The 64,858-nt window shown below is 40.4% G+C and overlaps 1 protein-coding gene and 4 pseudogenes across 8 annotated transcripts; 2 read left to right on the top strand and 3 right to left on the bottom strand.

Annotated features, from left to right (window-relative positions):
- Positions 1-6,178: 6,178 nt before the first annotated feature.
- LOC308551583 (small ribosomal subunit protein uS2B pseudogene) lies at positions 6,179-6,916 on the bottom strand (annotated as a pseudogene). The gene has a single exon. The product of its transcript is annotated as a small ribosomal subunit protein uS2B pseudogene (transcript).
- Positions 6,917-14,474: 7,558 nt separating this feature from the next.
- On the bottom strand, positions 14,475-15,612 carry LOC308551024 (small ribosomal subunit protein eS26 pseudogene; annotated as a pseudogene). Its single transcript has 2 exons — positions 15,580-15,612; positions 14,475-14,835 (listed from the first exon to the last, which is right to left on the bottom strand). The product of its transcript is annotated as a small ribosomal subunit protein eS26 pseudogene (transcript).
- Positions 15,613-15,711: 99 nt separating this feature from the next.
- LOC308551116 (RWD domain-containing protein 4 pseudogene) lies at positions 15,712-16,316 on the bottom strand (annotated as a pseudogene). Its single transcript has one exon. The product of its transcript is annotated as an RWD domain-containing protein 4 pseudogene (transcript).
- Positions 16,317-19,350: 3,034 nt separating this feature from the next.
- LOC308551584 (centromere protein M pseudogene) lies at positions 19,351-19,893 on the top strand (annotated as a pseudogene). The gene has a single exon. The product of its transcript is annotated as a centromere protein M pseudogene (transcript).
- Positions 19,894-32,655: 12,762 nt separating this feature from the next.
- On the top strand, positions 32,656-61,975 carry ZNF157 (zinc finger protein 157). 4 transcript variants are annotated; one of them, XM_081126205.1, is made up of 6 exons: positions 32,656-32,737; positions 39,080-39,387; positions 41,955-42,131; positions 50,168-50,294; positions 50,587-50,682; positions 51,590-61,975. In XM_081126205.1, the coding sequence occupies exons 3-6, from the start codon at positions 42,117-42,119 to the stop codon at positions 52,813-52,815; spliced, it is 1,464 nt and encodes a 487-aa protein (XP_080982331.1). In that variant the 5' UTR covers positions 32,656-32,737; positions 39,080-39,387; positions 41,955-42,116; the 3' UTR covers positions 52,816-61,975. The 4 variants fall into 4 exon arrangements, with proteins under 4 accessions (XP_080982331.1, XP_080982333.1, XP_080982332.1 ...); XM_081126207.1 differs by having other exon boundaries at positions 50,501-50,682; XM_081126206.1 differs by lacking the exon at positions 32,656-32,737 and adding an exon at positions 32,843-32,914.
- The last annotated feature ends 2,883 nt before the right edge of the window (positions 61,976-64,858 follow it).

The following is a 64,858-nucleotide window of genomic DNA, read 5'->3' as shown; positions in this document are numbered from 1 at the left end:
TATATCTAAAATCAATCAATATTTTTTTAAATGAGGAAATTGACATTGGTACAATCCATCCTTTATTCAGATTTCGCCAGCTTTACATACACTCGTGTCTGTGTATGTGTGTCTATGTAGTGCTGTGCAATTCTATCCTATGTGTAGATTCATGTAACAACTGCTGCAAAACACAGAAGTGTTCTGTGAGCACAAAGAGCCCTGTGCTACCTCTTTATGGTCTCCCTCCCCCATCCCTGTTCCCTTGGCAACCACTCATCCATTCTCCATCTCTGTAATTTATTTCAAGAATGTTACAAAATGGAATCTTACAATATGAAACCTTTTGAGGCTGGCTTTTTTCACACAGCATGATTTTTGAGATCCAGCTAAGTTGTATTCATCAACAATTTGTTCCTTTTTATCACCAAGTATTTTCCATCATATGGATGTACCTCCATTTGTTTAACCATTCATTCACTGAAAGATACCTGGGCTATTTCCACTTTGGGGCTATCACGAACAAAGCTGCTAAGACCATTCAGGTACAGATTTTTGTGTGATTGTAAGTTTTCATTTCTCTGAGATAAATGCCCAGGAATGCAACACTGGATTATGTGGTAGCTGCACGTTGAGTTTTATAAGAAACTGCCAAACTGTTTGCAGAGTAACTGATACCATTTTACATTCTCACATGCAATATATATATATTCCAGTTTCTCTGCATTGTCTCCAATATTTAGTGTTGTCATTGTTGTTTATTTCAGCCATTTTGATAGCTGTGGAAGGATGCCTCATTATGGTTTTCATTTGCATTTCCCTGATGGCAATATGCATCCTCTTTGATGACATGTCTCTTCTTGTGTTTTTGCCCTTTTTTTTTTTAGAGATCGAGACCTTTTTTTAATTGATTTTGAGAGAGAGAGAAACATCTAAAGTTTTTTTATATGTTTTTATTGACTTCAGAGAGTTCAGGAAGGGAGAGAGAGAGAGAGAGAAACATCAGTGATGAGAAAGTCATTGATCAACGCCTCCTGCACATCCTCCATTGAGGATTGAGCTGGGGCATGTGCCCTGACTGGGAATTGAACCATGATCTCCTGGTTCACTTATTTATGCATTAATTAGATGATTCTTGTATGTGCCCTGACCAGAGATCGAACTCACAACCTTGGCAGATGGGGACGATGCTCTAACCAACTGACTTACCCGACCAAGGCTTGCCTATTTTCTAATTGGGTTGTTTGGTTTTTCACTGTTGAATTCTAAGAGTTCTTTATATATTTTAGATATAAGTCCGTGGTTGGATACATGCTTTGCAAATATTTTCTCTCAGTCTATAACTTGTGCCCCCAACTGGGGATTTAACTAGCAACCTTGGCGTATAGGGACGATGCTCCAACCAACTGAGCTACCTTGCCAGGGCAAACATTTTTAGTTTTGATGAAGCCCAACTGGTCACATTTTCCTTTTATGGACTGTGCTTTTGGTGTCATGATGTCTAGCCTGGTGTCCTGAAGATTTTCTATTATTTTCTTTTAAAAGTTTAGAAGTTTTACATTTTACATTGAAGTCTGTGATCCATTTTTAGTTCAGTTTGTATAAGGTTTGGTCCAGGTTCACATTTTTCCCCCCAGTGATGTCCTCTTGCTCCGGCACCATATGTTGGGTAAGCTGACCTTCCTGAATTGTTTTTACTTCATTGACAAAATTCAGTTGGGCATATTTGTGTGCATCTATGTCTGGTCTCTATTCTGTTCCATTGATCTGTGTGTCTATCCCTCTGCCAATACCACACTTTCTTGATTCCTGTAGCTATGTAATAAGATTTAATATCAGGAAGAGTGGTTCCTCCTGCTTGTTTCTTCTTTTTCCAAAATGGTTTTAGTTATTTTAGTCTTTGCTTTTCTGTATACATTAAAAAATTTTTTATATGTTTTTATTGATTTCAGAGAGTTCAGGAAGGGAGAGAGAGACAGAGAGAGAAACATCAGTGATGAGAGAGTCATTGATCAACGCCTCCTGAACACCCTCCATTGAGGGCTGAGCTGGGGCCTATGCCCTCACTGGGAATCGAACCATGATCTCCTGGTTCACGGTCAATGCTCAACCACTGAGCCATGCAGGCCCGGCTCCATATAAATTTTAGATAAAGCTTATTTATATCTAGGAAAAACTTTGCTGGTATTTTCATAGCAATTGCATTAACCCTATAGATCAGTTTGGGGAGAATTGGTATTTTTTTACCATGTTGACTCTTCCAATCCATAGCATGATATAGCTCTTCATTTACTTAAAAAGGAAAAAAAGAAAAAGAAAACAAAGATCATGTCTCCTTTGTAATATTCATTCTGTCATTGATTCTCTTGAATGAGTTTTAAATTTCACTTGTATAAAAAAAATTATTCTATTTGATTCTTTTTTATGTCTTATATTTCTTGAGAATTTCTACTTCTTCATTTGTTTCAAGTTGATTTGTAATTTCTTATTGAATCATTTTCATGATAGCTACTTTAAATTCCTTGTCAGATAATTCCAACGTCTGATTAATTTTGGTATTGGCTTCTGTTGATCGTCTTTTCCTTCACATTGTGATTATGGGGGAGGGGGTTGGTATGACACCTGATTTTTGGTGTATCCTGGGCATTTTGTTTATTATGCTAGGAGACTCAGGATCCTATTTAAATCTTCTGTTTTAGCAGTCAGTTTATTCATGCAGGTCCTGACCTTTTGGGGCTGTGGCTCCAATGTCAACTTAGTTTCAGAGACCTTACAATGTTGTCCTGATCTGCTTTGTTTGCCTGGTGCTACTGGAGCACCATCTCAATCTTCACTGGTTCCAGGAATGGCTGTTGCTTCCCTGGTCCTGTCTGGTATCCATGGGTATGGGATGAAAGATGTGGATTGGGAGGTGGGAGCACTTTTTTTGGTATCCATCTGTGCTGAAGCTGTCCTCAGGGGTGCAGGGCAGCATTAGCACAGATAGAAACCAAAAAACCTGCAAAGTTTTAAAAAGTTCTTTTTGTTTTGTTTTGATGGTTGTGCTGCTGCAAGTGGCCCAGGGTGCCCCATCAGATTTTAACTTAGCTGATCTGTCGCTGACTTAGGTCCAGTTATCCTCAAGGCTCTTAATGTATAAAGATAAGTGCCATGTGCCAAACCACAGGGGAGACTGTGGCCTAGTGGCAATTTCTTTTTGCCACAGGCTTCATTCAGTCCTCATAATTGTCAGTCACTTACACATAGTTCAAAAGATTTACTGTCAGTCACCTACACATAGTTCAAAAGCTTTTTGCCACAGGCTTCATTCAGTCCTCATAATTGTCAGTCACCTACATATAGTTCAAAAGGTTTATTAGTTCAAAAGGTTGCCTGAGTAGGAGGACAATCTGTTGGATTTTTTATAAAAGGTACTTGAATCTCTATTAGGTGTTTGTTTAATACAGTGATTAGTCACTCTCCCCCATCTTGTATTATTTTAGTGACATCATATAGCTGGGCTGGGAAAGCCATGTGGGCTCCTAGTTGTGTCTTATCCCACTGCTACTGTTTTAATTGTAAAATTTCTCCCCTGGAAACATCCCATACAATCAGAAGAGGTATTATGAATACTTAAAACATCCGTTATTCCAGTACTTTTAGCAATATCCCTTACAACCATTTGGGTGTATATCCATCAAGTAAGTAGGGCCAATGGCCAGTGTAATGGGGACTCTTATTTTATTTAATTTTTTATTTTTTAAAAAAATATATCTTTATTGATTTCAGAGAGAAGAAAGGAAAGGGAGAGAGAGAGATAGAAACATCAATGATGAGAGAGTCATTGATCAAGCCCACAACCCGGGCTTGTGCCCTGACCAGGAATGGAACCCCGATTTCTTGGATCCTAGGTCGACACTCAACAGCTGAGCCACGCCCAGCCGGGCATCTTTATTTTATTCTAAGTGGATATTTTTTATTGTATGTGTGTATACATATATATATATATATATATGCATATATATGTATAATGCTTTGATAAAGTTGGTTTTAAACATTCAGTTGGGCACATGAGGGAGCATCAGATTTAAATGGTCATATATAGAGGATTCACTCTTGACCTAATTGAAATACCAGTGACCCCAGGGAGTGGAGACTGGCAATAATGCAGAGGAGAGAACAATTAAGTTTCCTTGACAGCATTTTTAGTTTGTCACAGCAAAATGAAGCTGGAGGGTCAAGGCATTAAGATGCAGATAGACTACATTTAACATTGCCAGAAAAAATACGAGATGGTCAGCCAAATGTCAATTTATGATATACAACAAACAATTTTAGTATAATGCCCCATGCAATATTTGTGACATACTTATACTAAGAATATTATTTGCTGTTCATCTGAAATTCAAATTTAATTGGCTGTCCTGTACTTTTTAAAAATTTTATTTTTCAATTATAGTTTCCATTCAATATTATTTTGTATTAGTTTCAGGTGCATAGCATAGTGGTTAGACAATCACATACTTCACAAAGTGTTACCCCCAATATTTTCAGTACCCACCTGGCACCATGCATAGTTATTGCAATATTCTTGACTATATTCCCTATGCTGTACTTTACATCCCCATGACTATTTTGTAGCTACCAATTTGTACTTCTTAATCCCATCACCTTTCTCACTAATGGGGACTCTTTAATCACAAGACTTTGCCATAAATTACAATCTGGCAGCAGTGATGGTTTCTGTATCGTAAACATAGTCCTGTACTTTGTAAGAAACAGTAGATTTGTTCCTTGGCTTCCAGAGAGACTTGAGTGTTGTAAATTCACCCACGTAGATTCAAGAACCCATCTGCAATTAGGACTTGATTTTTGGGGGGTTGATCAGCTAGCCCTCCTGGTGAAGGTGAGATGACACTGAGGGGTACTAGTTTGCCACCCCAAAATATGACTTTGGGATATTGATTCAGGTTATATTTAAGAAAGGAAAGACACAGAAAAAACTTTCTCCTTTCCCCTGTCTAAATGAATTTAGATAGAAAACCTGTTTCAGGAAGGGAGGTATCATCATAGATAACCATAGTTTAATATGAACTAAGTGTAATGGACAGGGAGGAACCTAGCAAGTCCAGTTTGATCAAAGTCCTCTCTGTGTCCCATCCTTGAAGATGACCCAGCAAACATTTATTTACCAAATATTTGCTTTTCTAACTCCATGTGAATTGCCTTCCTGCCCTTTGAAGTCCCAAACCGCAACCCCCTTTTCTCCTTAGCTCAAGGTGGTACATAGGTCTTAACTGTCTGGTCTGTCTTCAGATCCCATATTCTTATGGCACTGCTATATGTACATACAGATTAAATTTGGTGATTTTCTCCTGTTAATCTGTCTCATGTTAATTTAATTATTAGCCCAGCCAGAAGAACTTAAAAAGGATAGAAAGAAAAATTGTTTTCCTCCCCCACAACACCATAGTCAGGGCTGCTGAGACTAAGGCTTTTGACTTCCCAACCAAGAAGACATCATCTATATAGTGAAAGCTTTGGACATCAGAGGGTAGAGGTACTTGCATTAAATCTTGACTCACCCACTGGTGACAAATTGTGTGTGTGGGGGCGGAGTTTTCCCCATGAGTGTTTTTTGCAAGTAGCAGTGCCCTGAGAAGAAAAAGAGCATGCACTGCCAGGTTACAGGGGGTCTCTTCATGTTCCCTAACTTGGCCTGTATGACTCCTATGTCTTTTCTCTAAGAAGGCATTGTGACTTTACTGGTCCCACATTGGGCGCCAATTTGTCAGTAGTCAAGCTGTCCCTAAGTAACAGTAGTTAAGTTAGCTTGTCATATTTCTATAGATTCAGCTGGTAAGAAGACGATGAATTATAAGGACTTATTATTTCCACTGACAGTAAAAGCAAAGTCAGAGAAAATAATTTTTCTCCCCATATGCCTAGTCCTACAGGATGACACTAACACAGAGTGGCTAGACAACAGACAGCATGTGCGTTGTGTCACTCTCATTGAGAACCCTTCTCTAAACTATAGCCACACAGCTGTTTTTTAAGAAACTTTATTTTCTGTCAACCTTATTTCCATTTTAAGTTTGTGGAAGAACAGCTCAAGACTACTCAGGGTTATTCCTACCCATTCAGTGGCCTGAGCAGTGGGGGTTGCCGACCAGTCTTCAGTGGCAGGCTGAGCACTTCAGGCTTCAGTAGGAAACTATTAAATGGGCACAGAGGGCACCTGCTCCTTCAGACCAGTCCGTGACCTAAGGCTGAGCAGTAATGAGCTCGGGAGCTAGAGCAGTCCATTCACCCTGAAACTCTCCCTTGGTCACAGCCTTTTCAGCAGTGGCCTGCTCTTCCTTTTCAGTATCCTCAGGGCCTCTGTAGAAGTAAAGATCAGGCATGACCTCCCATGGGTGCTCACTGGAGATGATGCCATGCATGGGCAGAACTTCCCGGGACAGCTTGCACCACATAAGACTCACTGAGTCCCCTTGTTGTTGCATGGGATGGTAAGGTCCACATTGTGCAGAGGAAAATCTGTGTTACACAGACCAATGGTAGGCAGGTTAAAGTAAGATGCCTCTGTGAGAGGCTGGTGGTCATCCCGGGATCTGTAACCACCGGAAGTCCCAGCTCCCAGAAGGCTGTCTGGATCTGATTAGTGAAGGTTCCAGGAGTGAAACAGCCAGCAATAAGAGTGGCCCTGGTGGCAGCAGCAAACTTCAGCACAGCTTATTGGCTAGTATTCTTGGACATCAGCAGGGTTTTCAGTGGCAAAAAGGTCATGAGCTGCCAGCAGAAGCTTGCCCACGTTCTCTTCAAATTTCTGATGCAGATGCCATCACTTTTCCATTTGGAAGTCAAAGTTGGTGCCACCTAAGTGGGTTCCTGCCGCAAGGAATTTAAGGACATCCTCCTCCTTCATTTGCAGGACATCAAGGGCTCCAAACATTGTAAAAGTTTCCTTTTAAGTTGCGTAGGAACTGAGAACAATGCCATATGGGTCCCTCTCTGGGTAGAGAGGAAAGGAACCAGGCAGTTTTATGGACTTACACAGAAATCTGCATCTGTACCCTAAGGGAGCATTAAAGCAGAAAGTTCCACGTCTCACTTGAACCAGTGGGGACAGATCAGAAACAGCATTGTGGGAATCTCCAACAAGATAGCAAGGCTTCGGGGACATAGGGAGGCAGATGAGAAACAGCCCAGTGACAGCTTCTCAAAGGACTGCCATGTTCCAGAGGAGGATCACAGGGCTTTCTGCCAGGACTCGGATGACTGTGCTCAAGCCTTGACTATATGACCTATGTGGAGAAAAACATTGTGATCAGGGCACCATGTCCTAGCCATTTGTTTACAATTTATACATGAACATGCAGGCCTTGTAGCTTAGTAACTTACTAGCATTTTATAGAAAATGACAGTCCAGGCATGGATGACTAGTGAACATAGAATTTTAAGTGGTACCATTAGCTGTAAGTTTGTCTTATTAAATCTTGGTTGATGGGGTTCAAATGGAAGATATTTTGTTTAAAATATTAGGATGTGCCCTAGCCTGTTCTGCTCAGTGGTTAGAGCATCGGCCTTCGGACTAAAGGTTCTCGGATTGGATCGGACCAAGGATCTCGGTTGCATGCTCAATCCCTGGCCCTGGTCTGGATGTGTGTGTCTCTCTCACATCTCTCTCTCTCTCTCTCTCTCTCTCCCTCTCTCTTCCCCTTTCACTCTCTCTGAAAAAAATACCCTCTGGTGACGGTTAAAAAAAAAAAAGAATAATAAAATATTAGGAAGCAAAAATAAATGTTTTCTCATTCATGTGGAATTCTCCTAATAAAAATATAGAAGCAAATAGGTAAAATTGGGATAAAAGCTAAATAAGGGCTTCACATTTAACTTCAGTATTATGATAAAAGGATAAGTGTAAGGTAAAGTCTTTATGCTTTTCAATAGAATAATCATATACATTTAAATTTAAAGGTCTTTTGCATTCTGACATTTATCTTTTGTATATTTGCTGCATATTCATAGTCACTTTTTGTGACACCTCAAGTTGTGTGAGTAAAACAGCTTTCTGTTGCCAGAGACTTACATTTAACTCAATATTACTACCCAAACTTCTATAGTTCTGCTAACACAGGATAACCTGATTATTCTATATTCTTCTGTGCAGAGTAAATCCACACTCTTCCCAGGTTTTAAATAAAACTGGATTTTTTTGGAGATGGGGGGGGAGATGGCATATTCAACCTTTATTATAAAGCACACTGGGCTCATTTGACCAGGTGAACTCTGCAATCAGTGAAGCTGGGTATAAACGGGATTTATTTTATTTTATTTTTATTTGTTAATCCTCACCAGAGGGTATTTTTTCCATTTTTTTTTAAAGAGAGGGTAGAAGGGAGGGAGAGAGAGAGAGAGAGAGAGAGAAGCATCTATGTGAGGGAGACACATCAATTGGTTGCCACCCACAAGCACTCCGACAGGGGCTGGGGATAGAACCTGCAACCTGGGTATGTGCCCTTGACCAGGAATCAAATCCAAGACCCTTCAGTGCTCAGACCGACGCTCTAACCACTGAGCAACACTGGCCAGAACAGGATTTTCTTTAAAAACTCTATTATTGGTAATATTTCCATGAAGTGAAATTTTCTTATAGGGACACATTAGAAAACAGAGGGAGCCCGGCCGGATGAGGCTCAGCAGTTGAGCGTAGACCTAGGATTCAGGCCATTGGGCTTCAAGTCCTTGTCAGGGCACATGCCAGAGTTGTGGGCTCGATCCCCAGTTGAGGGCATGCAGGAGGCAGCCGATCAGTGACGCTCTCATCATTGATGTTTTGATCTCTCTCCCTCTCCTTTCCTCTCTCTGAAATCAATAAAGATATATTAAAAAAAGAAAACAGAAGGAAAGTATAAGATATGGGAGTAAATGGGAAGAATGAGAGAAGAAAAGAAAGGAAAAAGGCAGAAGAAAGAATTTCATTTCTTTGTACTTTGGGGAGGAATATGCCATTTTTTTAAACTACTAGATCTGAAAAATGTCAGAATTAACCTCGAAGAATCTAAAACTTTGTAATTTCCAACAGTTAAAATCACCATTGAAAAAATTACAAGATTCAAGAAGAAAAATCATACTTCTTATTGTATTTTTCTTTCCCAGCTAATAGAGTTTCCTGTAAAAATTCTTGTTAAATGCTGGCAACCTTTCTAGAGATAATATCATGCTTGGTGTGCATTCATTATAGACATTTTTCTTATGTCTGTAAGAGGCTATTAATATATCCTTCCAAAACATTTTTAAAATAATACCTTGCACGGGCAATGGAGTTATGAGAATTATATAAAAAACAGTAATAACACTTTGTTTCATTTGTAAGTTTAAATGTGATGTATATAAAACTATATGGGATGCAAAGTTATAGGCGAAATATGTTTCAATGAACAAAAAAACTATACGGGAAATTATGAGAGGCAGATGGGAGTGGGAGCTTATTTGGGCTTTGGACCAACTCAGAGGCAACAGGGTGTTCATAGCACTCCACCAGCTATAAGCCCAGATGCCCCACAGCTTGGGCTCTCAGGGACTTTCTTGGAGAAGTTGGAATCCTCTTAGCCGTGAGCCCATGAGCCCATGACCCCATGAACATTGTGCCCCCAGTGGGTGTCCACAGTCTCATGGATGACAAATCTCAGTGAATAGGTGTCAAGGACTCCATAATCCACTTCCTGAAACTCTAGCTCTTGCCTCAACGTGTTTTCCAACGTCCTGGGTGGTGGCAATGAATATTGGCCACTCATGAGAGGTGTGTGTTCATGTCTAAGAGGGAAAACTCTCATCCCCCAGGGCCCTGCATGTGAGCCACAGCCAGAAAGGTTGGTGAGAACACAGACCTACTGGTCCTGCAGGAGCAAGGAAGGATGCCTGGGAGATGATGAAGGAGAGAGGAGAAAGGAAGGATAGTGTCTGAAGGAGAAGAGAAGTAGCCTGAGGGAGAAGGCTTAAGGGTATTTGTGTCCTGACCCTGTGTCCCTTGTATTGTTTTCTCTCTTCCCTGAGCTGGCCCTCAGCTGTCTCCCCACACCTAACTCTGTCCCTGCAGCACTGTGCTCTCCCCTCAGTATGCACAATCTGTCTGGGCAACTGGGAAAAAGAGACCACTTCCCACCTCTCTTACACTGACACCGCACATCACAGGGTTTTCTGAGCCTGACACTCTGACATAAGGACAGGGGACATGGACTTGGATCTCTTGAGAGCCTCGAGACAAAGCTACTGAGCAGTGGGCAAGGGGTCAGCAGGAAGGGGTCAAGTCAGAATAGATTCTTCTGTGTCATACCGCCCTACTCACCACCTCAGAATAAGGCCAGATGTCCACGTGGAGACCCAGAAAGGGTTGAGAGTGCCACACTGAGACTAATTTTTACCACTCAGGGTAAAGGTGATTCTGAGAGTGGAGTCAAATGGGAGATTCCCCTTGGTGTGCGTGGCCACCTAGTCTGTAGAGGTACTCAAGCTTGGGAATGGTGATCAGTTTGAGAACTGATGTTGCACCTAGGCCTGGGATTTAGGGCCCTGTTTGGAATAAAGCAGCTTAAGTCCCCAGGCTGGAATTTAGCCATAGAGAAACTCCTAGCAATAAGCCAACCCCTTAGCTACAGTGAGGGCGCTGGCAATGCAAACCTGGGATCTCCCCTTAGAAAGTTTGGCAAATCACCCTGAGGTCTGGAGATCTCGCCCCTCAGAGATGGAACGCTTGGCAGAAAATGAGTGTCATGGAGACTGGCAGGGTAAGGTGAGGAAGATCAAATTTAGGCACAGAGCATTTGAGGGAGGGAGAGTTCACCCACATTTTGGGTGAGTGTGGCTAAGAGGAACCTCCTGGGTGGAGAACTGACACATCATCCAAGATGGATGGGCCCAAGGGAGGCTGCCGTGTGGATTCTGCCAGCTTGCTTGAAGCTTAGGGAGCCAGTCTAAGTCTTTCCTGATAAAGACATTTCCTTTGCTAGTGACTGTTTTAGCAATGGGATTGTGATACAATTTTGGCCCAAAAAGACATGGTGGGAAGGTTTTAATCACTACTTTTTGTCCAGGTTTTTGTCACTTGAAGTTGAAAACATGCTAGTTATATTTGGTGCTGAAAATTGGCAAAAGATTATGAATAAAATGATAAAATAAGGAATTTGCTCATCTTACACCTGTCAGAATGGCTGCCATCAACAAATTAACAAACGACAAGTGCTGGTGAGGATGTAGAGAAAAGGGAACCCTAGTACACTGCTGCTGGGAATGCAGACTGGTGCAGCCACTATGGAAAACAGTATGGAGTTTACTCAAAAAATTAAATATGGAACTGCCATTTGACCCAGTGATCACACTTCTAGGAATATATCCTAAGAAACCCAAAACACTAATCAGCAAGAACTTATGCATCCTTGTGTTCATTGCAACACAGTTTCCAGTAGCTAAGATCTGGAAACAGGCAAGGTGTGCATCAGGAGATTAGTGGATAAAAAAGCTGTGTTACATTTAAGCCATGGAATACTATGCAGCTGTAAAAAAGAAGGATCTCTTACCCTTTGGGACAGCATGGAAGGACCTGGAGAGTATTATGCTAAGTGAAATAAGCCAGTCAGAGAAAGACAAGTATCACATGATCTCACTCATATGTGGAATATAATAAACAAAATAAACATGAACAAAATAGGTCCAGAGATATAGAAGCATGGAACAGACTGAGGAATCTCAGAGGGAAGGTGGGGGTGGGAGAGTGGGTGGGGAGAGATTAATCAAAGAACTTACATGAATAAATGAGTAACCCATGGACACAGACAATAGTATGGGGAAGGTCTGAGGGTGGGACGGATGTGGGGTGGCGGGGATCAATGGGGAGAAAAAAAGGGGACATCTGTAATACTTTCAACAATAAAGATAAATTTTTTAAAAAGTACAAATTGGTAGTTACAAAATAGTCACAGGGATGTAAAGTACAGGATGGGGAATGTAGTCAATAATATTGTAGTAATTATGTATGATGCCAGGTGCATACTAGAAATACTGGGGGAATCACTGTACATTATATGATTATCTAACTGCTATGCTGTATACCTGAAACTAATATAAAATAATATTGAATGTTAACTGTAATTGAAGAATACAATTAAAAATAAAATAAAAATAAATAAATAAAATAAGCCCGGCCTGTGTGGCTCAGCAGTTGAGTGTCGACCTATGATCCAGGAGTTCCCAGTTCGATTCCCAGTCAGGGCACATGCCGGGGTTGCAGGCTTGATCCTCAGTAGGGGGCATGAGGGGGCAGCTGATCAATGATTCTCTCTCATCATTGATGTTTCTATCTCTCTCTCTCCCTCTCCCTTCTTCTCTCTGAAATCAATAAAGATATATTTAAAAATAAAATAAGGGATTTGCTAAAAGATAGATGAAGCCTGGTAAGTTAGAGGCCTTTGTTATGTGGATGCAAAACTTTTGATCAGACTGTTGCATGTTTTTCCAAGAATCAGATTGCATTCCCCCAAGCATCCAGTGATGCCATCTCAGTTAGGCATCAAAGACTGAGATATCAAAAAGTTCAAAAACAAAAGAATCCAATAACATAGTGTGGTCTGATTGCCACCAAAGAGAGAGAAGGAGGTTGGTGTTATTAAAGGCACAGGTCATGAAAGATATGGCATTTAATCACAAATTGCAAATAGATATGAAGAGAAGTCACATAATACAAGTCTTGATGTAGGGATGAATGGCCTTTGTCTGGAGGACATTACAGAAAACAGTAAAAGGAACAGAGCATGATTATTTTATATTATAACAAAAAGGATCTTGCAAATGTGATTAAGGTTACTAATCAGTGCCCAGCCGGGCGTGGCTCAGTGGTTGAGCGTCGACCTGGGATCCAGGAGATCAGGGTTCGATTACCGGTCAGGGCACATGCCCGGGTTGTGGGCTCGATCAATGACTCTCTCATCATTGATGTTTCTGTCTCTCTCTCCCTCTCCTTTCCTCTCCCTGAAATCAATAAAGATATTTAAAAATAAATAAATAAATAAATAAATAAATAAAATTAAAAAATAAAAAATATATCTTGCCCGGCCGGGCATGGCTCAGAAGTTGAGCGTCGACCTAGGATCCAGGCGATCGGGGTTCGATTTCCGGTCAGGGCACATGCCCGGGTTGTGGGCTTGATCAATGACTCTCTCATCATTGATGTTTCTATCTCTCTCTCTCCTTCTCCTTTCCTCTCTCTGAAATCAATAAAAATATATATTAAAAATAAATAAACCACTGGCCTCTATCTTTAAAAAAAAATCATATAACATATATATTCTCTGTATTTACAGGAAATAGTATTCTATAGTGTAAATGTCCCACAGCTTTTTTATCTACTCATCTACTGATGGACACTTGGACTGTTTTTAGATCTTGGCTATTGACATATATATTCTCTGGGATAAATGCCCAAGAATACAATTGCTGGAGTACATGTTTAGGATTTTTTTTGTTGTTAATCTTCACCTTAGGATATTTTTTCCATTGATTTTTAGAGAGTGGAAGGGAGGGAAGGAGGGAGGGAGGAAGAGAAAGAGAGAAAGAGAGAGAAACCTTCAACCCAGGAAAGTGCCCTTGACTGAGAATTGAACCTGCAACCCTTCAGTGGGCAGCCAATGCTCTAACCACTGAGACACACCAGCCAGGGACAAAGGGCACATTTCAGTGGCCCTGAATTTTAATGTTTCACTGTATCACATTATTTCAAGAAATAAAATGTTACTCAGCTTTCGAAAATGAGATTAAACTTCTTCACAATAATTATACTTACTTTATAATTCAAATGATTTGACTAAAGTCAATGTTAACCCAGTAAAAATCATGAATACAACTCAGGCTGCTCTTATGCTAAGGAAACTTCTTTAAAACTTAGTTTTTCTTTAAAAACTCAGACCCAAGCTGCACAGGTATAACTGAGGAGCCAACAATCTCCCCTTCTAGGTACCGCAGCAGTAGTTCTAACTATTTTTAAATCTGGGAAGCAGACTCACTGTAAATCGCACAAAGACATCAATAACTCCCTGGTAAAACTGTACTAATAGTTTTCTCTATTAATGATTTTTAAAAAATCAAACATTTACTACAGTTCAACATTTGAAATACTTCTGTCTATTACTACAAAGATGCTTAGGTTGAGAAATACATTTGAATATTTGAAAAGAAACAAAACTTGAAATGTGGTTTTATGTTAAATCATTTAGACGACCTCAGTTACCAAACAACTAAAAATACACAATAGCAGATAAATGGAAATTTATTAAAACCATCATCTCCAACAATACAAAAATTAAATATTAAAGCATCTTTTACTCTCATCTTAGTATATGCAACAGAGAAATGTTTTAAATTGTAACTGGAACTTCTTCTTCTTCTTTTTTTTTTTTTTTTGGTAAAGTACAATTTCCATTTATTTTTTCCAGAACACTTTTCTTCAGTCCTTAAGGACTTTACATGGGCCTTGGTGGAGGTGGTGGGGCAGCACCCGCAGGTCTAAATCGGGGTGGGGGTGTTTGGTCCTTACAGGCTTCTCGAGAAAGATTCCTGACTACCTTGCTGTGAATGGCACAGCTCACCCAGTAATGTAGTTTCACATACAGCTTAGGAAGCACATAGGTGTCAAAGACACTCCTTCGGAAATGCCCCTAAAGGCTGCAGCCTTACTATGTTTCGAGTGACGAACTTCTTAATGGACTTGTCCTTGGGCACACATAGGGTGCAGTTGGTGCAACGAATAGGCTGCACATGGCCATGGCCTTTTTTGGCAACACCGTTGTTCCTTCTTTTCTTGGTCACCTTGGAAATGAGGACCTGCGAGAGAGGAATTGGAAATTCTATTCAGATGCTTCTTAATGTATTTGGCGGACTCGTTTTTATATTCTCCTATTCCACATACCATGGAAAGCTTTCATGATCAAACATCGTGACCCAAACCAAGAGAAAAATATAAACAAATATTCACTTATTAAAGAGAAGCAGTTTACCCTTGAAAAATAAAAAGAAACTACAACGAATATCATGTGTAAAGCTCAAATACCAGTACTTAAATTTCTCTGAAGCAATTTATGCTTCAGTAATTAAGAGAAAGAAGAGTTGAATACTTTATTAAGATGAAAAGTATTCTATTCCCCTGGGACAAGAGTTTTTGAAAGGGCTTCATACTTCTTTTAAAAAATTATCACATCCACTAGACTAAGATCATATAAATTAACATTGATTATTTATTATCCTCCGTATTTGTCCTTTGGCAAAGCATAAAAGGCTTCCAAAGTATACTAAACAGTCACATTTTCACCTTTTATTAAGGAAGTTTGTGAAAATAATTTGAAAAACATTTTTTTTAATCGATTTCAGAGAAAGGAAGAGAGAGGGAAAGAGAAAGAGAGAAACATCAATGATGAGAGAGAGTCATTGATTGGCTGCCTCCTGACCGCCCCCCCCCCCCCCCCCCCCGCTGGGGATCGAGCCCGAAACCCGGGCATGTGCTCTGACCGGGAATCAAACTGTGATCTCCTGGATCATAAGTCAATGCTCAACTGCTGACTGGGCTACAACCAAATCTCTTAATGAACTTTCAACTTTAAACATTTTTACGTAAGAAACATACCAAAAAATTGTTTTATAAAAAGCCACCGCAATACCAGAAAAGAGTAATGAAAGATTTTGAACTCACTTTTTAAAGGACGCTCTTCCCTTGCTTCAAATGCCAAGCACTATTCATCATCTTTAGAGCCAGATTTGCTTAAATGCTTCACCACATCAACCCAGTTCCATCCTAGAGGAAGTTCTCCTTTGTGACATTTTATCTGCCAGCTTGTTTCTGGGCTTTTGAAAGTTGTTCTCTTTTGTCTTTTTTCTTACTTGATGGGGCTATATGAGGAGTTTCAACTGAAATGATATTGCTTATGGATGTCATAGAATTAATAGGATAGTGAGTGTCCTTGAACTGCTCTTTATTGGCCTTGGCATATTCAAACAACATGTAGATCATAGCGGTGCTGAGACTAACTTCCACTGCTTTCTGTAACTTGGCTAATATGCTTTGCTTTACAGGTGAGAATATGGTGGTGGTGTTTTGTTTTGTTTTAAAAAAACATGTTCATAGATATAACTGGAGGTGTCTGGGGGTATGTTTCTGTGCTGGAAATCTCTATTAAGAAGGCTTTGGGATCACCATTTTCACCTATATTGTATTAAAATGAAACTGGGCTTAATTCCCGGAAACTTTCATCTTCTTCATATATAGAACATAATGCTTCCAGTTCCATCTCCTTGTCCTCGTTGGTACTCATCGAAGGGGTAGTGGGGCACCTCCTGGGCAGACTGCATTCAGGACTACAAAGAGAAAGCCCAAGCAGTGGTCCTGAGGCTGGGACATCCCTGCTCAGCGCCCTTGGCTGCAGGAGGAACACCAGTTGCACCACAGAGAACAGTCAGTGCACCCCTGGCCTCTGCAGGCACTGGTCAGATAATCACTGTTTTAATTGCCTGTTTTTTTTTTTTTTTTTAAAGTATATCTTTATTGATTTTAAGGAGAGGAAGGGAGAGAGAGAGAGATAGAAATATCAATGATGGGAGAGTCATTGATCTGCTGCCTCCTGCACCCCCCCAACTGGGGATCAAGCCCACAACCCGGGCATGTGCCCTGACCGGAAATCAAACCCCTATCTCTAGCTCGATGCTCAATCGCTGAGCCACACCGGCTGGCTAATTGCCTGTTCTAATTCTCTATCAAAATATTACTCTGAGGAAGGTATCTCTGCCCATTGTTGGACATTATCAGCTGTAAAGTGTGTTCCTCAGTTTGAAGATATGCTCAGACACCACATCCAACTTGGTGCAATACCTTCTGTCCCAATTCTTTCCTAATACTCCAAGCATTTGCATTTACCACTGGGTAAGCAAAGCCCAGTCTAGAGTCCATGTCTATTCCTGTCAAGGCTTATTTGTAGCCCCATAGGGCCACCAGAGTCTCACTTGCCAACTATGTTCTGGGCCTTCCCCCCAACGGAATCTACCACATAGCCATTTGCACTCTCTGTCTCCCTTCTTGGCAGACAGAACAGTTGTTATTGGCATTTTGTTACTCAGAGGGTACAATAGGACAATGTCTACATTCAGCCCACCTTTGCATTGCTGCAGACCCCCATGTCCACTCATCTCATGGACCCAGGTGGCCATCTTAAGCAAGTACATGGGGATATCTGTTTGTCAATGCCAATCATCTTCCAAACCTGGAAAGGAGTTCTTCTGATGGACATCAACATGTCCTACTTTAAAGCACCCCTCACATTCCCATAAGGCTGTGCCCTGCACTGACATCCCTTTAATAAGCCAGGTTTCCATTGCCCTCCTGCCTGACCATAGGGCCAGGCCATTGGCCACTGCCCAAGCGTCAGTAAAAAGCCAAACGTAGGCTTTTACCACTATTCAGGTCTTCCATAACTGCTGGAAAAAGCACGAAATTCAGACCACCAGGTTGATCTGTTTTTATCTTCTTCAGGGTGGTGGCCTTCCAAACAGGATGTTGTTCATTCACCTTGGAACTGCTCTCCATAAACCAAGCAGCTCTTTGTCATTTGAAAGCCATTTATAGGGCACTAAGTGACAATAGAATCCAACAGCTCCTCACGCAGTTGCAGTCAGTCTCAGGGGAAAAGAGCTCCCTGATTGTATTTCCTCCTTGCATTCCCCAGGCAGCATGATTCTGTATAAACCATTTCCACATTATTGTGGCACTCTTCTGAGCACTGCCATCCCCATTAGGGTATTTCTCCAACATCATCGTAGATGTTGTGGGTATTTCAGGTTTTGAGATCACTTTATGCCCTGGCCGGTGTGTCTTGGTTGAGCGTCATCCCGTGCACCAAAAGGTCACCAGTTCTATATCCAGTTGGAGCACAAGTAAGTTTACAGTTGTGAGTATGTGAAACACAGAGTTTATTCTTGTATTATTATATATTAATTATTGTATTATTTTCCATATAAACAACTGTAAACCTACTTTTGCCCCTCCCTGTATATTAAATTTTGTTATTTTCTCTTGCTGATCTGTCTCTTATTTCTTTGATTATTAAACCAATCAAAAGAACCTTGAGGATAGAGAAGTTTCTTCCTCCTCCCAAACAACATTCAAGTATATGATATATTATAATTAGCTATGTTTACCATGCTGTGAATTAGAGCTCCAAAACTTATTTATCTACTAATTGCAAATTTCTGCCATTTAATAGCATCTCCGCACCCTCCACCCAATATGCTGTCATTTAAATTGACATTCCTCCTGCCTGGCAGGGTGTGGCTCAGCGGTTGTGCATCGACCTAGGATCCAGGCGATCGGGGTTTGATTCCTGGTCAGGTCACATGCCCGGGTTGCAGGCTCAGTCAATGACTTTCTCATCATTGATGTTTCTAACTGTCTCTTTTCCTCTCTCTGAAATCAATAAAGATATATTTAAAATAAATAAATAAATAAATAAATAAATAAATAAATAAATAGACATTCTCCTAAAAGTAATGCTTTGTTCCCCTCTGGCTGCTTTCAAATTATTTTCATTGTCTTTAGTTTTTAAACATTTAATTATGATATATCTTGTCATGAATTTCTTTGGGTATACCCTGTTGAGATTCCCTCAGTTTCTTGGATCTATAGGCTTGTGTATTTTGCCAAATGTGGGACATTTCAATAATTATTTATTCTATCAAACAAAAAATTTAACTTTCACAGTTTCAAGCCTTTTTAAAAAGGAGTTTATTAAGCCCTTGCTAGCAAAAATCAAAACCAAAACCAACCAAACAAAAAAGAACCGGTCTTGGGCATGGAGTCTAAACCAACAGCAAGCAGCATGGTAGGTAGAAAAGATGAACATGGCCTTCATCCCAGAGTTTTGCAAGAGTTTTCATACATCAAGTAGGGGGGAAAGATGTAAGCCATTCTGAAAGGATTTACATTAGCTACACATAAAGGGAATGGGGGAAGGTGAAGTGGGACAGTTCTGGGATAGAAGCAGCAGAGTCCGCTGCAAAGTCCTTTTGTTAAGCTCCTGGGTAAACAAGAAAAAAAAAAACCCACAAAAAAGCGGAGGCTCCCGGGGTTCCATGACCCTGACTCTTCTGTCTTCTTAAATAATCTCGGAAATAGCCACGGAGTTTAAGCAGTCTTTTGTTGGTTTTGCACTGCATTTGTTAACTATTAACCCCTTTTGTCTCTTCCTTCCACCCTTTGGCCTGCTGTAATTTTTTAGGACATCAGAATTTTGTCCTTGGAAAGCGAGGGGCGCACCGCCCCAGCGGCGGTTGGGCCTGCGCCTGGGGCCTGCGCCTGGGATGTCGGTGTTGCAGTGGCAGGATCAGCTGCCTGGCCTCAACGCGGCCACCATCTTGCTGGTGGGCACGGAGGATGCTCTTCTGCAGCAGCTGGCTGATTTGATGCTCAAGGAGGACTGCTCCTCCAAGCTGAAGGTCCACTTGGCACATTCCCTCCCTCTGCCCTCCAGTGTGAATCGCTCCCAAATTGACCTCATTGTGTTCGTGGTCAACCTGCACAGCAAATACAGCCTGCAGGACGTGGAGGAGTCCCTGTACCATGTGGATGCGACCTCCTTCTTGGGGAAGGTGGGCTTCCTCGCCAAGGGCGCCGGGCAGGAGAGTCACTGCAGCATCCACCGGAACACCGTGCTGAAGCTGGCCCAAGCCTACCGGAGCCCCCTGCTCTTCTGTGACCTGGAGGTAGAAGGCTTTGGGGTCACCATGGCACAGCGCCTGGTCCGCATGCTGCAGGTCTGTGCCGGCCGCGTGCCCTGCGTCTTGGCCCTGAACCTGCTGCCCCTGATGAGGAGCTCCGAGAACCTCTTCCTGGAGGACCTGTGAGGGCCGCTGGCTGAAGACCTGGTCGAGGCTTGCCAGGCCCTGGGTCAGCGGTCACTTCCCCGGAGGAGTGCTGAGCGGGAAGCCCCGCTGGTGGGAGCAGCCCACCTGCCACTCCCACACTCACTCCAGCAGAGCCTTGTCTCTACCCATCAGACACGGTCCATTTCCCCTCAAGACCTCATTTTGTGAGGACCCACCAAGACAGAGGCAGGCCCCCAAGCCCCGGGGCAGGACAAAAGGCATACAGGAGTGACTCAGTGAACTGCAGAGGGTGGAGGCAGTTCCAGGAATTAACTTAAATCGGTGGGTTTGACAAATACCAGGTGCACTCAAGCTTCAGGCGCCTGTGGTTGAGGAACATCCTGAGCCCACCCTTCCTAAAGAATTTACAACCCTTGCAAGGACAAGGATTGCTTGCTCACTGTAGCCCTATATAAGCCTGTTGTAAATTTGGATCGGGGTTCGAGTGAGAATTCCACTGTGTTGGATACAACCAAACCCCAGCTAGCTGGAATAAAAGTCCCTTTTGCTGTTACATTATCAGCTATGGAGTGATTGTCTTTCCACCACATAGGGGATCTGATTCTCGGACATAACAATTTGAACAAAGGGTCTGTGGCTAAAAACAGTTAGAAACTAACATGTCTCACCCACCACTTTGATTTTGCAGATGAACTGACTCAGAACATTTAAGAGGAGGGGAGGGGAGGGGAGGGGAGGGGAGGGGAGGGGAGGGGAGGGGAGGGGAGGGGAGGGGAGGGGAGGGGAGGGGAGGGGAGGGGAGGGGAGGGGAGGGGAGGGGACCTGGCCTCTGTGAGCCCACTCTGACTCCACATCTGGGCCTTGCTATTCTTAGAGAACCTGCTTGTTGCTTCTTGGAGCCTCAGTTTCCCGGGGTGAAATGATCTCGTTTTCCCTTGTTGCGCTGTGGGTACTGAATGAAATGACAGCGAAGGGCCTGAGCTGGTATTACTTCCTGTGCTTGCTCGTGGGCTGATATTTCTTAATAAACTGTGTCAATGCCTAGCACAGTGCCAGGTAGGCACTCAATGGGGGGGAAAAAATTTTGTCCTTGTCAACTCACTCTAATTTGTCCTTGTCAACTCACTCTTTGGCCTCATTGTCTCTTATCCTTCTGGACTTCCATGCTATGAATGCTGTTTTTTTTGTTGTCTCTCAGGTCTATGAATCTTTGTTCAATATTTTCAGTTAATTTTCTCTCTCTTGTTCAGTTTGGGTGAATTTTACTGATTTGTCTTTATATTCTTTTTTAATTTATTGATTTTAGAGAGAGAGAGGGAGGGAAATATGTGTTGTTGTCCCACATATTTGTGCACTTGTTGGTTGATTCTTGTACGTGCCCTGACCTGGGATCGAACCCGTAGCCTTGGTGTATCAGGACGATGCTCCAACCAACTGAGCTACCCAGCCAGAGTGATCTGTCTTTAATTTACTCATTCTATCAGTTGCCATCTCCACTCTACTATTGAGCCCATACAGTGAAATTTTTTTATTTCTTTTATTGTATTTTTCAGTTCTATAATTTCCATTTGTGTGGTTTTTTTTTTTTTTTAAATAACTCCTATTTTGTTGATGAGATTTTTCTCCTTTTTCATTTGTTCCAAGACGATTTGTAGAATTTGTAATTGATTGTTGGAACATTTTTATGATGGCTGCTTTAAAATCCTTGTCAGAGCCTGGCTGTTCGTGGCTCAGAGGTTGAGCACTCACCTAGGATCCAGGAGATCACAGTTCGATTCTGATCAGGGCACATACCCAGGTTATGGGCTCCATCCCCAGTTGGGTACCTGCAGGAGGCAGCCGATCAATGACAACTCTTTCATCATTCATGTTTCAATTCTCTTTCTCCTTTCCTCTCTCTGAAATCAATAAAGATATATTTAAAAAATAATAATAAAATCCTTATCAGATTGTGGACAAAAGGGGGCCACATGCTATAACTGACAAGCTCAAGGAAGGCCTGCATGATGGCCTTGCAAACTCAGAGACCTAAAGTAACCACAAAGGATGGTCTGAAATTAAAACTTTTTAACTAAAAAGCAGTTTATGGTGGGTAGTTATGCCATAGGCTGATATCCTCCCTGACAAAAAGGTCAATCTTTGCCTTAACTGAGCCTGTCTATTGTCTTTTCACATCTATAATAACATAGTGTCAGAATGTCAAAGTAATTTTCCTTTTTCCAGACCCCTCAAAGCACAGGCAGGGCTCTTCGAAGACCACAAACCCTCTCATTGTTATTGAGTTAATTGCTGACTGTTAACTATACTGCACCCACCTAAGTAAAAGAAGTGTGTGTCTATCATTTTACTTTTTATCCAATCCCAGAGGTCTCCCCCACTCCCTTTGCTTTCTCCCACCTCCTTAATCTATCACCAGTGGATTTCATGTAATCCACTACATCTCCTCTTTTGATTGTAATTGATTGTAATGCATAAAACAAGGTGTAAAACTGCCATTCTGCAGAGCATTATCTCAATCCATTGAGATTCTGTTTCCCGGCAATTGTCGTCAGTTTGGCTCAAAGAAACTCATAAAAAAATTCTTCACATGTTTGAATGTTTCTTGCGTTAACAAGATGATTTGAACATCTGAGTCATCTCAGTGTTGGCGTCAGTTCATTGTCTTTTCTCATTCAGGTTGTGAATTTTTCTTGGTTCTTGGAATAATGGATAATTTTCTATTGTATCCTAGGCATTTGTGTATGATGTTAGGAGACTCTGGGTCCTATTAAAATCTTTTATTTCAGCAGCTAGTCACCCTGTTTAGGTTTAACCTGCAGGTTTTGGTCTAGTTTTTGTGTTGTAGTTCCAAAAACAGTTTAATTTTCAGAGCCTTTGTGGTGTTATTTTCATGTTTGGTCTAAATGGTGCCTCTGGGGCTCCCACTAGTCTTTGCTGGTGTTGCCTGAGGGTTTAGGACCGATTTCTACAATACAAGCCTTCGGTGTTTCTTGGTGGTAGAAGGATTTGATGGGCTCCCCTGTCCAGTGCCTTCTGGTTGCCCAGTTGTCTCTACTCAGGGAAGGGGAATCTTAGACCTGCAAGATCAAAGTAGGCAAGCTGGGCCAGGATGGTTCCGCCTGCCTGCCCCAGTGCCTCTGGGAGGGAAGGGCTTTTCCAAATCTGGCCATCTTCTTGGGTCTTTCCTGTCAGTTTCACCCACCAGCCTCACACCTCCAGTTGGGAGAAGGGAGTTTTAGGTCTTTGGGATAAAGGGGCCAAAGTTTTGCCACCCTGAAGCTGCCTTTTTGGGATAATGATTTTAAGCTGTTTATTAAGAATCAAGACTTGAACCTTTGACTTTTCCCCCCTTTCCTGCTCAAGAGATTGAGACAAAGAAACCTGCTTTAGGAAGGGAGCCTTGACTTAATTACCTTAAGAATCTTCACAGTAGCATTAGTTTGGAAGACTCCAAGTCTGTTAGCTAGATGCCCCCTGTATCCCATTGTTTCTGAGTTGCCTAGAAAGAATTTTAATGCCCTGTATGTTCAGTTCTTCCTCAAATCGCCCATTCTTACTTCTGAAATCTAAGACTCCATCTCCCCCTTTTCTCCTTTGTCCAAAAATGTAGTATATACCCAATGTTGTCTTTGGAATTTTCGTACTTATGTGAATTCCCCAAGCGCTTGTATTATTTTTCTCCTGTTAATATGTCTCTGTTAATTATTGGCCCAGCTAGAAGAATTCAGAAGGTGGGAGAAAAAGTATTTTTTTTTAGCCCCCCACAGGGACCTTTAAGGTAAAAGAAGTTTTCCAGGTCTGGCCTCTTGCTGTGACTGCATCCTTCCTGCAGATTCCCCCTGCCTGGCCCGGGGCTACTGATGGGGGAGAGGAGTCTCAGGCCCAGTGAAGAGAGCATTTCTTATGGCTGCTTATTGAGAGTGAACTCCCAATCCACCCGCTTGTGGAATGAGGCTTGCCTTATGTTGTCAGAGGGACTTCCTTTTGATCCAGGGAGGAAGGGAGCCTACTTGAGTTGTCTTGTGTTGCTAGGTTGGGCATCAGGAAATGCTGGGCCTGAATTGCCTTCTTCTGTTAGGTGGGGGGACATAAGATGCCCTGCTGTTGTGCTGTTCCTACAGTCCTGGGATCCTAAATGAGCTCACCTTCTTCTTATTACCTTTCATAGTTTTCCTTTGTTTCTTGTTTTATTTCCAGGGTTGATAGTTGTGCTTAGCAGGAAGGAACCGAGAGAAATGGGTCTGTGCTATCTTGTTTGGACTGGAAACCTACTATAAGAGAGGAGAATTTTCCATCCCAAAATATGTCTTTTTGGCATAAGCATTATTTTAGGCTGGTTGTTTTTAAGAAAAAGCATACACCGCAGGAGCTCAGATAAACAAGTAAGGAGACATTTGTAAGGAGATATTTACATTTGTAAGGGAAATCTCCATTTGTAAGGGTGTCTCCCTAGCTGTACCCGGAAGAGTGGGGGGTGACTCAATCTTTAGAAACCCCTATCAATGGAGAAGGCAAGGACTAAAATCTGCATAACAACTTTACCCTTGTTTCCTGCACTTTTCCTGATAGCCTCTCATAACTGACATCCTCACCCCTAACATCTTTTGTTTTCAACTGAAGATCATATTTAAAGTAATGGTTTCAACCATTTCAGAGAGTTACTGTTTTCCTGGGTCTCTTCCTTGTGTACTGGAGGTATGCATGTGACAAGGAGAAAATTCTGATGTCATAAATAAAATTGCGTCAGGGCGGAGGGTGGAAGAAGAGACTAAAAGGAATTAATCGGTTAACAACTGTGGACGAAAATTGGGCCACATGCTAAACCTGGCAAGCTCAGGGAAGGCCTGTGTGGTGGCCTTGCAAACTCAGAGACCTAAAGTAACCACAAAGGATGGTCTGAAATTAAAACTTTTTAACTAAAAAGCAGTTTATGGTGGGTAGTTATGCCATAGGCTGGTATCTTCCCTGACAAAGGTCAATCTTTTCCTTAACTGAGCCGGTCTACTGTCTTTTTGCATCTACAATAACATATTATTGGAATGTCAATGTAATTTTCCTTTTTCTGGACCCCTCAAAGCACAGGCACTGGTTGGCGAAGGCCACAAATCCCCTTATTGTTACTGAGTTAATTGGTGACTGTTAACTATCCTGCACCCACCTAAGTAAAAGAAGTATCTATCATTTTACTTTTTATCCAAGCCCAGAGGTTTCCCTGCTTTGTTTTCTCCAGCCTCCCTAATTTATCACCAATGAATTTCATGTAACATTCACATCTCCTCTTTTGATTGTAATGTATAAAACAAAGTGCAAAACTGCCGTTCTTCGGAGCATTATCTCAATCCGTTGAGGTTTTGGCTTCCCAGCAATTGTCGACAGTTTGGCTCAAATAAACTCACAAAAATTCTTCACAGGTTTGAATGATTTTTTGCATTAACACAACTGCAGTGCAAAAGCAACAAAAGACTGCTTAAACTCAGTGGCTATTTCCGAGATTATAAAAAAGAGAATAGCTAGGCTCCATGGAACCCCAGGAGCCTCCGCTTCTTGTTTACAAAAGCTTTATGGAATCTGCTGCTTCTATCCCAGAACTAGTCCCACTTCACCTTCCCCCATCCCCTTTGTGTGTAACTAATGTAAAGCCTTTCAGAATGGCTTACATCTTTCTCTCCCCTACTCAGTGTATGAAAACACTTGGAAAACTCTGGAACAACGGACATGTCTGTCTTTTCTATCTAGTCATGCTGCTGGTGGTTTAGACTCCATGCCTCTAGACTGGTCTTTTTTTTTTTTTTTTTTTGCTACTATGGATGAAAAGAGGCCACATGCTAAACCTGACAAGCTCGGGGGAGGCCTGGGTAGTGGCCTTGCAAACTCAGAGACCTAAAGTAACCACAAAGGATGGTCTGAAATTAAAACTTTTTAACTAAAAGCAGTTTATGGCAGGTAGTCATGTCATAGGCTAGAATCTTCCCAGACAAAAGTCAACCTTTACCTTAACTAAGCCTGTCGTCTTTTGCATCTATGACAACATACCTTTGGAATGTCAAGGTAACTTCCCTTTTTCCGGACCCCTCTGGGCTGGACAACCTCTCCAGACCAGAGACCATAAATACCCTCATTGTTATTGTTATCAAGTGTTAATTGTTGACTGTTAACTTTCTTGTACCCAACTAAGTAAAAGATGTATATGTCTATTATTTTACTTTTTATCCAAGCCCAGAGGATCCCCTCCTACCCTCCACACTTTGCTTTCTTCCACTTCCCTAATCTATCACCAATGGATTTCATGCACGCACTTAAGTCTTCTCTTTTGATTGTAAAGTATAAAATAAGGTGCAAAACTACCATTCTCTGGAGTCTTTTCTCAGTCCATTGAGATTTTGCTTCCTGGCAATTGTCGACAGTTTGGCTCAAATAAACTCACAAAAATTCTCTACAGGTTTGAATGTTTCTTACCTTGACACTAGCAATGTCCAAATAAACCCTTTCAAAATTTTTAAATAAAATTTGTGTTTAACACATTATTAAATTTTTGTTTTTCTCCTGTTAATCTGTCTTCTGTCAATTTAATTATTAGACCAGCCAAAGATCCTAGAGGGGAGAAGGAAAAGTTATCAGACCCTACACTATCAATGCCTCTCAGGTCTGACCTCAAACCCAAGCCTCTGTAAACTCTTCCAAGGCCAGGGCTACACTGGTCTGACCTTGCACTTAGGCTTCTGTCAACAATTCACCACCAGTGTCTATCTCTTAAATATCTTCAACTTTGGCCTCTATGAACTCTTTTTCCATCCATGCCCCTCTGATTTACAACTCAAAACCATGGCTCTTTCAACTCTATCCATCAATGACATGTTGTCTAGTACTGTGCCATCTGATATGACAGACATTAGCTGCATATGGCTACTGAGCACTTAAAATGAGGCTTGTGAGATTGAGAACTGAATTTTAAATTTTATTTATTTTAACTAACTAAAATTTTAAAAAGACAGGCAATTCAGTTATTGGAAAGCTTCTGAAGTATGTTTGGAATAACTTGTAAATATTATTGTTTTCAACTAAATTTTATGAACTCTAAATAAAAATCAAATAGTTCTGATGAATATTTAGCATTCCAGTTGGGATGCAAGTGTAAAATATATATCTGATTTTTTAGATTTATTACAACAAAAACAATGCTAAATATCTCATTGATAATTTTAAAAAATGGATTACATGTTGAAATGACAATGTTTTGGATATGGAGTTTAAATAAAATATATTATTACATTTTGTTTTCTTTTTTTTTATAAAACTTTATTGTAACATAACCACACTCATTACCTATAGCTGCTTTTTAATTAATTTTAATTTTTATATTTATTTATTTTTTAAATATGTCTTTATTGACTTCAGAGAGAGGAAGGGAGAGGGAGAGAGAGAAACATCAATGATGAAAGAGAGTCATTGATTGGCTGCTTCTTGCACATCTTCTACTGGGAATAGAGCCCCAAACTTGGTCATGTGCCCTGACCAGAATCGAAACTATGATCTCCTGGTTCATGGGTTGATGCTCAACCACTGAGCCACCCTGGCTCGGCTCTCCCTCTTTTTTTAAGTATGTCATCTGTCTGGAGCCTCTCATGCTGTTTCCTCCTCCTCTTCTACATGGGTTGGAAATTGAGGCTGCTGCCCTGCGTCAGTGACTTAAATTCTCCAGGCAAGAGTGAGAGACTTCATTCTTACTCATAAAATTTGGAACAGCAAGGTTATTGTTGCATAGCAACAGGGATTTTCGCATTTCAGCGGCCATGGAGACTAAAATCTGTCTCCCACACAGCCATTGGCCAGCAATACCGCCTGCCCAAAACAACCTCAGGCCTCATCTCAGCTTCCACTTTCAGCACAGGGCTGTGTCATCTATCTGGACCCTCTCAGCTAATGCCCTGCCCACTTCCTGCACTGGACAATGGGGACCTCTGCTGATTTACAGACCTGGCAGCCTCCTGTGACTGGAGAGGCTAGAGCCTTATTCTTACACTCAGCCATTTGCTAACTGTGCCTTCTGTCTACAGCCTCTCAGAAGTCGTTTTGGCTGTTTCATTTCCCATGGCAATGGGGGTTACTACCTAGTAACACTTTACCTTAGTCTGAAGAGGCTAAAGCCAACTTCTCCTGCGGTCATTGATTGATATTTGTCCTTAGCAACTCTGGCTAGACTTGCCTCTCTCACTCAGCACATAGCAACAGGGGCTTCTCCTTAGTAACAGACTGCTGGTTCATCCCATTGGCCACCGGAAACCAGTTCCCACCTCTCATACATAGCCATTGGCCAGCTGCACCATCTATCTACAACCCCTCAGACTTGGTCTAGACTAGAAAGGTCGTACTGCTGTGGTCTAGTAACTCTTTCACCACCACTGCACGTCTGGTTGGCTCTTGAATTTGATCATTTGTTATCTAATTCACCAACAATGGCTCTCTTGCCAAATTTAAAATACACACTCTTGTTAACATTTCCACCAACTCTGAACCCATTTGCAACCCTATCATTATTGCTCTAGTTTGACCTCTAATCTACAGCTCTGATAACTTTTCCTGTCAATGCTTATCTGGTATGTTTTAGCATGCAGCCTTCAACCAACTATTCTTCCATCAACGCCCCTCTGATGTGGAGCTTGAACCCATGCCTGTTAATTTTTCTACCATCTAGGTATATTGGACTGATCTCCAACTCAACCTCTGTGGAACCTTCTAACATTAATGACCTTGATAAAATCTATTTGATAAGACCACCAGGATCACATTCATAGTCTGACAGAAATGGGTTTATTAACTTGCTGTAGCAAGGGAGACCACACATCACAGGAACTGTGGGGGATCTCATCTAGGATAGCCAACTTTTCATAGTTTCCCCCAGGCTTTCCTAATTTTAGTAGTGAATGTCCTTTGCCCCAGTAAACCCCTTAGTCCTGAGCAAACAGGGCTGGTTAGTCACCCAAATCTCACCAAACAAAGGAAAAATGCAATTGCTATAGGGTTTGTGAGAAGCAATGAGTTTAGCTAAAATTTAAATGAAATTGTTGTTGCTTTTTTTTTTTAAATATATCTTTATTGATTTCAGAGAGGAAAAGAGAGGGAAAGAAAGAGATAGAAACATCAATGATGAGAAAGTCACCGATTGGCTGCCTCCTGCACGCCCCGACTTGGGATCCAGCCCACAACCCTGGCATGTGCCCTGACCAGGAATCAAAGCTGGATCACCTGGATCCTAGGTCGACGCTCAACCGCTGAGCCACGCCTGGCTGGGCTGTTGTTACTTTTTAAATTAATTACTATTACTATTATTTTTAAATCCTCACTCAACGATATTTTATGTGAGAGAGACACATTGATTGGTTGCCTCCTGAACATGGTTCCGACTGGGGTCAGGGATCGAGCCTGCAACTGAGGCAGGCGGAAATTGAACGCGGGACCCTTCAATCCGAGGGCCAACGCTCTAACCACTGAGTCAAACCGGCTAGAGCGCACTGTTGTTTTTTAAAATATGTTTTTATTGATTTTAGAGATAGAGGGAGAGAAACATATATTGGCTGCCTCCTGCACGCCCCCTACTGGGTATTGAGCCAATAACTCCGGCATGTGCCCTGAATGGGAATTGAATAGGCAAACTTTTGGTGAATGGGAAGAGGTTCAACCAACTGAGCCAGGGGCTGAAGCAGTGTTCTGATTAACCCAAAGCAAAGCAGGTTGGTATGTAAAAGAGTCGATGTCACCTCTGGACTCTGAAGTAGATCCAGGGATCTTTTTTTAAAAACATTAAAGCAGAAATAGATGTGACATGTTTGCTCCAGATGCTCCATATTTGAAGCTCTGAACCTCATTTGGAAATGGAGGCTGCTTCTCTGTGTGGCTTGGATTCTCCAAGCAAGAGGGGATGTTTATTCTTACTGATATAATTTCTAATAGCAAAGTTTCTGATAGTCTATGACTTTAGAGAACAAGGTTTAGAACTGAGACTAGGGTGAGGCAAGTGAGGCACTCACCACAAAAGGAAAAATTTAGCCCTAGCCAGTTTGGCTCAGTGGTTAGAGTGTTGTCCAGTGGACTGAAGGGTCCCGGGTTTGATTCCAGCCAAGAGCATGTACCTCGGTTGCAGGCTCAATCCCTGGCCAGTGAGGGAGGCAACCAGTTGATGTGTCTCTCTCACATGGATGCGTCTCTCTCGCTCCCCCCTTTCCACTCTCTCTGAAAAGCAATGGAAAACATATCCTAGGGTGAGGATTAAAAAAAAAATAAATAAATAAAAGACAGAATTTAAGGGGGCACCAAAAAGCTCAGTAATCAAGACAAATAACGTTCTAGTGCAATATTTTCAAAAGTCAAAATTAATGCAAAAATCCATGATGAACAAAATACCAAAACTTTAAATGCCTGTATTAGTTATCTATTGCTGCATAACGAATTACTCTTAGACATAGAAGCTTAAAACAACAACATTATATCACAGTGTCTGTGGGATCCAGAACTTGGGAGTGGTTTGGCTGAGTGGTTCTGTCTCAGGATCTCTTCTAATGTTGCAGTTAAGTTATCAACTGGGGTTGCAGTCAGCTGAGGCTGGAGGTTTCACTTCTAAGGCCGTACATTTGTATGGCTATATGCTAGAGGTCTCAGTTCCTCACTGGCTACTAGCAGGAGTGCTTGGTACATGGGCTTTTCCAAAGGCTGCCTGAGTGCCATTGTGACATAGCAGCTGGCTTCTCCCAGAGTGTGTGATATGAGGGAAGGAGGGACGGGGAGGAGAGAGAGAGAGGAGAGAGAGAGAAACAATGAACACATAAAATGGCAGCCAAAGTCTTTTTGAATCTAATCTCTGAAGTGACAAACCATTACTTCTTACCTTGAAACCTGGGCCTCCATTAACTATTCCATGTCTATATCCTAGGAAAATATTAACATTTCCATCATTAATTTCCCTGGTTTGATCTAAAAATGTCAGTTAACGATTTTACCAGAAATCACCATCTTGTTTTATAGGCCATAAGCCCAGACCTATAAACAGACTTCTACCACAAATGAACATCTACCTTCAATGGTCTTCAGGTCCAGTTCTTGAACTTGGGCTTCTGTTACTTTACAAATATCATTGTCCCTCTGGTTTGAACTTGAAACCAGGCATCTATAAGAAAGGTCTGTTTTGGAGGTACAATCAAAAGGACATTGATGGTTGAAAAGTTAACCAGGGGCTAATAGTTGAGACAGACATTGATAATGGAAAATTAACATATCTAAACTCTCAATCTATAAAGGGCACATATGGTGGAAGGGTTAGCAGCAGTTTGGATTCAGGATCAAAATACAAGGACATTGATAATGGAATCATTAATAGAGGACATGAATCCAGATCAGAAGAAAGCAACATAGGTGTCGGTAGAGTTAAAAAAAAAAAAAAAAAAAAAGTCCAGGTTTGAGATCAGCCAAGGAGGAATTGATGATGGGAATTAAGAGAGTCCAGGATTTGAGATGTTGACCAGAAGTCATGACAGTAAGTTTTGGTAATTTCTATGGAAGCGTGTGTGGCACAGCAATGTCCTCCTGATTGTTGAGTTGAGGCCCAGAGAGATCTGAATGTCCATAGGGTACCCAGCAATCCACGCCCAAGTTTAGCCAGGGCCTGTTGGGTCTGGGGAAAGAGCCCTTTCTATCTCTTGTCAGAGATTTCCTGCAGGAGGATATACTTGGACTAGGTTTTGAAGAATGGGTAATTCAGAGGTGAAGAACACCCAGAATTCTTTTTTTTCCTCAAGACTCTGTAGCATCTCCTGAATTTTCATTTAAGAGAGGCTAAACAACTGCTACCTGGTTGACAGCAGAAGTCAGGGGCAGATTTTTGGAGATGCATTTTCATTGAAAACATGCTTATAATGTTTTTCTAAATATTTTTTTATTGACAATTTTCTGAAAAACATTAGTTGTCCATATCAAAGGCTAATATTACAATTATTATTCCTAGCTACTATTTTAGTGGAGTAATGGAGGAAATGGAGATTGAGGGATATTCAAGTCTCTTCCATACTAATTCCCCTGCACATCAAGAGGAGAGTGTAGCCCTGGCCAGTGTGGCTCAGTTGGTTGAGCTTCATCCCATGCACCCAGGGGTCACTAGTTCCACTCCGGGTCAGGGCACATGCCTGGATTACAAGCTTGATTCCCAGTAGGGGGCGTGCAGGAGGCAGCCAAGCAATGACTCTTCATCGAGGTTTCTCTCTCCCTTCCTCTCTCTCTAAAAACAATAAAAACATCTAAAAAATATATAGGAGACTGTACCTCCCTGACTCTGCACCCCTCTTCTCCAGTAGTATCGCCCAGGAGGGGACCTGCATTAGTCTGACGTTTTCCCCCTTCCCGGTGGTATCTCCTAGGCAAGGATTGTACCACCCTGATTCCTTCCCTCTCTGGCCCAGTAGTATTGGCCAGGAGGGGGACTGTACCATTCTAACTTCTTTCTACTAGTGACATCTCCCAGGAAGAAACTGTAATCATGACTTTTCCCCCTCCCTCAGTGGTATTTCCTTTGAACATCTGGAAACATCTCCACTCTCCCCCAGGGACGGGAGACTGCCACCTCTGCTTCTGTAAACTTTGCACAGACCTTTACAGCCCAGTTCCAAAGACTATATGCTCAAGGACACTCACACTCAGAAGTTTACTACCCATGAACAACGTCCCCCGTCCCCACCTTCTGTGGAACAGCCCACTGTACGGAATAGACGCTAAGATGGCGTCCCTTAAAGACGGAACCCTGGGCGCAGCCATGTTCCTCGCCCGACAACATCACTCATGGACAAAGTCTGGGCGGATCCATAACTGCACCTGGTTCAGAGTGAGTAGACCACGGCCTCACAGCCCTTATGATCATGTGCGAAACCAACAGCCCCAGAAGGGGCAGTGGCAGGGGTGATGACAGAAAACGATAGTGGCCCGCATAGGACGTTTAAGTCTTGGTGGCGCGCTGCACTAAATCGAGTGCTCCAGGGTTTGTGGCTTGACCGTCACTGAGGTGATGGCTTTGTTGGCATTTGGGAATGATACACTGTCAGTTAGTGGGGACAATTGACGAGGAATTAAAAAATATAGTAAATGGGAGTCTATGCAGGTCAGGGACCAGGGATGGGGGTTTCTGGGGTTGTTAGTTTTTAGACTCCTTGCTGTGTCTTGTTGTCAAGCCTTAATAATTAATAAATAGTGTGTCTGTTTAGATTGGTCCTTCATCAGTCTTCCCAGAGGTTTGCTTAATTTTGTTAGTCTTTCCAGAGAACCAGTTTTTGGCCTTGTTGATCCTCTCTACTATACCTTTGTTTTCTATTTCCTTAATTTCTGCTCTAACCTGTACTAGTTTCTCTTTACCTAACTTCTTAAATTAGATGTTAATTCATTAATGTTCAGCCTTTTTGTGTGTGAAAAAACATTTAAGAACATGAATTTCCCTTTAAGAGTCTCTTTAGCTAAAATTTCATATGCACTATCTTATTATTGAGCTTTGTGTTTAATTTTTCTTCTTTAATTTATTCTTTGCATTGTAATTCAAAGCATTATAATATAATGACATTTCTATTAAGCCTTCTTATCCAGGGATATGGTATGTCTGCGTGACTTATATTTGTAAATTTTTTAAAACTTTTTTAATCATATAGGTCCAGTTGCTTAAAAAGTTTATTTTATATATTTCTTGCTATCATTACTAATAGGGTTTCCCCATTTTCATTTTATCATTGTTATAGAGGAAAGACCATCTGCTCTTATAATTTTAGCTTGTATCCAGCCCCTTATGAAATTACCCAATGAATTCTAATAGACTTTAGTTGGTTTCTATGTATAAAATTATACCTTTGGCAAAGAAAGCTGCATTTTCATTTCTTTGCAATATTTATTCTGATTGTTTCATCTTCTATTGTGTGAGCCAAAGCCAGAAAAACAATTTTGAATCTTATCAGACATCCTTATCTTTTTGCTAATTTTAATGACAATAGCTTCATCATTTTACTTTTTAGCATAATATTCCATGACTATGTTTTCAAATGAGTTTTGTGATATTTAAGTAATTTACTTCTTCCCTAATTATAGTTTGAGTTTTTATTAGTAATGACTGCTGATTTGTGTCAAATGCTTTTTTGGTGTAAGTTAATAGTACCATGTTTTCCCCACCCCCAATTTGTTGATTTTTTTTTTTATATCTTTATTGATTTCAGAGACAGGAAGGGAGAGGGAGAGAGAGTTGAAACATCAACGATGAGAGAGTTGTCATTGATGGGCTGCCTCCAGCACGTCTCCGACTGGGGATCAAGCCCGCAACCTGGGCATGTGCCCTGACCAGGAATTGAACCGTGATCTCCTGGATCCTAGGTCGATGCTCAAACGCTGAGCCACGCCAGCTGGGCTGTTTGAATCTTCTTTATATCTTATATGTTTATTCCTGAGACCTGCTTGTTGAAACATTTTTGTAATGACTGATTCAAAATCTTTGTTGGATAATTATCTGTTACCTCATTCTTGGTACTTTTTTTTCCCATTCAGTTTGAGATTTTTCTGGTTCTTGATATGACTGATTCTCAGTTGAAACCTAGACTTTTTTTGGTATTATGTTATCAGAATCTGATTCTTATTTAAACCTATTTTAGCTAGTTTCCTCTTGGGAAGATAGAGCACCATTTCATTACTTCCAGGTTGGGGAGGGAGTCCAGGTTTCCCAGTTAGCTTCCTTGGACACTCTAGTAGGGAGCTCCTCATTACTTCTGGGCAGGGATGGAATTCTAGCTTTCCACTATGTCTCCCCTGATTCTTCCGTGGGTGGGAGGAGTAGTGGTGCCTAAGTACTGCTTCCCATTACTCCACTGACACCATGTGAGGGTGGGGGCTTTCTGCTTCTTGGCAGTGGTGAGAGTCCTGACTTCAGTAGGCCTCCTCTGACACTACTACAGCAGGATGGAGGATGGATGAATCATTACTACTGATTTGGGGTGAAAGTCCAGGCTCCCCATGGTTTCTCCACTGCCAGCACTGAGCAAGGAGCCTCATTACTGAACAGAATGGATGAGCCTTAGCTTCACCACTTGGTCTTTTCTGATATCACGCCAGAGTTGTAGAGGATGTAGCAAGCGCCTTATTATAGCCAGACAAGAGTGGAAGTGTATGCTCCTCATTTGGTTTTTGCTGATGGGATGGAGTTGAGACCCACAGCTTTTTCCATGATGCTTGGCTGGAGTAAGGTAGTTATTATTTAAAAGTTTTCTGTTTTGCTAGGTTGTTCATTTTCTTGTCCTTTGACTAGAGAAAGGAGGCTTTCTTAGAGCTGTTTTTGTCTGTGTCCACTGGCATTTTTGGATTTCCACTTTCTCCAGCACCTAGTCTGGGATATCTGAAGTAAAAAGCTAACTCAAGGGATTCATTGCTATGTTGTTTCTCAGCTCCTGAGGTCTGTTGCTTGTCTGCTTTCTCTCCAACTGGCAGAGGAGGAGGAGGAGGAGGAGGAGTATTCTTGTTGTTGTTGTTCTCCTCCTCCTCCTCCTCCTCCTTCTCCTTCTTCTTCTTCTTCTTCTTCTTCTTCTTCTTCTTCTTCTTCTTCTTCTTCTTCTTCTTCTTCTTCTTCTTCTTCTTCTTCTCCTTCTTCTCCTTCTTCTCCTTCTTCTCCTTCTTCTCCTTCTTCTCCTTCTTCTCCTTCTTCTTCTTCTTCTTCTTCTTCTTCTTCTTCTTCTTCTTCTTCTTCTTCTTCTTCTTCTCCTCCTCCTCCTCCTCCTCCTCCTCCTCCTCCTCCTCCTTCTTCTTCTTCTTCTTCTTCTTCTTCTTCCTTCTTCTTCCTCTTCCTCTTCTTCTTCTTCTTCTTCTTCTTCTTCTTCTTCTTCTTCTTCCTCTTCTCCTCCTCCTCCTCCTCCTCCTCCTCCTCCTCCTCCTCCTCCTCCTCCTCCTCCTTCTTCTTCTTCTTCTTCTTCTTCTTCTTCTTCTAATATACTATCAGTTTTAGCTGTACTTAGCAGGAAGAACAGGGAAAAGTACATTTACTTGGCCCTGGATGGGGAGCTCAGTTGGTTAGAGTGTCATCCCAATACGCACGCCAAGGTTGCGGGTTTGATCCCTGGTCAGGGCACATATAAGAGTCAGTCAATGAATGCATCAATATGTGGAACAACAAATCAGTATTTCTCTCTCTCTCCCTCCCTCTCTCTCTCTAACAATTTTTAAAAAGTACATTTACTCAATTTTTCTTGAAGTAGAGGTCAGCTTACTTTTTCTTAAGAGAAAAAGAATACAGAGCTCATTTTCAGTCCAGATTAAAATTACAGAACTTTTTACTTTTTTGATATTAAACTTAGGTATATTTTTTTGGTTAATAACATTGACATAATATTTTCTTGGTTTATCCTATAATTTACAAAGTAATAGAACGATAAAGTAAAACTAATAAGAATGATTGCCTTCTTTTAGGAAAAGAAACATTGGGAGTGTTACATAAATATTTCCCCATGTCCAGAAATAATTTTCTATGTGATTGTAATGGTTATGTAGCATTCCATAATTTGCAATGGCAGTAGGTTTTCATTATAATTGTCAATTTGATGGTGAAATTCTTCGATTTATTTTTTTATGCACATCCATGGTTATCTGCTAAAGATATTTTTCTAGAAATTGAATTTTTGTGTTACAGAAGAGGGGTCACTAAAGTGTAAGGAATTCGGGGGATGACAATGAAAAGTCTTCCTTTTCACGCTGTGCATGGTAATACTATTTGGAGGCTGATGATTCTGACCATGCACAGCAACTTTCCCCTTATCATCAATGCTCTACCCCTCCCCAACTCTTCCCAGATCTTCCAAAGATGAGTTAGAAATGTCCACATTCCCTGTTAATTTTTAAAATGTTTTTATTGATTTTATTTTATTTTTTTAAAATATATGTTTTTTTATTTCAGAGAAAAGGAGAGGGAGAGAGATAGAAACATCAATGATGAGAGAGAATCATTGATCTGCTGCCTCCTGCACGCCCCTTGCTAAGGATCGAACCTGCAACCATGGCATGTACCCTGACTGGGAATCAAACCGTGATCTCCTGGATCCTAGGTCGATGCTCAACCGCTGAGCCACTCCGGCTGGGCTGTTTTTATTGATTTTAGAGAGGGAAAGGAAGGCGATTGGTTGGGCTGTTTTTATTGATTTTAGAGAGAGGGAGAGAGAAAGAAAAACATTGATGAGAGAGAAATATCGATTAGCTGTCTCTTGCACGCTCTCCTGCTGGGGCTCAAGCCTGCAACCTGGGCATGTGCTCCGACAGGGAATCGAAGCAGTGACCTCTCTGTGCACCTACTAGGGCTAGTTTTTTGTTTGTTTTTTTAAAATTTACTTGTTGCCTTTGTTTTCCTGTGGTTTTAAGAAGCTTCTATGTGTAAATAGATAAATGTTAGGATAAAAGGAAGTAAAAAGAAGAAAATATCAACACAAGTTTTAGAAGATAGGCATGCTGGTCAACAAACCTAACAGCTAGAAACTTTGAAGTCTGGATTTATCGCAGTCAGACACATGAATTACAATGCCCCCACAGAAAAATCAATAATTCCTCTATAGTAAAGATTTCTTGATACTTGAGGGTCAACAAATCTTTTGGTAGATTTTAATATGGATAATGGAAACAATATCTTGAATTACAACCTTGTCATAAATGCTATTATAGGTCTGTGGCTATTTTTCTTTTTGAAAAGATTTTTCATTCAATGTTTAAGTAAGATTAAATACTACAAGATTTTGCTTGCTGTTGATGAGTGATAAGAAAAAGGAGAAATATAAATATCATCTGATTGGTTAATTAAAATGCATTTGACCCAGAGTTAAATTACTGTGATATACCAGTTACTTTGTGTGGGCTTAAGAGTTTTAGAGCAAAATACCTCTAAACAAAACTTACCATCTGAGAGCTGAGTACATGGATAATGGGTACATGAAATACTGCATAAGAAAGCTGATGGAGGAAAGTTGTGTCAGACTTTAGATTCTTTAGGCTTCTAACAGTTGGTTGCCATATGCAGGGATTTTGCAGCCATTTAGTTGTTTTATCTCTTGACTTTTCTGAGTTAGACAGTTTTAACCTATACCCACTAAGCAAGATTAAAGAAACACTTTACAATATAGATAAGTTAGGAAACCTAAAGCAGTCATACCTCCCCATTAGAGTTTTAGTTGAATTAAATCATAAGAGAAACAATGATTACTGCACATATTGTACTAGTCTCATTACATCTTTTGAGTAGAGTTTGCATTCCAAGAGTTTTCATCTTCACCATCATCTTGAGTCCTTAATCTACCTTCCCTTCCTTTTGAAGTCTTCCTCATGCTTTTCCACCACTTTTCTGGCTGGTTCTCTTTATTTCTAAGTTGCTAGATGGTGCACAACGTGAGTGTTCTGATGATATCAAAGAAGTCTGTGCAGGAGGAGCATTATGAAATAAGAAATTGCTAAGCAATATCCAGATGACAAGGCACATATATAGTACTGTTCTCAACATGTCCATATGGTTCCACTGGAAGAGTGTACCATGGATGTAGTTTGTCTTCCTGCTTGTGCAGCAGGCTGCCATGCTTTTTCTCCAGCATGTACAGGGAACTGGTTTGTAAAGGAAGAACCATCAGGAAGGTTTCTCTTGCATAAATTCCCTCTTAAATTCTATTTCTTCCTGTTTTCAGTAAAACAGCAGCTTTGGCACTTTCTACTTTTGCCTTTGTCTTTGGAAACAAGTAGCACTCTCTGCCTGGTACAGTGCAATCTGCTGTTTTATATGTCCTTAAACTGCCTTGTCTTCTGCCTTTTCTGTTTCTTTTCTCTCCTTACATTCTGTCAACATTTCTTGCTTTTTTTAAATATCCAACATTTCTTTTCCAATTTTCCTCCTCAGTTTCCTTCTTAATCTCTTTGTTCTTTTACTTTTCTTTCTTCAAGTGTTTTAGTTAATTTTTTCACTCTGACAGTGAGGTTCTGGGTATGTCTCTTATTTAAACATTGATTAGGCTTCTGAGAAGGAGTAACATGTCCTGAACTTTCTCTTCCTGTTTCAGTATATGACTTTGTAGAAGTGTTATAGGGTTCAAATGAGGGATAAAAACAAGCTAAACTTTCTGACTGGTTCCCATTTGCAGCTGATGTTTCAACTTCTAGTGAGTGTATCTTTTGGTATTGATTTTAACAGCAACAGAACTTTTTGAGGATGCTTCTGTCACTTTGTCATCTTCCCAACCTGCAGCCATCTGTGTAGACTGCTCATCATCACCTGCCATGAACACCATGAAGACCATGTTGTGTAGATTGCTCATCATCACCTGCCATGAACACCATGAAGACCATGTTGTGTAGCTTGCTCATCATCACCTGCCATGAACACCATGAAGACCATGCTGTGATGGCGACCTGAGTGGTGCTCAGGAACCACAGCATCACTCCCCTCTCCTCTGCTGTCTGTTATAAGGACACTTGTCATTGGATTTAGGGTCCACTCAGGTAATTCAGGATATCTCCATTCAAGACCCTTAACTACATATGCAAAGATCCTTTCCCCAAATAAGGTAACATTCACAGAGTCCGGGTGTTAGCATATGGGCATATTTTTTAGGGGGCCAACATTCAACCCTTTACAGCCCATCCTCTGGTCTCCAAATTCATGTTTGTCCCATGTACAAAATAAATTCACCACATCTCAACATCCCCCAAACCTATTATAGCATCGACTCTAAGTCCAAAATTTCATCTAAGTATCAGCAGCTCAAAAAGCCCTAGATCTTATTATTTAAACCATCTAAGTCAGGTATGGATGGATTTAGACTGGGTATAATCTATCCTGGGGCAAACTTTCTTTCCTTCTGTGAATCTGTGAAACTAGGAAACAAGTTATCTGTTTCCAGGATACAACGGTGGATCAGGCATAAGATAGACATTCCCATTCCAAAGGGAGAAACTGGAAGGAATCAAGGGGTCACTGGTCTCAAGCAAGTTTGAAATTCAGCGTGGCAATTCCATTAGCTTTCAAGGTGTCTGTGGGTGGAACACCAGTGTAGTGACCACTGTAATGAGAGAGTTTCTTGAGACCAAAAAATGATACAGGCAGCTCCATAGATTATAACATAATGTGTTGTAAGTTTCTTACAGGAATAGGATTGGAGTGGACAGGCAACTGAGCAATCTGTGCAGATATTCGTTGCTATTGCTGTTACACTACATTTTTTATAGTATAGCTTAGGTATTAATGATTGACAAGACAAAGGGACGAAGAATGTAGTATGTATCAGGAACCATACCTCTTGGTGGTCTTGTGACAGATGATTGTTTAGAATTGATGCTAACACTAGTTTGATATTTACCTCGGTTGTCGTACCATTCTGGCCATTACCGACAAGAATCTTTACAGCTACACTGTGTAGGTTTAAGAAACATAGGTCATCATTAACTATAAGGCTTTGGTATGCTGGTTAAGAACAGTGAGGTTGGTCAGAGTTCATAGCATGAAAAACTTGAATAGAAAAGAAATCAGGAACACAAAGATGGAGTTAGTTTTGTTTACAGCTATATCTGTACACAGGGTCTGAAAATAACTCTTTGTGGCTTAATGCTCTGCCTCTGGGCCTGTCATGGCTCCATCTTTTGGACCTGTGGCAACACTTTCAACCCCTCTACTGCCTAGTGCCCCTTTGGCCTCTACCTCTGGGCCTGCATCGCTACCCTCTGAATCTACCCTTGAAGTCATTCTTCTTTTGTTTTGCAAGGTAGCATGTGTTTACAGCTAGGTAGCTCCATAAGACGGTTTCCTACCTGTAAAATTTTAGAATCCTGACAGCCTTCTCTTATTTTGTCCTGTATCTGTCCCTTTCAGTTCAAGCTTGCAGTGTTTCTGCACATATAACATTCTCAAAAGCCTTGTGGCTCTCCAGTATAGGTCCCCATTAGGCAAGAGATCTTTACTGGATAATCCCATCTCTATTCTAGATGGTTCAGTGGGTCCATGAGTCACATACCTAATCTCTTCAGAAAAAGATGATCTATCGACACTCTTGGCTTTCTCTCCATAGCACTAGCTCCTAACAGTGAATTTTCTAATTTTAGCATTCTTTACAATATGGGTAGGCCAAGAATATCCCAAATCATCAAGTGTTGGTTCCTTTTTCCTTAATAGTTCCTTAAGTAATATATTTCTTTTATCTCACCTTTTACTATAAACAGCAAGACAAAACCAGGCTACACTTTGAATACTTTGCTTGAAAATCTCTCAGCTAAATGTCCAAGTTCATTCCTTATAAGCTCTATTTTCCACACAGCCGTAGAACACAATTCTGTCCAGTGTTCTGCCACTATATAACAAGGATAGTCTTTCCTCCAGTTTCCAATAACATGTTCCTTATTTTCATCTGAAATCTCACCTTAGAAGCACCTTTAACGTTCATATTTCTATTAACATTCTGTTCATTATGATACACATATTCTCGAAGATGATAGAAGCTGTCTACTGTCTTTCTTACTTCCTTTTGAGCCCTCTGCAGCAGTGCTTTTAATGTCCATATTTCTTCCAATAGTCTCTTCAAGGCAATCTAGGCTTTTTCTGTCACAGCCTGAAAATTCTTCCATATGCTATACATTATCCCAAGCTAAAATCACTTCCACATTTTTAGGTATTTATTACAGTAGTACCTGATATCTCAATGAAATCTGTGTTAGTTTCCAGGTCTGCCATAACTAATGACCAAAATCTTGGCTTTAAACAACAAAAATTTATGTTCTTATAGTTCTGGAGGCCAGAAGTCTGAAATCAAGGTATTGGCAGGGCCATGGTCCTTCTGAAGGCTCTAGGGGAGAATCCTTCCTTGCCTCTTCTAGCCTCTAGTGGTTCAGAGTGTTCTTTGGTTTGTGACTGCATCACTACTTGTGGTTTCAGGCATCTACTGGGGGTCTTGGAACATGCATGTGGATAAAGGGTGGGGAAGTACTGTATATATAGCCCATTGGTAACAGCTAAATAAACTGCTTATCTTCATAGTATTTGTTTCCATATTTGTCTCCTTCCATCAATGTACCAACAGGATTTGCCCTGAAGAACATTTGTATATAGGGCGGATGCTGCTGTGGCCACTGACCTTCTGCAGTTCGTGCTTCAGGACCTGCAGGAACTCCATCTTGTCCCGCAAGTCTAATTGAGTCTTCAGAAGGCCATTCCATCATTCTATCAAGCCAGCTGCTTCAGGATGGTGGGGAACATGGTAAGATAAGTGAATTCCTTGAGCTTGGACTCATCGTTGCACTTTGCACTTCATTTACTGCGAAGTGAGTTTCTTGATCAGAAGCAATGTTGTGCGGAATACTATGATGGTGGATAAGGCATCCTGTAAGGCCACAGATGGCATTTTTGGCAGAAGCATTGAGTGCAGGGAAGGCAAGTCCATATACAGAGTAACTGTCTATTCCAGTAAGAACAATGTGCCACCCCTTCCATGGTGGAAGCTGTCCAATAGAATCAACCTGGCTGATCACCCTGGGGAATGGTGCCATATCAGGGACTCAGTGTTGTTCTTTGCTGCTGGCAAGTTAGGCACGCTGCTGTAACCAGGTCAGCCTTGGTGACTGGAATTCCATGTTGTTAAATCCATACATAACTTCCATCCCTGTCACCATAGTCATTTTGGTCATGAGCCTACTGGGCTCCCATCCTTGTTAGTATAAGTTCCAAACACTTCGAGAATCAGGTTTGATTGTGAATCGTAAGGGTCCAAAGACATCAAGAGAGCTATTGCTGTTTGCAGTTCAGACATAGCTTACTTTCTTTCAGGGCCTTATTCAAATACGGCCTTCTTTTAGGTAGTTTTATGGAGAGGAGCTAGCAATATTCACAGATGTGGAATATGCATCTTACAAAAATTAAAGGCACCTGATCAGGTACTGTTTCTTGCTTAGTACCAGTGGTAGGCAAGAACAACAGTTTATTTTTTGTTGTCTGTGGAGTGTCATGGAGGCTCCTTCCCAGGGTATTCCTAAGAATTTCTCTTCTCCACTCCTTGGGCCCTTAGATTTTTATTGGATTTATCAGCTGCCTTCTGTTGAGCATGTATGTCACTATTGCATTTACATCAGTCTAGCTTGAGCTTCAGTATCTGATATCATCAATGAAGTCTATTATTATATTTTGGACCTGCATCAAGTCCAAATCTCTTCTAACCAAATTATGACAGTTGAATTATGACAGCTGGTGAATTAAAATAATACTTTGCCCGGCCGGGTGTGGCTCAGCGGTTGTGCGTTGACCTAGGATCCAGGCGATCAGGGTTCAATTCCCGGTCAGGGCACATGCCCGGGTTGCAGGCTGGATCCCCAATCGGGGGCGTGCAGGAATCAGCCGATCAATGACTCTCTCATCATTGATGTTTCTATCTCTCTTTCCCTCTCCCTTCCTCTCTCTGAAATCAATAAAGATATATTTTTAAAAAATAATATAAAAAATAATACTTTGACAGTGCTGTAAATGTAAATTGGGATCCTTCCCATGTGAAAGCAAATGGCAATTGACTGTTTTCCAGTATGTGAGAGAGAGAAAAGCATTGCAGAACCAGTCTCCTTTAGCTTCCTGTATTTTCAGTGTTGAACCATATTAGGAACTACTGATGCTATTAAGTGCTACTAATTTATTTAAACTTTGTTAGTCTTCCTGAGCCATCCATTTTTTTTCATGGGCCACATAAGGCTATTCTAAGAGAATTTATTGGACCAACACTCTACCTTCTGATATCATTAATTAAAATGGTAATCTCTTTTTGTCCACCATGTATTCTATACTGCTTTAAAATAAAAACTTATATGGGCTTGCGCATTTCTAAAGATTCTCATTTATCATGTGCAATTCATATGGACCAAAAGGTGAACTTATATTTCTTCTGTTTTACAATGCCAGATAGAAGTGTTTCCCAGTCAGACATATCCAAGTCAGTAATATATTTAGATGAAGAAGATGTAAGTACTTCACATAAAATCCACTCGAACATTCCTATTTTCATCCTAATTTTCACCTTAATTCCATCAATTGTTCTATCTCTATGTCCTACCAATCTAACTATGGCCCTTATTAGGACTTCACTAATAGATTTTGGAATCACAGTATATTATTTTTCTGTGTCAAAGAGTCACAGAAAAGTTTCTTCTTTATTCCCTGGCCATTTTACCCACACATGCTCATATGGCCTTGGGTTCCCAGCTGGGTGTTGAGCCTGGCTGGAGACCAAGATAAACCCTGAGTCTATACTCATAATAAATGAATGAATGAGAGAAAAGGGAAAGCTTTTCCTTAATGTCTAATGACAATTACTAATGTGGAAAGAATGATAGAATTTGAAAAATAACCATTGTAGCAATAATTGAATCAAGAAATAATCATTGGTGGATGTCAAAGCTATTGGTTGAAAGTTTAATGAGGAATGAAATAGTTATGTAATCTCAATTTATGTCTCCACAGATTACTCATTAATTACATAGGGAAAATTGGAAATTTTACAATGGAGAAATCTGATAGACACTACCTTAACTGAATGATGAGAGAAAAAAAATTTTCATTTGGAAATTCCTTATAATCTTACCTTCTGGAGATCATATTAGGCTTAACAGTTCAGTAAACATCCTTCTGGAATGTTGAAGCTGTTTTGGATATGACTGTCCAATTGTTCGAGAGATATTTGTTGAGAAGAATATCCTTTCCTCACTGAATATCCTTGACACCTTTCTCAGACAGCAATTGACCATATATGTATGGGTCTATTTCTAAACTATATTTTGTCTCACATATCTATCTTGACAAAAATACTGCAGCATAAGTCTTGAAATTAGGTAATGCACATCTTTTCCCTTTTTTTCAAAATTGTGTTGGCTATTCTAGGTCCTTTTTATTTTCATACGAATTTTATGATCAGCTTGTCGATTTTTAAAATATATATCTATTGATTTCAAAGAGAGGAAGGGGGAGAGAGAGAGAGAGAGAGACATAGAAACATCAGTGATGAGAGACTCACTGATCAGCTGCCTCCTGCACGCCCCCCACCAGGGATCGGCCTGCAATTCGGGCATGTGCCCTGACCGGGAATCAAACTGGGATCTCCTGGATCTTAGGTCGATGCTCAACCTCTAAGCCATGCCGGCCAGGCAGCTTGTCAATTTTTAATTCTTAAATTTCTTTATTGATTGTGATCAATGTTGTTTGTAAAATTTTTATTTTAAGGAAGCTACTGAGACTGTTTTTTTGTGAATGTTCCATGTGTACTTGAGAAAAAGTATATTCTGTATGATCCGAGTGTAGTGTCCAACACACACACGCACACACACACACACACACACACACACACACACACACTAAAAGTTCCACAGTATTAATTATGTTGTTTAAGTTTTTTATATCGTTACTCATTTTTTTTGGTCCACTTAATCTGTTTAATTCTGTGAATGGTATGTTAAAAGTCTCCCATTAGAGAATGTTTCTATTTCTTCTTGCCTTTCTGCAGGTTTTGGTTTATACAGGCTTTTGCTGTACTACTTTGTGCATAGGTATTCACAAGTATCTGTATTGCTATATCTTCATTGCTTTCAACATTACAAAGTATGATATAATTGCTTTTGTCTGATATAACTGCTTTTGGATGTTACTTTGTCTGGTATCAGGATTTTCACCCCTGCTTTTATATTGTTTTCATTTGGTAAATCTTTGTCCATTTCTTTAATTTTAGACTTTTTGAATGACTGTGTTTTAAGCATTCTCTTGTATATATAGCATTGTGTTGGGTTCTGCTTTATGAGGCAATGTGAACACTTTTTTCTTTTAATAGGTGAAGTAGGCCCATACACATTTATTTGTATTACTGTTTGGTAATATAAATAATACAAATATGTTTGGTTTCAATTATTTCATTTTAAATTATGTTGTAATTACTTTGTGTATTTGTTATGTTTACTCTGTTTCCTTCTCTCTTGAGTGTTTTCTTTAAATTTTTTTGGTAATCAAGAAGGTTTATATTTTTATGCTGGGGAATACCTTTGAGTTAATACTTTTTTTCTTTCTTTTTATTTACTTATTTACTTATCAAAATTGTATATATTTACCGGTTGCCCTGTTTCCCTCAAGATTGAGGAATGAACAAATGGGGGAATTGTAACCGAGTGAAATGCATGGCCTCTGTGAATCCATCTTGTTCCAGCCTGCTTTGTTCCCATGGCCTTCAGGTTAATAGCTTCTGTTTAGTCTTGCATATAGACATGCTAATCATTAGACAAATTCTGCCCGTGGCTTGAGTTTTACAAAAACAGCCCCTCTATTTCCCCTTCCCTTGACAGAAGGGAAGCCTGAAGTCTGTACTTTTTTTTTTTTTTTTTCTAGTAGAGAAAATAGTAGAAAAAATTGTAGTCTATACTTTTTTAAGATGGATTTGAGGTATCACTAGGGTGCCCATCTTCTTGATTCAATAAACCTTTCCTTACTCCCCTCCCCAAATTGTATATATTTAAGGTATACAACATGATGATGTGTATACATAGTGCAATGATGACTGTTGTCAAGCTAATTAACATATCTCCTCACATAGTTACCCTTTTTTTTGTTTGATGAGTGCACCTGAAATATTACTCTCAGCATATTTCCATTGTTCAACACAGTATTATTAAGTATGGTCATCATGCCTGTACATTACATCTCTAGACTTATTCATTCTACGTAACTGTAACTTTGTCCTTTTTGACCAACATCTCCCTATTTCCCCCACACTGGGTAACCACCATTCTACCCTCTGCTTTTATAAGTTTGACTTATTCTTTAGGCTCCACATATAAGTGGAACCTTATAGTGTTTGTCTTTCTCTGTCTCATTTATTTCACTTAGCATAATGCCCTCAGGGTATATCCATATTGCTGCAAATGGCAGGATTTCTTTCTTTCTCATGGCTGAATAATAATCTATTGTATATATACCACATCTTTTTTATCCATTTATCTTTCAACAGACACTTAGGTTATTTCCATGTCTTGGCTGTTGTGAATAATGCTCCAGTGAACTACCTGCTAATAATGCTAATAATGCTCCAGAATCACTATCTCTTCAGTATAGTGATTTCATTTTCTTTGGTTATTTACCCAGAAGTAGGATTTCTGGATCATATGGTAGTTCTATTTTTATTTTTTTAATAATAAAAAAAAATCTTTATTGATTTCTGAGAGAGGAAAGGAGAGGGAGAGGCAGATAGAAACATCAATGATGAGAGAGTCATTGATCGAGCCCGCAACCGGGCATGTGCCCTGACTGTTAATCGAACCCTGATCGCCTGGATCCTAGGTCAACGCTCAACCGCTGAGCCACGCCCGGTCGGGCTCTATTTTTAATTTATTGAGGAACTTCCATATGTTTTCCATAATGGCTGTATCAATTGACTTTTTTCTTATTAATCTTTTATCATCTAATTTGTCTCTCAGCTAGTCAATGATCTTATTCAGCTTTCCCCTTTTTCTTTCTCTTCTCCCATTTTTTTAATTGCAGTTTTTCTACTTTTTCAGAACACTTAATGTTTATATGTTATCCTTCAATCATGACCCCAACCTTATTTTAGTCTTAGCTTTACGGTTAAATGTATGACATGCTCATTGTCAGTTCTTTTGCCAAAATTTTTGCATTCATCATTTTTGGTTGGATGAAGGTCATTGTTTAGCATCATGCTGTGCAATAGAACTTTCTGCAATAATGGGAATGTTTTGTGTCTATAATGTCTAGTACTGTAACTAGCCACATGGGGAAATGTGCCTAATCTGACCAAGGAACTGAATTTTAAATTTTATCCCATTTTAATTCATCAAAATGTAAACTTAAATGGCCACATGTGGCTAATGGCTACCATATTGGACAACACAGCTCTAATAAATTCCTTAGGAAGGGCACACATGTTCTGGCACATTCCCAACTGTTTTTCTAAAAGCCTTGATACTTGAAGGGTATCTTGGCTGGATACAATTTTCTTTGCTTATACTTGCTTTCCTTAAGTTTCTTGAAAATGTTGTTCTACTATTGCTTTGCTTTGTATGTTGTTTTTGAGAAATTGATGCCATTCTAATTCTTTGCCTTGTAAGTTATTTCATCCTTTTGCCTGGAGGCCCTGAGGAATTTAATAGTTTTTAATAAAGCTATTAAATTCTAATAGTTTTATTAGTATATGTCTCAGAGTTTATTGTTCCAGGTCAAATTTTTGGTACCCATTGGGTCCTTTAATTGTGTTGAGGTTTGTTTTATGATCCAGGATATGGTCTAGCTTGGTGAATATTCCATGTGTACTTGAAGAAACTGTTAATATCTTTATTTTTGAGTGGAAAGTTTTGCAAAGTCAATTGGTTGATCAAAGGTATTCAGTTTTTCTATATCTTTTTTGATTTTCTGTCTGTCAGTTCCTTTTATTACTAAGAAGTGTTGAAAGTTGGAAGCTATAATTGTAGATTTGCCCATTTCTCCTTTTGGTTCTTTCAGTTTTGCTTCATGTATTTTGAAGCTCTATTATTAAGGCAATCTTCCCCACACTCCTGCTCCCAGGGATCCTCCTTCTTGGTCCTCTGGCTGGCTTTATTTTCTCTACTTTGGTATTCACTTTCTGCAACCAAGCTTGTCCTTGGGGCTAAGTGGTGGGAGGTTAGAAAAAGGCAATGGGGATCTTTCCCACACTCTTCAGAACACTATTCCTCTGGCCAAAGGAAAGGATTCCTCTCCCTTAGAGTTTGAGGCACCTACTGCTGCACGGTTGCAGCTTTGGCACTGGGGCTTATTTTGGGGAAGGGCTGCATGAGAAAAAAAGGATTTCTCCTATTTTCTCTGGCCCACAGGAGCCCTCCTTCAATCTTCATGTCATATTGGCGTCCCCACTGACTCTGTTCTTGGTGCTTCTTTCAAGCTCTGTGTTCTCTCTTAGCCATCCATTTATTCTTGTGGCTTCAGCTAGTACTAAAATGCTATTGCTTGCCAGTTCTTGATCTATCTCATTCTCTCCTGAGCTCCAGAATCACTTGCCAATTGGACATCTCTATTAGTATGTACCACAAATAGTCCAGCTCAAGTCCAAGATCTATCTCAGTTTCCCCTTTTGACAACCGTGTTCTCTCCTGTCTTGCTAATCTCAATATATGGCACTATACGGCACTAGCCTCAACCCAGCTGTTCATGCTATTATCTTAGGAGTAATGTTGTCTCCCTTTCTCTCACTCAACACTACTTTTGTATAATTTATAAATAGAAATATATTGTGGAAAGGTCAGAAAATATTCTGATGGTGTAAGGAGTCAAGTATTTTGGAGACTGATCTATAGAAAAAAAAGTTGACAATTCCTCCACTATCTGGCCCCAAATGTCTCTATAGCTCAGTGAATTTCAACCTTTTTCATCTCATGGCACATAAACTAATTACTAAAATTCTGCGGTACATCAAAAATATATTTTTTGCCACTCTAACAAAAGTAATAGATATAATTTTGATTCATTCACACTGGACAGCTATTGTTGTGTTGGCTGTTGTCTTTTTGTTTATTTATTTGACAATCTAAAGGAAAAGAGGTCAGTGCCTCTGACTAAATAGTCAGGTACTTATTACGTATTTTAAAAATTCTTGTGGCACACCAGTTGAAAATTGTTGCTATAGCCCTTTATCTCATCACAGCCTAAAGCACTATTTTCCTGTCATACTATCCTATATGTAGTTTTATAGCTCACCATGTGTGTTTTGTGTCTTCCTGACCTTTCTTATGGTATTGCCCCATATTCATGAGGGAAATGATACTCTTATTTAAGGATTCAAAGTGCTGCCTCCCCCAGTGAAATTCAATCTGATAACGCAAAGTGGAATCTAGTTCTCTCCCTCAGAAAGCCTATAGCACCCTGTACAGGTTCAGCATAGCTCTTGTAACACCTCATCACAGGGATGTGTTCATGTACAAGTATCTTTACTGGGGTATGAGCTCTTTGAGAGCAGGCACTTCTTCTCTTTTCTTTTTGTTTCCCCAGTAACTGGGACAGGTCCAAGTACACAGTGTTAACTCAGTATTAAGTGGTTTTTTCTTCATGAATTGATAAAGTAACATAGAAGCAGGGCTGCTCTGGGCCACCCCAAAGTATAATATCAAGCAAGATAGAGTCATGTGTCTAGTGTAGTTTTTCTAGTCAATTCTCAATGGTGCTTTATTGAGAGAATTAGCTCCCAAACATCTTTTCCATGTGTCCCATTCTGATCATTGCAGATTGTTGTTACAGGGATTTGTGTCTTTTGAGGACGTGGCTGTGGATTTTACCCAACAGGAGTGGCACAGACTGGACCCTGCTCAGAGGACCATGCACAAAGATGTGATGCTGGAGAACTACAGCAACTTGGCATCTGTGGGTGAGAAATATTGTCCGTGTAACTCCTGGTAGCATGTGTTTCCTATTTTGGTTGCTGTAATGTGTATAGCCTTTGTAGAGTTTAATGATACTTTAGTTTTAGATTTAAAGGTCACAGCTGATTGATCAGTTTGGGGCACCAGGGAGAATGTGTGTGTTCTCACTTCCCCCAATGAAAGGTTTAAATGGGCCCCCTTCCTTGTGCAGCTCATGAAGATGCACCTTCCTCCTCCATCAGAGGCCCTAAAGCTCAGACAACTTGGCCCACGTCCTGTGCCATTTCCCATTAACAGGCCTCTGCGTGGCCAAACCAGAGATGATCTTCAAATTGGAGCGAGGGGAAGAGCTGTGGATATTAGAGGAGGAATCCTCAGGCCATGGTTACCCAGGTGAGCAAACAAGAACTAGATATATGGATAAGAGGGGAGATAAGAGCCTAGGAATTCAGGTCTAAGGTTATCTTTCAGCAGTATTTTTCAGGAATCTTTCTTTAGAGGTCCTTGTTCTTTGAAAATGACTGGAAGACAGAGGTCTGTAGGCTTCAGATGCCTAAATCACACATCCCAATATCATGCTCACACTTAAGTGCTCTCTCCTATTTTATCTTGATTTTTATGTTCATTTACCACTCTTGTCTATCCCTGCCTGCTACATTTTAGACATTTATCCTTAGCCAGTCTCTCTCTCTTTAATATTCTCAATGCCTTCCTTCTCTCCATTACCTTGGATGCCTTCTGTTGTAAGCACGCATTTATTCATGAGTGTCAACTATATGTTGGTCATGTTCTAGGTGTGGGGATCCAGCAGTGAATAAACTAATATCTCTGTTCTCCTGGAGCTTGCAATTCTACATGAGGGAAAGAGACCAGAAGCAAACAAATGCATAATGTTTGTAGTGAAAAGAAAACCAATGCAAGATAAGAAGGATAGACAATGATGGGGTGTATGCTTTTAGGGAATGTGGTCAGGGAAGACTTTTTGGTGAGGTTAACATCATTGCACCAACATCAGTGAAGTGAGAGAGATGGAGCCATGTAGATTTTGAATATTCTGGGCACAGAGATCAGTAAATGGCAAGCCAAGTCTGAATGATATTTTCTAGTAATAGCAAAGAGACCAGTGTGGCTTAAGCATGGGTGGTGAGAGTGTTAAGAGGCGATATCAGAAAGTTAGCTGGGAGCCAAATTATGTAGAGTTTTATAGGCTGTGTTAAACACTTTAATTTTATACTGTGGCAGGGAAAGCCATGGCTGGGTTTTGAGTGAAAGAGTGATACGATCTGATTTGTTTTAAAAGGATCTCTCTCACTGCTGTGTGGCAAGAATTCTGTTGGGAATAATGCCTTGAGGCATGATAATGACCTTCTTCAGCATCAGAAGATTCAAACTTTGGATCCAACTATTGAATATAATGGATATGAGACAGTCTTCTACAAGAAAACGGGCTTTGTGGAACATAAAAGGACACACACAGGAGATAAAAACTTTGAATGTCATGAATGTGGAAAAACTTACTGCAGGAAATCAAACCTTATTGAACATCTGAGAATACACACAGGGGAGAGACCCTATAAATGTAATGACTGTGCAAAAACATTTAGTGCAAGATCATACCTCATTGCTCATCATAAAACTCACACAGGGGAGAAGCCCTTTGAATGTAGTGAATGTGGGAAATCTTTTGGTAGGAAGTCACAACTCATTCTACATCAGAGAATACACACAGGAGAGCGACCCTATGAATGTAATGAATGTAGGAAAACCTTTTCTGAGAAGGCAACCCTCACAATTCATCAGAGAACTCACACAGGGGAGAAACCCTATGAATGTAGTGAATGTGGGAGAAAATTTCGCGTTAAGATATCCCTTACCCAACACCAGAGAACTCACACCGGGGAGAAACCCTATAAATGTGGTGACTGTGGGAAAAATTTCCGTGCAAAGAAATCTCTAAATCAACACCAGAGAACTCACACAGGCGAGAAACCCTATAAATGTGAGGAATGTGGGAAATTCTTTAGAATGAAGACGACTCTCAATAATCATCAGAGAACTCACACAGGTGAAAAACCCTATCAGTGTAATGAATGTGGGAAATCTTTCAGGGTGCACTCATCTCTTGGGATACATCAGCGAATTCACACAGGAGAGAAACCTTATGAATGTAGTAAATGTGGTAATGCCTTCTATGTTAAAGCACGCCTCATTGAACATCAGAGAATGCATTCAGGAGAGAAACCCTATGAATGCAGTGAATGTGGAAAAATCTTTAGTATGAAGAAATCCCTTTGTCAACACCAGAAAACTCACACAGGAGAGAAACCTTATGAATGTAGTGAATGTGGAAGTGCCTTTTATTTGAAAGTACGCCTCGTTGAACATCAGCGAATTCACACAGGAGAGCGACCCTTTGAATGTCAAGAATGTGGGAAAGCTTTCTGCCGTAAGGCTCATCTCACAGAACATCAGAGAACTCACATAGGTCGGCACTTGCCTTATGCTATGGAGAAAGCTTCCCCGTGAAGACTCCCCTCACCATTTGAGCAAGCCCTTTGGACCGTCTGACCACCAGGTCACACAGAATGCACCTATAACAATTTGGCTCCTACACTGGTGTGAAAGTATGTGCCGATCCCCTTAGGGGATAGCTAGTTGTTTTTATTTTGTTTGAATTTCCCTAATTAGTGGTGAGGTTGAACATCTTCCTCTCTGCTGATTGCCTATTTGGGTTTTTCTTCTGTGCATTGACTATTCAAATCCTTTTGCTCACTGTTTTCTATGGGCAGTTTATCTTTTACCTCTTGGTTTAAATGTTGTTTTTTAAAATATATGAGGATATAAAAATTCTTTTTCAGTCATGTGTGTTGCAAAGATCTTCTCCCAGACTGTGGCTGGTTCTTTAATTTAGTTAACTCTTTTCTTCTGTTCAGATTTTATGTTGTAATATTGTCAGTTTCGAGGTGATAATACTCTTCTATGCTTTCCTCCAAAGTTAAAGTTTTCCTTTCAACATTTAGAATTTTTATCTACCCTGAGTTTTTAAAAATGTATGAATTCTGCAATATATAATGCTATATTGCTTTTAAAAACTTTAATATATGGTATCACACTATGTCTAAACTTCTACAGCTTGCTTTTTAAATGAAATGCTTTCTTTCCAAGATCTATTCATGTTGATAAACATAGGTCTAGTTTATTCATTTATGTCTCCATTTCCCTAGTGAAAGTCATTTGTATTGTTTCTGTGTTCACTGTCTAAATCTAGAAGTGGAATTGACAGGTCATAGGGTGTAGGCAGTGTCCCACTTATTAAGCTATTGTGCACCAGCTCCAAGTCTGCCCTCCTATACTGTGCTTTGTGATGCTGGGGCATGACTCTACAAAATACATTTCTGTCTTGCCAGATGCTCCCTGTTGGGCCTCCCTATTCATATGTGTCTCAGGCTAGCATTGCTTCTTCACTGGAGCAGTAGCAGTTCCTCAGAGTAGCAGCAGTTTAATCCAGTTTGCAGTTTTCCAGCATTCACACAACCTATGGTACCCCAGCCCCCTAGAGACCTTAGCAGCAACTGGCTGGTGCCACCTCCTTAGAGGTATGAGTCCCAGCCACATGAGACCTCCTCCTCCTTCAACCTTCTAATTTAAAAAAGAAAAAAATCTTTATTGATTTCAGAGAGGAGAGAGGAAGGGAGAGAGAAAGATAGAAACATCAATGATGAGAGAGTTGTCATTGATCAGCTGCCTCCTGCACGCCCCTGACTGGGGCTCTAGCCCACAACCCAGCAATCGAACCTTGATCTCCTGGATCCTCGCTTGATGCTTAACCGCTGAACCACACCCGGCCAGGAAAAAGCTAACCTTTTAATAGAAACTTTGCTCATATACATGTATGTACATATATATTTCAAAATATAATAATGTATAGTAGGGGTTTACATATATGCTTATATGTAATATATATGTATGTATAAACATACACATACACAACTCCCAGAAACATTTCTGCTTTATACATTCATTTTGTTTACCCCCATATGCACCACCTTGGTTGCTCTTTATTCCTTTCTGTATTCCTTCCAAGATTGTTTTCTTCTTTGCCTGAAATAATACCCTTTAGAGTTTTCTTTAGTGGAGGTGCTTTAGCGGCAAACCTCAACTTTGAGTATGTTTTCTATTTTGCATTATTTGATAAGCAAAAGCAGATCTTTTATCTCTAATATTTGGTGACACTATACCATAGTAAATTGATGCTAAATTAAATACCTTTTTTGCTTTTCCCCCCTGAATGTTCCATAATGATTATGATGACCCAGAATATTTGAATTAATTATTAGATGCCCCAAATACAGCATACACTTGAATATACATATTACACTTTCTGCATTTTGTATACAGCATGCCCTCACCCCAATCTACTAAGTACTAATTAAATTTATTGCCTTGGTCTGTTTGGCTCAGTGATTAGAGCGTCAGCCTGCAAACTGAAGGGTCCCGGGTTCAGTTCCGGCCAAGGGCACGTACCTTGGTTGCAGGCTCGATCCCTGGCCCTGGTTGGGGCTCATGCGGGAGGCAATCAGTCGATGTGTCTCTCTCACATCCATGTTTCTCCCCCCCCCCCCGAAAAGCAATGGAAAAAATATTCTCAGGTGAAGATTAAGAAAATAAAGTAAATTTATCCATGCCATCTCATCAGTTCTTTCAATCTCCATCCCATCCACTTAAAACATTAAATTTGATGTTTTTTGTTTTGTTTTTTGCAGAACTCAGAGAAACGTTTTACTTAACATTCAGATGGAAAGATGCATAGGGCAAGGTATGGGGAAAGGATATGGAACTTTCATGTCCTTTAAGTGCACCTTTCTTCCCAAATCTCTATATGTTCACTGTCTTTGAAGTTCTCCAAAGCCTACCTTGTTGGGTGCTTATGAAGGTTTCATAATGCTGATTAAATCAGTGGACATTGGTGATTAAACTTAATCTCCAGCCCCACTCCCCTCCCAGGAGTTCTTTATTTTTCGGAATTCAATGGGGTGACATTGGTTAATACAATTATATAGGTTTCAGGTGTACAATTCTATAATACACCCTCTGTATATTGCATTGTGTGTTCACCACCCCAAGTCAAATCTTCTTCTATCATAATTTATCTCCCCTATAACCTCCTCTACCTCCCCCATTTCCCTTTCCCTCTAGTAATAACCATACTGTTGTCGGGGTCTATGAGTAGGGTTTTTTTGGTTAATCCTCACCCGAGGATATTTTTTCCATTGATTTTTAGAGAGAGTGGAAGAGAGGAGAGGGAAGGAGAGAGAGAGAAAAAAACAACATTGATGTGAGAGACACATTGATTGGTTGCCTCTTGTACAAGCCCTGACCAGGACTGGGGATTGAACCTGCAACCCCGGTATGTGCCCTTGACTGGAAGTTGAACCCTTTTGTTCATGGGTCAGTGCTCTAACCACTGAACAACACTGGCCAAGGCTATGAGTGTTTCCTCCCCTTAATTCCTTTACCTTTTTCATCCAGCCTCAAAACCAACCACCCCCTCGACAGCTGTCAGTCTGTTCTCTATCTATGAGTCTGTTTCTATTTTGTTTGTTAGTTTGTTTTGTTCATTAGATTCCACATATGAGTGAAATCATGTGGTATTTGTCTTTCTCTGGCTTATTTCACTTAGCATAATGCTCTCCAGGTTCATCCATGCTGTTGCAAAGGGTAAGATTTCCTTCTTTTTTATGGCCAAATTTGATGTTTTAAAATTATTATGGAAAATGTCAAGCATAAATAAAAGTAATCTATAATGATAGAAAGCACATCAGTGGTTGCCTCTGGGTTGGAAATTAACTCATAAGTGGTAGGAGGGAACTTTCTGGAGTGGTGAAACTATCCTGTATCAATTGGAGTGTTTGTTAATGAATGTATACAATAATAATCAAATGAGTAAACTTAATATCTGTACATTTTATTGTAAATTTTATCTCAATTAAAATTTAAAAACAACAATAAGCCCGGCCCATGTGGCTCAGCGGTTGAGCATAGACCTATGATCCAGGGGATCATTGTTCAATTCCTGGTCGGGGCACATGCCCGAGTTGTGGGCTCAGTCCTCAGAAAGGGGTGCGCAGGAGGCAGCCAATCAATAATTCTTTCACCATTGATGTTTCTATCTCTCTCTCCCTCTCCTTTCCTCTCTCTGAAATCAATAAAGACATTTAAAAAACCCCACAACAATAAAAAGTTTCCTCTTCCCACACCAGGAGCTGCCTGGGAGAAAACCAGGAATCTTGAGCACTAGATCAAATGAAAGACATTGGCAATGGGAGACTTAGTACTCCCAAGGCTTTAGAAGTGGTCTTACTCCATGAAAATGACCTTTACTGAGGCTCCATGATGGATCCTGCTGGCCCTCTTAGCTACTGTCACTTACATGGTCATCCCCCTACTGTGTGTATTTGAGTTTCAATAGCCTAAGCACGTCTCTCCTGATGCTCCATTAGCCCCCAGGACAGTAGGTTTTACCCCCAGGACATGTCATCACAGTGTCTATAAACATTCCATTAACTTACAGCAGTTCTTGTCACCTCCTTTAGCCTAAAGCACAATGTCTGCTGACCCACCATTAGCTCACAGCATCTTATCACTATTTTTTGCTTCAGCAAAGTCTGTTGACCCCCCCCCCCATTTCTCATAGCATCATGTCTCACCACCTCTTTATCTGCCATTACAACTTTTTTATTTAAAAAATTTTTATTGAGATAAAATTCACTAGATTTAGTTTTAACCATTTTAAAGTGTACATTTCATTAGTTTTTAAAATTTTCAATTACAGTTGGCATGCCATATTATACTAGTTTTAGCTGTACAGCATAATGATTAGATATTTATATAACTTATGAAGTGATCACCCCAATAAATCTAGTACCCATTACAATTTTTGCTGACCCCCATTTGCTCACAGCATAGTCTCTTTTCACCCTTTTAGCCTCCAGTTTAGTGACTGATGATCCTCCATTAACTCAGGATCATGTCTTTTTGCCTTCCTTTAGATTCAGCATGGTAACTGCTGACCTCCCATTAGCTCACAGGGATGTTTTATTGCCTTTCTTTAGATGTAATGTTATGTCTTGTTTGACCCCACATTGGTCCTCACCATTTTGTCTATTGACTTCCCATTGACTACCATACAATGTATTTAACCCGATGAGTTCTAATCACAGTTTCTGCTCATCCTACATTAGCTCTCACTGCTATGTCTGATTTTTTATTAGCCACCAGTACAGTGTCTTGATTCCCATAAACCCACAGTACAGCACAATTGCACCAATATTTATCTGCTGTTCTACAATTTGCCACCAATATGGTGACTTTGATCCTCCTGAGCTCCAGTACAATGTCTGTAGAACTCACATGACCCTGTCATGCAGTTTTCTGATTCCCCATTTACCAAGTTTCACATTTTTTGTTTTGTTTTTCACCTGAGGACCCATCAGTGTCTGCTTTCCTTAAAATAGCCCCCATGTATCTTCTGATCTTACATTATATCCTATCAGTGTATCTGCTGACTATACATTAATGTCTTCTTACTTATTAGTCACCTTCAGAGTATGACATTTAGGGCCCATCACCATGTTTTTGGTCCTTTCCGTAGTCGAATCACTGTGTCTGCTGAATCCCACCTGCTTTAGCCACTAGTATTGTGTCTTTGTCCCGTTGAGGCCTGAATAGGGTCTGCTGACCCCACATCAGCCCCCATCATGGTGTCTGCTGATTTTCCATTAGCCAACAGTACAGTTTCTTTGACACCTGTGAGACTCTAGCATGTATTTGCTGAACTTACTTTAGCTGCTATCACTCTGGTGATTCCCACAAGAGCAGAGACTAACCTACATGAACTTCCAGCACACTATCTGTTGATACCACAGTAGCTTCACCTTGCTGACCACAAGTCAGCCATGAGTACAGTGTCTTTGACTCTCTTAAGTCCCAATCACAGTGTTGCTGACCCTGCATTAACTTGTCTTCACTGTGCCTGTTGATCCCCACTAGCCACTAATAGTGTCTAAATGCAGTGATTCCCCAGTACAGTGCATGCTGACCGTACCTTAGAACCCATCACTGTGTATGCTAACTCTATAATAGTCTCAACACTGTGACTACTGACTACCAGCCACTAGTTTAGTCTTTGCCTCATGTTTCTCAATCATGGTATCTACTCCTGACCCTATATTAATTAGTGTCATCACTATGTCTGTTAATGTTGGTCACAAGTAGTGTCTTTGATTTTCATAAAAAATCAGTCCAGTGTCTGTTGACCCCACATTAGCCCATTATCACTCTGTTGATTAGCCATTAGCTGCCAGTAAAGTGATTTTTGTCTCCATCCAAGCATCAGCCCACTCACTGTCCCATCCTTGCAGGTGCTGGTCCTTCATTATCCACTAGTACAATGTATTGACCTCATGAGTTCCAACATAAGGCACTATGCTGAGACTCATTAGAGCGTACCCTACATTAGAGCCCTTTATGGTTTCAGATGATCCTGTATTAGCCACCAGTACAGTGTCCCCATAGCCATATCTGCTGGCACTATATTAACTCACATGACTCTGTTGAATTCTCACTAGTCATCAGTATAGTGTCTTTGATCTTTGTGATTACTCCTCACATTTTTTAATAACCTTGTATTAAGACCAGTAATTGTTCCCTGATCTCTCTACATTGGTTTGTTGGCTGTTCTTTCAGTCCCTGCAATTATTCCTTGGATTCTGGTGGTTTCTCAGTCTTTCAGACTGCTTTCTTATTTTTTTGTTCCCTGCACTTCAGAGGCTGTTTCTTGGTCTTTGGGCTGTGGCTTGATCCTCAGGGTCTATCCCCTGTTGCTCTCGCTGTTTTGTAGTCCCTCTGACTGTCCTACAAATACAAGGACTGTTTTGTGGTCTCTCCAGATGTTTGACAATTGCTCTGTTCCTCAAGTCCAGATACTGTTCCCTTGTCCTTTCAGCTGTTTCCTTGTTTCTCTGGCTGTTCTCAGCCTGAGATTGGTCCCTTATTTCTCTGTCCTAGGTATTTATAGCTGTTCCATGACATTTAAGGATGATTTCCTCTTCCATTTGGCTGTTCTAGAGCCTCTCTGGCTGTCCGTTAACTACAAAGACTGTTCTCTGGCCCTCTGGCTGTTTTATAGTCTCTCTGACTGTTCTCATCTCTGTAGTGACTGTTCCCTGGTCCCTATGGCTGTTTTCTAGTGTCCTGGGTTGTTTTCTCAGCCCTGGCCTATTGTCTGGAACCACAAACTATTCCTGCTGCTTCTGGTTGTTGCACAATACCTGAAATAGGTTACCTTACCCTTCCAGTTGTTACCTCAATCCTGTGTATGTTTACACTTCTTCCTTCTACCTATTTCCTGGTTTCTGCAATTGTTTCTCAACACCAAAGGCTGTTACATACACTAGATGTGGCCGGGGGCATTAAACAGCAAGTGGGAGTCTCAGGCTGCCATGGGAGTACCTTCCTTCCAGGTACATCTCTTTAGCTGTGACTGCCATGGAGAAGCAGACCCTACAGAGAGGCTGCCTGCTTCAGAGTCCTGGTGTGGCTACTGGCAGGATATCTGTAGTCTTAGAGTCACTACATTTCCTCCCTTTATCCTTCTAGAAAATCATTAAAGTGAATAAGTATATCGGCCCAGTATTTGGTGTTTCCATATTTAAATCTGCATGGGAGAGACTCTGGTGGCTGAGAGGAAGCACGTGTGGGTAACAGCCCTGCGAGGTGTGCAGCATGGGGTCAAGCTCAATGGGTAGCCTGGAGCTGGCTCTTCCTTGACCCGAGCCTTAGTACTTCTCCCTAAAAAAAGGCCTCACAGCGCTGGGCAGTTTTTCTCAGTGGTTAGAGCATAGGCCCATGGACCGAAGGATCTCACGTTCGATTCCCAGTCAAGGGCAGGTACCTTGGTTGCAGGTTCGATCCCCGGCTCCAGTTGGGGCAAGTATGAGGTAACCAATTGGTGTGTCTCTCTCACATCGACGTTTCCCTCTCTGTCTCCTTCCCTCCTCCCTCCCTTCCACTCTGTCTAAAACGTCAATGGGGAAAAAATGGACCTCATAATCCCTACCCAGAATCCTTCTGAAGTCTGTACTAAGGATGGAAGATGATTCATGGGTGTATTTGCCCCTTGATAATTTTTTCAGGTAAAACCACAGAACTCTCATAATAACTTCATGTGTAATATTACTAATGGTGATCCAATTTTTACACAGGCAATGTAGTGTATTAATGAAGAACATAATGGCCCGGCCACGTGGTTCAGTGGTTGAGCGTTGACCTATGAACCAGGAGATCACAGTTTGATTCCCAGGCAGAGCACATGCTTGATTTCAGGCTCGATCCCCAGTGGGGGGCATGTAGGAGGCAGCCGATCAATAACTCTCATCTCATCATTGACATTTCTGTCTCTCTCTCTCTCTCACTCTCTCTCTCTCTCTCACTCTTCCTTCCTCTCTCTGAAATCAATAAAAACATATTAAAAAACCAAGAAACAAACAAACAAGAACATGGACACTGGAGCCAAATATGTATTCATATCCTGTCCCTTAATAGTTTCTTAGATACAACAACAAAAGCACACACTATAAAACAAAAAGGAGGTAAATTTGACTTCATCAAAATGTAAAACTTTTATGCTGTAAATGATACTATCAGTAAAGTAAAAAGTCAACCCAGATCCACACACACACATGAAGTCAACTCACAGAGTGGAAGCAATTATTTGCTAATCATATATCTAATAAGGAATTTCTGTCCGGAATATATAACTCTTAAACTCAATAATAAAAACAGAAATAAATAACCCAACTTAAAAATTGGCAAAGGATCAGAATAAACATTTCTATAAATGAGATATTCAGATGGCCTAAGCATGTGAAAAGCTGCTCAATATCATTAGGCATCAGAAAAATAGAAATCAATACCACTTCACATCCACTAGTATGGCTAGAAAAAAAAAAGGCAATAACAAATATTGATGAGGATGTGGAAAAATTGGAGTCGTCTTACATTGCTGGTGGAATGTAAAGTGGTGTAGCTGTTTTGGAAAACAGTTTGGAAATTTCTCAAAATGTTAAACATAGAATTACCATATGATTCAAGAATTTCATTCCTGAGTATCCACCCAAGAAAAATGAAAACATATGCCCATATAAAAACTTATACACAAATGTATATGGCAACATTATTTATAGTAGCCAAAAAGTGGAAACAACCCAAATGTCCACTAACTGATGAATGGATAATCAAAATGTTGTATATCCATACAATGGTATATTATTCAGTAATAAAAATGAATGATGTACTGATACATGCTGCAACATGGATGAACTTTAAAAACATGTTACTTCAGAGAAGCCAGTCACAAAAGACCATATATTGTATGATTCCGTTTATATGAAACTAAAATAGTGAAAACTGTGGAGACAGAAAGTAAACTAGTGGTTGTTTAGGGCTGGGGTGTGTGTGGGGGAGAAATGTAGAGTGACTGCTAATGGGTATGGAGTTTCTTTTTGGGATGATGAAAATATTTAAAAATCCTATTGTGATGGTTGCACAACTCTGTGAATATACTAAAATTAATTTAATTGTCACATTAAATGGATAAATTTTACTGTATGTGAATTGCATCTCAATAAAGTTTAAAAAATAAAAATATAAAAATATATTTTAACTAGGTCATAAAGAAAAAAATTTTAATTAGTGCATGCTTGCATTTTGGAAAAAAAAATTCTACCTTTTCCTTGTCCTGGCTGTGTGTCCTTGGGGAAATCATATTACTTCTCTATGCCTCAGTTTCTACATCTATAAAATGGGGATAAAATAATGCGTATTAATTCATAGAGACAGAGTGAGTATTAAATGAAGTTATATATGGAAAGTGCTTAAAACAGTGCTAGGCACATAGCTGTCTGTATTATTTGTAGTAATAATGGTAAATTTAATTTATAACTTAGTAGTGATAAATCTTAGTAATGCTTATTTACAATATTGCAAATAATGTTTTATTAGGAATGATAATTTACAATATTGGAAATTATGTATAATAGTAATAATTTCATGCACTTTGGCACCTTTAATTTAACTCATGATTTCGACACTCTCTCCCAAAGACTTTACAAATATTTAATATGCTTTTTGGAATATTTTTCTTCTGATGATGTTGCTCATACACTAATTTCTAGTGTGCAGATTCCCCCACTCACAAATGCCAACATTTTCAAAGACTTCTGAGGTCAACCATCCCCCCAAGTGATAATCTTCCTGTTCCTATTTCCAAGTAAGTTCACATTTTGAGGTACTGGGGGTTAGGACTTCAGTGTATCTTTTTGGAGGACACAATTCAACCCATAACAATTTCAAGTTATGCAATCCTCACGATGGACAAATCCTCATGTTTATAAATCTTTACTATTTCCAAGAGTACAGATGATAAATTTCCAAGCCCTTTGTAAATTATTCCCTTGAAAAGTCCCCTCTCTTCAGAGGGGCATATTCCCTTTTTCGTAAATACCCAACTGGCAAATACTGTTTTAGTTTTCTTTTGCTGTGTAGCAAATTACCACAAACTTAGCAGCCTAAAACAACACCCATTTATTATCTCACAGTTTTGTAGGTCAGAAGTCCAAGGAAGCTTGGCTGGGTTCTCTACTTAATGGCCTTACAAAACCGAAGTCAAAGTGTTGGTCACACTGGACTCTTATCTGGAGGATCTCAGAAAGAATTTATTTCCAATCTTATTCCGGTTATTGGCAATTCAGTACCTTGCAGTTGTAGCACCAAGGTTCCCATTACTTTGCTGGCTGACAGCCAGTGGTTGCTCTCTGCTTCTGGATTCCAACTGCATGCCTCACCGTGTGGGTCTCTTTGCCTTCAAAGCCAACTATGATGAGCCAAGTGCTTCTTATGCTTCCAACTTCTCTGATGCTTCCAACTACTCTTCTGCCACCAGGAGGAGAAAACTGCACTTTTGAAGGGCTCATGAGCTTAATTAGATTAGGCTCACTTGGATTATCTCCTTATTTTAAGGTTAACTGATTAGTAACCTTTTTTTTTTTTTTTTTAAATATATCTTTATTGATTTTAGAGAGAGGAAAGGAGAGGGAGAGACAGAGATAGAAACATCAATGATGAGAGAGTCATTGATCGAGCCCACAACCTGGGCATGTGCCCTGACCGGGAATCGAACCCCGATGGCCTGGATCCTACGTCAACGCTCAACCGCTGAGCCACGCCCGGCTGGGCACTGATTAGTAACCTTAATCACATTTGCAAGATCCTTTTTGTTATAATATAAAATAATCATGGAGTTATATCTCATCATATTTACACGTCCCACCCAGGGAGAAGTTTATATAAGGGTGAGAGGGATATTGTGGGTGTTTCTTAGAATTCTGCCTATTGTAACCACTTTTGCACTGTCTTCTTATTCAAAAATATCCTACTGGAATATCTCCATTGATAATCCCCACTGGCAAATCTCCTTTTTTATAAATACCCATTGGCAAATCTTTCATTTATTAACCTGTTGGGGAAAAGATCACTTAATTCAAAAATATCCATTAAAATATCTTCATTCATGAGTCCTCTTGACAAATCTTTCCACTGAGAGATAAAAAAAACATTGACATATAGCTCTAGCTGGTCTTGCTCAGTGGTTAGAGCATTGGCCTGTGGACTGAAGGGTCGCAGGTTAGATTCCAGCCAAAGACACATACCTTGGTTGCAGGTTCAGCCTGGTCAGGGCGCATGCAGGAGGCAACCAATTGATGTGTCTCTCTCACATTGATGTTTCTCTCTCTCTTTTTCTCTCTCTCCCTTCCACTCTTGCTGAAAAGCAATGGAAAAAAATATCCTTGAGTGAGGATTAAAATAAATAAATAAATAAAAATTAAAAAAACAAAACAAACAAAACATTGACATATCAACTATTGATGCCTGCCGTTGAAAAATCTTATTCATAAACACCTATTGGCCTATTTCTTACTTACAACCACTGTTGAAAAAAATTTCTCTTTTTATAAATAACCCCTATAATACATACTCCATTGTTGCTTGTCCATTGAAAAATATCTATATTCTTAAATATCCACCTGATGGTATAATACATTTATGACCTTTGATGACAAATTGCCTTATTTTTTAAACACCTGCCTATTGCTCTGGTCATTTTACAAAGATACCCATCATAATACCCCTGTTGACATATATCCCATTGGCAATAGCTATTGTATATCTCTCCATTCATATACACCTATCAATGTATCACTGATTGATAACTCCACATTTACCAGGATCTATATTCATAACTACCTTCCCCCCAGGTGTAACCTCACCAATGATCAGTGGTGACAAATCTCTTTTTTCTTTTCTTCTTTTTTTTAAATCCTCACCCGAGGATATATTTTTTCCATTGTTTTTCAGAGAGAGTGGGAAGGGAGACAGAGAGGGAGAGAGAGAAACATCAATGCGAGAGAGACACATTGATTGGTTGCCTCCTGCACTTGCCTTGACCAGGTCC

This window comes from Miniopterus schreibersii (assembly GCF_964146895.1).
Source record: "Miniopterus schreibersii genome assembly, chromosome: X".
In the NCBI taxonomy this organism is placed as follows: Eukaryota; Metazoa; Chordata; class Mammalia; order Chiroptera; family Miniopteridae; genus Miniopterus; species Miniopterus schreibersii.
This window is presented reverse-complemented; position numbering and strand designations above follow the sequence as displayed.

Bases quoted from the DNA above. Each gene is read 5' to 3' on its own strand.
- ZNF157 (XM_081126205.1), top strand. The intron at 50,295-50,586 runs GTGAGAAATATT...TCCCATTAACAG, and splicing joins CAGCAACTTGGCATCTGTGG to GCCTCTGCGTGGCCAAACCA. The intron at 50,683-51,589 runs GTGAGCAAACAA...TTGTTTTAAAAG, and splicing joins CTCAGGCCATGGTTACCCAG to GATCTCTCTCACTGCTGTGT.